The sequence below is a fragment of the Rousettus aegyptiacus genome, unplaced genomic scaffold, assembly GCF_014176215.1.
Source record: "Rousettus aegyptiacus isolate mRouAeg1 unplaced genomic scaffold, mRouAeg1.p scaffold_m13_p_5, whole genome shotgun sequence".
NCBI classification, from domain to species: Eukaryota; Metazoa; Chordata; class Mammalia; order Chiroptera; family Pteropodidae; genus Rousettus; species Rousettus aegyptiacus.
The window spans coordinates 117031840-117096775 of NW_023416308.1; the positions used below are offsets into that span (position 1 = coordinate 117031840).

Below are 64936 nucleotides of genomic sequence, written 5' to 3' on the forward strand. Positions count from 1 at the left end.
GCCTCATTTCACGGCCTGCCGAGCCCCTCCGCACCCCCGCGGCCCCGGAAAGGTTTACGGCTAAGGAACCCGAGGCCGCAGGAGCGCGGAGGCGGCCGCTGGGAACGGCGCCCCCGGCCAGCCCGCGCCCCGCCCCTGGTGGCCACGCTCCCCCTCCTCGGTGGCCACGCCCCGGCCCCCCCCCACTCCCTGCCTGGAGCAGTCCCGGCCGGCGCGCTCCTTTAAGGCGGCCGGCGGGCGGAGAAGAGCGCGTTTCGCCCCCTCCGACGCCGCCGAGGTAGCCGCTTCACCTTTAAGGCGGCGCGGGGCCTGTCGGGAAGGCCGGCGGGATGGAGGCAGCGGGACCCGCTCGCGGCCGCGGGTCCGAGTGAAGCGGGGCGGGAGCCGGCGCCGGAGCGGCAGCCGCGCCCGGGCGGGAGGCGCAGGTCCGCGCGGCCGACCGGGCCGGGACGGCAGGCTCCGCGTCGGCCGAGCGGAGGGGCGGAGGCGGGCGCGGCCCGCGGGGCGGCCAGGCCCACCCGCGGGCGGGGGGCGCGGTCCCGGGCGGCGGGGGCGGTGGCTTCGCCCTCTCGGGGGGAGGGGTCCGTCGGACGTGGCGCGAGCCTATGGGAAGGGTCGTCGTGGGCGGGGCCTGAGGTGACGGAGAATCCGAGATCTCAGCTCCCCCAGGGGAAGGGTCTCGCCACAGCCGGCGCGCGCCAGGTGAAGGCTCTGTGGCTCGGCCTGCCTGTTAGGGAGGGAGTTTCCCGAGGGGCTGGGACTGGATCTCCAGGAGGGGTCGGGGGTCTCTCCGTGGGAGCGAGGCCCTGGGATCCCATAGGACCGTCTCCCGACGCGCCCTGCCCTGGCTCAGGGAATCCCCGGGGAACCCGAGACTGGGCCGCCGTTGCCTCGCCCGAGCCCGTGGTCTGGGCCGAATCCGGGTCCAGCCTCACCTACCTCACCGCATTGCGTCTCCGGGGCCGAGACGAGCCGGGCGCGCCCCCTGTAGGCCGAGCGTGGGCACGGTGCGGGCTGCTGGCTTGGGGACCTGGGCACCGCGGGGACCCAGGCGTCCGGGGACCGGAGGTGTTTACCTAATCTGGGGCGGACGGCGGTGCGGCCCCAGGCCCAGCACCCGCCTGCCGGCCCTCTCGCCTTCACAGGCGGCACGGCGATGGCCACGATGGTGCTGCCGCGAGAGGAGAAGCTGAGCCAGGATGAGATCGTGCTGGGCACCAAAGCCGTCATCCAAGGGCTGGAGACCCTGCGCGGGGAGCATCGTGCCCTTCTCGCTCCCTTGGTCGCTCATGAAGCTGGCGAGGCCGAGCCCGGCTCACAGGAACGCTGTGTTCTCCTGCGTCGCTCCCTGGAGGCCATTGAGCTGGGGCTGGGGGAGGCCCAGGTAGGCCGATCTAGGGCACTGAGGTGGGAGGCCACAGGAGGGAGGGATGGAGCCTTCTAGAAAAAGGCATTGTAGGAACACATCTGAGCAGGGAACTGTCTGTACCCTGGAGCCCCATGGAAGGACCCAGTAAATATCTGTTGAAGAAATGAATGGGTTTTGGAGACCCCAGCCGGGCCTTGCCCCAGGAGAAGCTTGGTTATTTTTACCCCATACACAGAACCCTGTTCTTAGCTTCTCTGTGAGGTAACAGAGAATGAATAGCATAGAAGGAAAAGGAAACCCCATAAGATCCACCCCCCATTCATTCTTATATTCATTAATTAACAGATAAGTTGTCAAATGCCTACTACGTGCCAGGCAATATGATAGGTGCCAGGGATACAGGTTCAACAAAACAGACAAGATCCCTGCCCCAGTCCAGTAGGAAGACGGAAACATTTGTTACACAATGATAAGTCCTTGATAGAAAAGAACATTTTATAAGAACTTGTAGCGGGGAGTCTTATTTATTGGCCAGGTAGGGCTTCTGAGGAAATGATATTTAAACCAAGATCTGAAAGAAGGAATGGACCTAGCCTGTAGAAGAGGGAGGTGGGTAAGAGGTTGCATGTGCAAAGGTCCTGAGGTAGGAAAGATCTTGTGAGCAGAGAACTGCGAGAAGACCTATGTGACTGGAGCTTCACAAGGAAGGAGAGGCCTATGGAGAAGGCAGGGGCCAGATCGTGCTGTACCTTATTTGAGTTTTATTCTCAGGAAATCAGCAGGCTTTTGGAGGGCCTCAAGCAGTCAAGGGACATAGTCTGATTTAGGCTTTAAAAGCTCCCACAGGCTGAGGTGTGCAGAATGAACTATAGTGTGTCAAGAATGGAAGCAGGTAAGAGGTAGTTAGGAAGCCACTGCTGGAATTCAAGTGAGAAATGGTGGCTTGGATTAAAGGGGTGACCATAAGGGTGAAAAGAAGGAAACTAGTTCTAGATGTCCTGGAGGTAGATCCAGGAGGACCTGGGAATGAAGTAAGGGAGAGAGAGGAGGGCAGGGTAACTCCTAGGTTTGTGGTTTGAGCAATTTAAGGGGATGAGCCAGGATGATCAGGAGTTCTGTTTTGGCCCTCTTACATTGGGGCTGCCTGGAGGATACGCAGGTGGAGAAGGAGTTAGGTTCTGAGGGAAAGTCCTGGCCCCCTCAGATCTTGGCTGAGACACTGGCTGGCTCCGTGAATCCTGGGCAGGTGGTATCATCTTGGTTTCCTTGTCTTTAAAATAGGGATCATGCCATATGCTATATATACTTCCAGGCCATTTGGTGAAGTTTTTAAAAAGCTAGTGGTTGTGAAAACACCTGTTATTTGAGACATTTGCTAATCAACTAGGAAGTACAGGGTTTCTGAGCCTGGTCCTCCGGAGGGGCAACATGTTGGTCATTCATTCCTCAGCCAGTTGGCTGCCAGGTGCAGAGATGGACGCGGGGACCCTCCTCCCAGTGTGGGCAGGCACAGACGCAGATGGGCAATAGGATGGCGTAGAGGGAGTGGAAGGTGCCCTGCTTTCCTGGGGCTGTGGGCATAAGAGAGAAGAGGCTTCGCTGCAGAAATGACCCTGAACGTGAAGGATGGAGAAAGAGTAGAGCATTTGCAAGGCTCCAAGGCAGGAAGAGCCTAGAAGCTCAGGAAACGAGTCAGAGAGGTTGGGGAGAGAGGTGGGGGCTGAGGCTAGGCCTCTGGGTCTTCTTACCTGCCTATGGTTCCTCAGACTTTCTGGGGGTTTGGGATACTCACTCCTTCCCTCCCTGGGAGCTGCAGAAGGGCAGAGGCTAACTTGGACCCTTAGCAGAAGTCAGATTGGGTCCTTCAGTGGTCCTTCAGCCATCTATCAGGGTTCCCTGGGAAAGTGCTAGCCGTGGGGCAGGAAGCAGTGGCTGCAGGGGTTTGAGTATCGGAGAGACGAAGAGAACGCCTAGCTCCGGGAAAGCGCAGCACCCCAACCAGCTCTCTTCATGATCAGTGCAATGAGGTGGGAGCTGGACCATCAATGCAGAGAACTAGCTGGAGGCCCAGGAGAGGAGACGGACTTTGTCAGTCCAGCAGAGCCTGCCTGGGAGCCCAGGGCTTCTGACTCTAGAACACGGGTCCGCAACCTCTGGTCTGCAGACCAGTACCGGTCCATGGTCTGTTAGGAACTGGGCCGTGCAACAGGAGGTGAGCGGCAGGTGAGCAAGCGTAGCTTCATCTGTATTTGCAGCCGCTCCCCAGCACTAGCATCACCACCTCAGCTCCTCCTCAGATCATCAAGCATTAGAATACCATAGGAGCGCTGGTCCCTGGTGCCAAAAAGGTTGGGGACTGCTGCCGTAGAAGGAAGGAATTGGGGATCCCCAAGCCGCCTGGATTCAGGTTTTAGACTATGGTTTGGAGCCTTGGAGGAAAACTCCCTTGATGGGAGGAGAACTTCAAGGCCCTCAGCCCTGCAGCTCCTCACAGGTAGGGCCAGGCCTAGCCCTTTGCTGCACCCCAGTGCCCCAGGCGGCCCAGGCTGGGGGTGGACAGGGCTCTGACCCATGTCCTGGCTGGCTGCCACAGGTGATCCTGGCGCTGTCGAGTCACCTGGGGGCTGTGGAGTCAGAGAAGCAGAAGCTGCGGGCTCAGGTGCGGCGCCTGGTGCAGGAGAACCAGTGGCTGCGAGAGGAGCTGGCAGGGACGCAGCAGAAGCTTCAGCGCAGCGAGCAGGCTGTGGCCCAGCTCGAGGAGGAGAAGCAGCACTTGCTGTTCATGAGCCAGATCCGCAAGTTGGATGAGGACACCTCCCCCAATGTGAGTCCTACCATGGCCACTGCGAGGCCACCAGGCGGGGGTTCTGGGAGCAGGGAGGGGACAGCATGGAGCAAACTCAGCTGTGACCCAGTCACTGGCACCTGGGCTACCGCGAGCCCTTTTTCCTGATCCTCATCCTGTCTTCCTGCCTAGGAGGAGAAGGGAGAGGTCTCCAAAGACTCTCTGGACGACCTGTTCCCCAACGAGGAGGAGCAGAGCTCAGGTGCGGAGGGGCAGCTGGCTCGGGGCAGGGGAGGGGAGCTGGATGAACTCTTGGACCTTGGGACCCAGAAGTCACTAAAAAGAAGGACTAAGGGGCTGCCATGTTCTTCCCTGCTCCGTTTCTGATCATCGCATCCCAGCATGTCAGAACTTAAAAGGCACGTCTCACTCGTTGCCTCCACCCCACCCAGCAAGCTCTGTGAGGAGCAGGATCACAGTTCAGAGCTTCGGAGCAGCCCAGCCTGGGCTCCAGTCCTGTTGTGCCACCGGTTGCTCTGTGGCCACTGGTAGTTTCTTTTCTCCTCGGAGGAGGGTCAGAGGAGGACGCACGTGCAGTGCCGACCCGCCTCGCTGATGGCGTCGCGTGCACATCAGGGCCTCCGTTCTGCAGCCGAGGAGGCTGAGTCTCGGGGCTCAGGTAGTTTGCTCTAGAACACACAGCTTGAAGTGTTAGAGCTGGGACACCACCTGCTCTTTCTGAAGAGTGACTAGGCCCACTCTACAGATGGAGAAACTGAGACAGAATAGTTAGTGACTTGCCCAGGGCCACGTGTCAGGTGGGTCAAAGGTATGTGCTAGCCCAGCCCAGGGGACAGTTGGTCCATCTGAGCTCCTGCCTTTGACCTTGCAGCTCCTGGCCCTGGAGGAGGGGATGTGGCTGCCCAGCATGGGGGCTACGAAATCCCAGCTCGGCTGCGCACCCTGCATAACCTAGTGATCCAGTACGCTTCTCAGGGCCGCTACGAGGTGGCCGTGCCACTCTGCAAGCAGGCACTCGAAGACCTGGAGAAGACGTCGGGCCATGACCACCCTGATGTGGCCACCATGCTGAACATTTTGGCGCTGGTCTATCGGTAAGGCACCTCTGGCCACAGGCTCCAGCCCTCAGCGCCTGCTGTGGGCCAGGACTCAGGCTCCTCTGGAGGGCAGAGAGCAGAGCTTATGCCCAGAGGGGCTGAGCCAGGTGCCTGGGCCTGCATGGGTCTGGGCTACAGACATGAATAAGAGGAGAAAGACCTGGACATGACCATGGAGGGGGCAGCGCATGAGGACTCAGGGGCACTGGGCATTGGCACAGCTTCTTTGGGCACCATGGTTTGAGTAGGGTCTTTGGTGACTGGAACGTGAGAGGGTTAGCAAAGGTTTCCCTGGCGGAAAGAGTAGCGTGAGCAAAGGTGTCGGGGAAGAGAAAACAAGGTGCGCTGGGCACGAGGTGCGGGGGAGACCTGGCGCGGTTTGCCTTGCACCTCAGCACTGCATGCCCTGGTGAGCGTGAACTACCCAGAGCCCCCTAAGTTCCTGGAGGGCAGCAGTTGACCAGGTCTTCCCATGTTCCGTGTTATAATCATGCCTACTCAGTAAATACAGGAGGCTTGATTCTGGGATCTCAGATCACGAAGGGCCAGACTTTGGGCTCCAGGACAACCCTCAGCTTGCTTCTGTCTGCCCTTAGGGACCAGAACAAATACAAGGAGGCTGCCCACCTGCTCAATGACGCCCTGGCCATCCGTGAGAAGACACTGGGCAAGGACCACCCGGCTGTGAGTGAGGGTGGGTGGAGGTGAAGGCTGCTGCTGCCTTCTGCAGCTCCCAAGTCCCAGAACCCTTGCCAGCAGGGCCCTGGGTCACTGAGCCTCTGTTCTTCCACCTTTTAGGTGGCGGCGACATTGAACAACCTGGCGGTTCTGTACGGCAAGCGGGGCAAGTACAAGGAGGCCGAGCCACTGTGCAAGCGGGCTCTGGAGATCCGGGAGAAGGTGGGAGCAGGCGGGGCTGGGCAGGAGGGCTACACAGGTGGGGGGACCCAGGCCGGCCACGAGTCCAGCCACTGGCCCTGCTCCCATCCCAGGTCCTGGGCAAGTTTCATCCAGATGTCGCCAAGCAGCTGAGCAACCTGGCCCTGCTGTGCCAGAACCAAGGCAAAGCTGAGGAGGTTGAATACTACTACAGGCGGGCACTGGAGATCTATGCCACCCGCCTTGGGCCTGATGACCCCAATGTGGCCAAGACCAAGAACAACCTGGTACCCTGGGCCAGGAGGGGCTGGAAGGAGGGAGGGGGCTGGGGGAGGATGGAAAGGAAAAGGCTCCACTCCCTGCATCCTGCTCATCCTCTGGCCCCTGCCACTCCAGGCCTCCTGCTATCTGAAGCAGGGCAAGTACCAGGATGCAGAGACCTTGTACAAGGAGATCCTCACCCGTGCTCATGAGAAGGAGTTTGGTTCTGTCAACGGTGAGTTTTTGGCTACTGTGTTCCCCCAGCTCGCCCAGCACAGGCTCACTCAGCCATCACCATCCACGGCAGCTGGGCAGGTCTTCATGCCTGGGGTCGGGCTGGTCCCTGGTCACTCATGTGCACATGTGAGCTTGCACACACAGCTTCTGCGCCCTGCCCATGCCATATACACCCTTTGCATACCCCGTGCCCTTGGCCCAGAGCCTTTCCCCTTACTCTGCTGGGCAACTGCTAACTGTGACGGCCCAGCCCAAACGTCTCCCTCTCTGGGAAGCTACCTTCTGGCCCCTGATAGTCAGTTTCTGCTCTGGGATCCCTCAGCCTGGCCTGTCATTCATGCCCAGCACATGCCTCGGGCTCTAGGCTTGAGGCGTCTGCTCCCCCAAGTACCTCAGGCACAGGCTTGTGCCACAGTCACCTCTGTTCCAGAGGAGCATCGGTAATGTTTGGGGGTTATTTTTTATTTGTTTATTTAACAAAGCCCAACCCTGGTCCTTCCAGGGTACCACTCGCCCTCTCCCCAGTCTTATGTCCAGCCCCACCAGGAGAGGCCTTAATGGGAGGCTGGTGATAACCCCCTTTCTCTCCCCAGGTGACAACAAGCCCATCTGGATGCACGCAGAGGAACGGGAGGAGAGCAAGGTAGCTCTGTGGGCAGGGCTGGGTGGGCGTCCAGAGAACAACGGTGAAGCTGGGGGCGTGTGGACGAGGTAGGGCCTGCTCTTCCCACCTCTCCTGACCATTCTTTCCACCAGGATAAGCGCTGGGATAGCACCCCTTATGGGGAATATGGCAGCTGGTACAAGGCCTGTAAAGTAGACAGGTGAGGACAGCGGGGCAGGGCTGGCGGTAAAGCAGGCAGCTGGGGAGACAGTATCCCAGTTGGGGGGCGGGGACTGAGTTCGGGCCGCACACTTCATACTGCTCACCCCCAGGACCGCACTTCTACCAGCTCGTCTTTCAGGGACTGGGTCACATGCCACCTGTCCCAGAATGGCTTTTTGCACCAGGACAGCCTGATTATTTCACTCTTGGGTCTCCCAGTTTTTAGTCCTAGCGGCAATATTTCACTTAGGGCTGTGGGGCCAGGTCCCTGGTCCTGGGGTGCTTCCAAGACAGAAGTGTGCAGTCAGTCAGGCCTAGCCCAGGGCTTGGCATGATTCTGGTTGGCTGGATGGTTCGTTAGAGCCCAGTGTGGGTTGGATGTCAAAACAGGCCCTGGTTCCTGAGGAACACGGAGCTTGAGACTGTCTCCTGTTCTGTCCACAGCCCCACCGTCAATACCACCCTGCGCAGCTTGGGGGCCCTGTACCGGCGCCAGGGTAAGCTAGAAGCTGCACACACACTGGAGGACTGTGCCAGCCGCAGCCGCAAGCAGGTGGGGCCGCAGACATGAGGGGTGTGGGCAGGGACCTGCATGGCCCTGCATGTTTTCTAGCCATCCCATTGCTCTACCTGATGTGCCCTCTGCTTCCTCAGGGCCTGGACCCTGCCAGCCAGACCAAGGTGGTGGAACTGCTGAAAGATGGCGGTGGGCGGGGAGACCGCCGTGGCAGCCGAGATGCGGCCGGGGGTGCTGGGGCCCAGTCTGAGTCTGACCTCGAGGAGGCAGGGCCTGCAGCCGAGTGGAGTGGGGTGAGTCTAGGGAGTGGGCTGGGCCGGGAGGCTGCGTAGCCAGCATGGCGTACACACAAACCTGTCTACCCTACAGGACGGCAGTGGTTCCCTGCGGCGCAGCGGCTCCTTTATGAAGCTCCGAGATGCCCTGAGGCGCAGCAGTGAGATGCTGGTGAAGAAGCTGCAGGGTGGTGGCCCCCAGGAGCCCTCTAATCCCAGGTCAGCCTCTGAATCAAGCCCCCCACCCGGGGTGAGCCTCCCAAGAACTCACCCAACAGTCCACCAATCCCAGATGAGTCCCTGACCCAGGGTAAACGCCCTCATTTCAAGGTCCACCTCCCCCCCACCCAGATCTGCTCCCCTCTCATCAGCCTCCCGCCCCAATCCCAATCTGAACCCTTTCCCATTCCCTCCCAGTTTCACCATGTGCAAATCCCGGCCTTTCTTCCCCTCAGGATGAAGCGGGCCAGTTCCCTCAACTTCCTCAACAAGAGTGTGGAGGAGCCAGTCCAGGTATGGGTGGATGTTGAGGCACCGAGGCCCAGGGCTCCAGGGCCCCAGGGCCTCCTGCATGTTCTCTGTACTTGCCCAGCTTCTCCTCAAACATGTCTCTTCATCCTGCAACATTTCCTGTCTCCGTCCCAGGCCTGGCTTTGGTCTGGATACTGGGGAGACAAATGAGGGACACCCACTCCCTACTTGGGTGGACATGCAAGTGGCCAGTGCCAGCAGTCAGTGTGAAGGTGGGTGGAGGTGTCAGGCAACCAGGGCAGGGTGTGGGCCAGGCTCAGGGACTCTGGCTGGTCAGGCCCATTCCCCTTCCGGCCAGGGAAGCAGACTGGCAGCAGCAGGACACTGAGCCACCTGCCCCTTCTGCCCACAGCCTGGAGGCACAGGCCTCTCTGACAGCCGCAGCCTCAGCTCCAGCTCCATGGACCTCTCCCGACGAAGCTCCCTGGTGGGCTAACACCGAAGGGGCAGCTGGTCATCAAAGCCGCCACCTGGCACTACCCCCACCCCCAGCCCTGCGCATGGGCCTGCTGCTTGCCCCGCCTGTCTCTCCCAGGGACCCCTGTCTTTTCTGTTCAATCTCAGGGTAACCTCCTCCCTTGTCATCTCAGCCTGAGCCCTGGAGGCTGGGCCTGCCCGGCTCCAGCTCTACCCCTTATTTATTCCTTCCAGCAGGGCCCCCTCTTCACTAGGTTCAGGGCCAGCAGTAAGGGCTGGCCCGGGTCTTCCAGGTAGAGACTCAGTGGCCCGCCCTCTCCAGACCCTAGAGCCAGAACACTAAGCACCTGTCCTCCCCTGGCCGTTGCTTCTGTATATAGAGAAATAAGTTATTGGCCACGCCCCTCTCAGTCCATAGTGCTGCCCGGGCCTCCCCTCCTCACCCCGCCCCTCTCTAGTGGTACCGCCCACGCCTTAATCACCCCCATTCTGCGCGGTGGTATCTCCCAGGCTCCACAACACATCTTGGGGGGGCCTCCCCAAAGGGTTCCCTGGGCCTTCTCAAGCTCCTCCTGGCCTTTAAGGATCGCGCCTGTCCCCGCCATCTCCCAGTGCCCCAGGACGGAGAGCCTTCCCCTTGCCCATCCCTTCATTGCCGGGCCCTGCCCTGCATCCCGGCCTTATGCACTGTCCCGTCCCACCTGGCCCTGTCCAGGCACGGCCTGACCCCGCCCCAGGCACTGCCTGTCGAGCCATCCAGCCACGCCTCCCACGCTGCAGCTTCTCGCGAGGGGCAGTGATGTGCCCCCTCACCTGTGGCTGGAGGGGCTGCCCTTGTTGGGGGTATAGGCGGTCGTTCTATTTTCAAATGTTGCTGTAGAAATAAAGATGGTTTGAATCTGAGCCGGGCTTGTTTTGGGGGCTGAGGCCGAGGGCTCTCTGCGTCTCTAGGTTGGGAGTGGGGTCGTGAAGGGCTGCGAGTCAGTGGGGGGTGTGTGTCGCTCACATCCGGTCCCTCGCAGCTGGAGCGCAGATACTCTGCTCCTATCCTGGAATTGTTTGGGGACCCCATATGTTCAGGATCTAACAAGCTTCATCGCCGAGGTTCTAGAGACCGTGAGCTTTGAGCTCTGCTCCTCACTGAGCTGTTTGACCTTGAGCGAGTTACGGACTCATTTTTTTCATCTATAAAATGTGAATGATACCTTCCTCCTGGGGCTGTGGCTTGTGAGTTAGGAGCGCCGGCACCCTGGATAAATGAACTAATGCTCACAACTCCGGGAGTCGGGAGGGTGGGGTTAACCACCTCTGCCAGATGTAAAACCTGTCGACCCCAGCCCTAAACTGCGCTTCCAACGTGGGGATGCCATCAGGCTCCCCAGGGCTGCCATCAGGCTCCCCAGGGCTGCCCTCAGGCCCAGGTACGTCTGTGGATCGCACTATAAGCCCCAGAAAGCAATGTGTGGCAATGATGAGTGGGCTAGGAGGCTCGGGCTCCGGTTTACGCCTGTGCAGCGGGTGGGTAAGTGAGGGTGTGTGTGTGTGTCAGTGTAAGGATACTACAAGTCCGCGTGTCTGTGAGAGAGAGAGAGAGAGAGAGAGACTGAGGATACAAGTCCGTGTGTGTGTGCGCGCGTGTGTGACCATGTACGGAGACTACAAGTTCCGAGAAGCAACGCGGCGAGGCCCCAGTCGGGCGTCTTTGCGCCTGCGCGCCGCGGGCGGGGCCTCTGGGGCGGAGCGGCCACCATCTTGGAACGGGAGGCGGAGCAGAGCCGACTGGGAGCGACCGAGCGGGCCGCCGCTGCCGCCATGAACCCCGAATAGTGAGTGAGCCCCGCCCGCGCCGTTCGGCGCAGCCTCGATCCGGAGTGCGGGGCTGTACGCTTACCGGGGTTGTCCGGCCTGGGTCAGGACTGCGCAGCGCCCCCACATCCGGGTCCCGCTTCCGCTGACCCCCCCCCCCACATCCGGGTCCTGCCCCTCCCCCGGGGGCCCCAGGACCCCAGCTCCATACCCCGAGTTCTTGCACCCGGGGCCAAAAGACTGCGACCCCGAGGGGCGCCACTGGCGCGCAAGGCACCGGCCGTACCAGGCCTTACGGTCAGGTAACACCGCAGCCCCGATCTCTCCAGGCCTCAGTTTCCCCACCTGCTTGCTGAGAGTGGCGGTCTGGGTGCCGACAACGGTCTCAGCGCTATGGAGCCTGTCGCCAAATAGTTCTTAGTCTCGGTCCTGTTAGGTCGGGCGGTAAAACCTTCTGTTCTTCCCGTTCTCCCGGAACCCGGTTCCTTGGGCTGGCCAGAGGCTGGAGGCCCAGGCGCCGTTCTGGGCAGCTCTCGCACCGGTCCTCCCCTCCGCGGCTGTCGCTTTGCCCCCTGCCTTGGTCAAGCTGCCCGCTGCTCCGGTTGGCAGCCCCTTCCCGCCCTCTCCTCGCCTTCCCTCAGGCCCCCAGCACCACCGTCACACCCCTTCCCTTTGCTGTCACACTGCTGATGAAGTTTAGATGAATGTGTCCTTCGCTTCCCGACCCTCCAGTGGGATTCTCTGTTCCTCATACTCTCCGCACTTCTTGGTCGCTCCCCCTATGGGTAGATGGCCCACATCTCTGCCCCAGACTTCTCATTGACAGTTTTTCCCGAGTGTCAGTTATCGGCTTCCTCCTCTGCCACTTCCTTTTTCTTCTCCAGATCCAGGCCTCAGATTTCCTGGGGGCAGGGGGAAGCCCTGAGCTGGATTTGACAGGGAACAGAGAAGGGAACCCATAGGTTCTCACAGAGACTTTGAAGTCCAAACTTGGTTTTCAGTCTTAAAGTTAACATCTGTATAGACTTAGAGCAAGTCACTTTCCTTCTCTGACCTCTGATTTCCTCATTTGGTGGGAATAACAACACCCACTTCATTGGACTCTTGCGAGGCTTAAGTAAAATAATGTATTTGAAGTAATTAGCACAGGGCCAGGCACAAGTAGGAACTCAGTACAGTTTTAAGTGATTGCCAGTTGTTACCACCTCTTCTTAAACACTTAATAACTTTTGGACTCACCCTCACTCCTACTTCTGGGGCCTCCCCTGCCAAGCCAGGTTTGCCTAGGGGCAGTGTGGTGGCGGGGGCGGGGGAGGGGGGGGCGGTCTCTAAATAACCCCTACTGGACCTGAGACCATGAAGTCTGACAAGAATCAGTAGGATACTCAGCTGTCACCTGATGGTGATCCTCAGCAAGTCATGTCCCTCTCTGTGAACTCAGTTTCCTTCTCTGTAAAGTGGGAATTCATATGCCGTGCTGTCATGGGGGGTGGTCAGCTCTCCCCTCCCAAGACTTGTAGGAGGATCTTGTGATCGCCTTAGTAGTACATGGAGGCACGTCTAATTGTGGGAGGATGCTGTAGCTGTGACCATGATGATGGCCGGCAGACTCCCTGCCTGCCTTCACACCTTCCCCTCCTGTCTCTCCAGTGACTACCTGTTTAAGCTGCTTTTGATTGGTGACTCGGGTGTGGGCAAGTCCTGCCTGCTTCTGCGGTTTGCTGTGAGTAGGAAGCCCGCCGTACCATCCGTCCGGGGTCCTGGCTGGTGGCGGGAGGGAGAAGGGGCAACCCAGAGCACAGTAGTCACAAGAACTGGGGCACCAAGGATGAAATTGCAGGTTCTGTCAACTGAACAGGGACACCTGGCTGGCAAGTTAGGTGCTGCGAACTGGGGCCCAGCCGTTAGGGACTGTGCTGGGGCAGGAGACTCAAGGGAGATTTTCCAGTTGGGCCTCAAGCCTGTTCACTCAGGCCGTTTCGTTGTCCCCTGATCTTCCAGGATGACACATATACAGAGAGCTATATCAGCACCATCGGGGTGGACTTCAAGATCCGAACTATTGAGCTGGATGGCAAAACCATCAAACTTCAGATTGTGAGTGCTGCTCTTCCCGGAGTCCCCGGTGCAGAGGCATCCGCCTTGGGCGGGGAGGGGCTCTGGGCTCAGAGCCCAGGGCTGACTTGCTCTTCTCTCGGGCTGTCTCGTAGTGGGACACAGCTGGTCAGGAGCGGTTCCGGACCATCACTTCCAGCTACTACCGGGGGGCTCATGGCATCATTGTGGTGTATGACGTCACCGACCAGGTACTCCTGAGCTCACTCACCCCACCTTTGCCGCCTCGGCCTCAGGTCTGTGGCTCTTGCTTCTTGTCACTCTTCCTGTCCTCTCTCTCTCATGTGGCTCGGAAAGGAGACTGGACTAGGACTCATTCCAGCAGGAGGGAGACAGCACAGAATTGGTCCTCCTGAGACCCCGCTGCGGGGTCTCGGCAGAGTCAGGCCTCGTCTCTCCCCGCCAGGCTTGCCACCTTGTGTTGGACCTTCCAGACACCTTTGTTTTGGGGGCATTTAGTCAGTCAATTTGATGCTGTTCTGGGCCCCTGGCCTCCTGTGTGAAGACATTGGAGAAGCGACTGAAGGGCCTGAGATGAGGGAGCAGGGAGCCCTCTGGCTCCAGTGTGAGCAGAGGTCTGGAGCCCTGTGACTGCGGTGGCACCGTTAGTCATGTGTCGTTGGCAACAGTTGTGATATTAACCATCAGAAACAGTCTCATCATACCTGAGAGCAGGGGTCCTCAACTCCTGGGCCGCGGACCGGTACCGGTCTATGGCCTGTTTGGAATCGGGCCACATAGCAAGCAGTGAGCAGCAGGCAAGCGAGTGAAGCTTCATCTGTATTTGCGACCGCTCCCCAGTGCCAGCATCACCCCTTGGTTCCACCGCAGATCCTCAGGCATTAGGTTCTCGTGGGAGCACCGGTCTCTGGTGCCCAAAAGGTTGGGGACTGCTGCCATGTAGTTTACAGCACCCGCCGTAGCCTTTTGACGTCCATGACACTCTGAAGAGGCCTGTGTTGTTCCCATTTCACAGGTGAAGCAGTAGAGTGGTGAGGGCACTTGCTCAGTGTCCTGCAGTTTTAGTGGCAGAGACAGAAAGTCTAGGTCTACTTACTTGATTCGACTTGCTTTGTTCCTAATACTGAAGTTCGTTGCTTAGTGGAGACCGGCTCAGAGGGCATGGAGATGCTTATATCAGCTCGGGGCCAGGAGGAGCCCCTGCTCTGACAGACAGCTGGGCTCTTTGGCTCACCAGGGACTCATGGTGCCTCCGAGACAGCGAGCTCTGGATGAACTGTGCTCCACTCAGATACAGGCACCAGGGACCTCTAACTGCCAAATCTTGTGACCTCATTTTAATTCGTACCCTGATGGACCTCTTTTGGCTTTTAACTCGGTTCTCCTTCCTCTTCTTGAAAGTTCGCTGTGTCCAGCTCTCCCAGCAACTGCTGCATTAGATTCTCTCTTCAGTAGCTTTTTACAGGTTCGTCCTGTACTGACCCCCTGGCCCCATGTTTTGTGCTTCTTGACCCTGCCCCAAGCTGCCTCCTGACTCTCCCTGCATGGTTCTGACCACTTTGTGGTTTGGCTTCCGTCTTACGTTCTGTGATTCCTGCATCTAAACAGCTATCACCGTGGATCTTCTCTGGCCTACATTCTGCTGGTATGTTATGTCTGTGTTAATTCCGATCTTCTCAGTGTTACCCAGCGAACTAAGTGGTGGGCCCCCCCGTTTTCCAGGCGAGGAAGCATGCTTGGAGAGATGTTGAGTGATTTGTGGTCTCGCAGCTAGGAAAAGCAAAGCTGGTGTTTGAATCCGGGGCTCTGCTTCCAAGCATACCCTTCCCTGCTCCCACACAGCCTCTCCCGAGCTCCAGACCTTCTGCGGAACTCGGCGTGACCAGCACTGGCCTCACCATCTCTCCCCGAACTAGCCTTTGCATCTCTCCCGGCCTGACTAGGAAGCTTCCCTCTCCCATCCAGTCAGCCCCAGGCCCCTTCTGTCCTCCCCCATCATCTCTCAAATCTGTCCCCTCATAATAATAGAAGTGATGAGGATAATAGCAGCTCCTTCCAATTAAGCACTTGTTATGAGACAGGCCTGCATTCATTATCTCCTGCACACAACAGCCCTACTGGGAGGTACTGTTTTATAGAAGTGAGGAAATGGAGCCTCGGGTCAGGTGACCTATCTAGGGTCACACAGTAAATGGCAGAGCTGGGGCTTCCCGCGGGTGGTCTGACCGAATCCTGTGCTCGTCGCTGCCTCACTCCCTGGCTCAGGGCACATCTTCTCTCCCCTGGATCGTTCCAGCCACCTTCCAGTTGGTCTCCATCTTCTTGCCACTCTGACGTGGGCTCCGCGCTCCTGCCAGGACTGTCTTTTCAGGGCAGAAGTGTGCCCCGCTGCTCCCTTCCCAAGAAAACCTCTGCTGGCTTCTGGCCGTCCAGAACTCAGCCAGGTTGAGCTCCCCTGTGCGCTGGTCTGCCTCCTCGCCCTCTCCTCTCCTGCTCAAGGCCTGTGTCCCAACAGCATTCAGCTTCTCCCCACTCCGTAGAGGCACCACGCCCCTCTAATTCTGTGACCCAGTGGACGCCCGTCTCCTTCCCTTACACCTTTCCCCATCCCTCCGGGCGTAGGGCGGCCCCAGGGCGTCACAGCTCCTGCCTCTGTCCGGGCAGTGCTGACCGCCCTGTCTTGCCATCATGTGCGTCCTAGCCTAGTCCTCCCTGTTCCGAGTGCTTTAGGCCAGGGCCCAGGTATGGTTCTCTTTTTTGTCCCTAGTGCCCGGCACAGGGCCCAGCCTGGGACATGGCAGAAGGTGGAACCCTGGTGATATCACCAGGTCTTTGGCTCCTAAGGAGAGAGAGTGGCTCTAGCTCTCGCTTATTTCTAGAAGTTTTGTGCTTTGTCCACATGCTGGGGTGGAGGGTGGGGAATGGTAAGCTCCCGGGAGACCTGGGCTGAGTGAGGAGGCTGTTGGTGCCAGAAGACGAGTGTTAGGCTCCGTTCCCAGGATACCTGTCTCTCTCATAGGCCAGGGCCTCCTCTGCGAGGACCCTTCACCTGCCACTGGGCTTCAAGACTTCAATGCTAAGGCCACTGAGAACTTTGTGATTCCTGTTAACCTGTTATCTTTTTTTCTGTTTCCCCCTCTGGCATGCCTCTTTTCTGATGCTGTTTGCTTCCCACATGTGGTTAAGTCTTTTCTGTGTCTCAGGCAGAGGCGAGCAGCTGCAGGAAGCAGAGCCGGCTGGCCCTTAGGCCCAGGCTGTTGAGGTGTTGGAGCTGTTGGCAGACAGCTGACGCTAGGCTGAGGCTGGCTTTTGGGGTCTTGGTAGGAGGAGGGCAGGGAGGAGGGCTAAGCCTGGAGGAGAGTGCTTCCCCTGGGTCCTGAGCCCAGGGCTCTGCCACTTCGGGAGCCCAGAGCAACCCATTTCCTTCAAAGCCCTGGTTCTCCAGGCCTAGGGTAGAGGTGAGAGTTGGGAACAAAGTAACTTTTGCCCCTGATCCCTCTAGGAATCCTATGCCAACGTGAAGCAGTGGCTACAAGAGATCGACCGCTATGCCAGTGAGAACGTCAATAAGCTCCTGGTGGGCAACAAGAGCGATCTCACCACCAAGAAAGTGGTGGATAACACCACAGCCAAGGTGAGCGGGGCCGGGGCCAGGCCTCCCGGGGTGGGCTGGGGCCTGCCGCCCCTCACCCTCCCTCCCCTCCTCTTCTCTCCTTATCAGGAATTTGCAGACTCTCTGGGCATCCCCTTCCTGGAGACGAGTGCCAAGAACGCTACCAATGTTGAGCAGGCGTTCATGACCATGGCTGCTGAAATCAAGAAGCGGATGGGGCCTGGGGCCGCCTCAGGGGGCGAGCGGCCCAACCTCAAGATCGACAGCAGCCCAGTGAAGCCAGCTGGTGGTGGCTGTTGCTAGGAGGGCCATGTGAGGTGGGACAGGAGGGGGCACCTTCTCCAGATGATGCCCCTGGAGGGGGCAGGAGGTGCCTTCTTCTCCTGGGGCATTTGAGTCTGTGGCTTTGGGGTGCCCTGGGCTCCCCATCTCCCTCTGGCCCATCTGCCTGCTGCCCTGACCCCTGGTTCTGTCAGGGCCCCCAAGGGAGGACACCCAGGACCTGTGGCTGGGGCGGGGGTGGGGGCTTGCTCTGCTGCTGCCTCTAGGTAACTTTAAAAGATACCCCACCACACACCTTTCTTTGGGATGAGGGCTCCTCTGTTTGTCTCCCTCCCCCTAGCCCCCCATGTATGCTGCAGTGAGTTTCTCTCCTTATCCTTCCTTTTTTTCCTGACCATCCCCCCTTCCCCAAGAGTCGAGGGCCTCCCTGGCCTCCACTGCCCTGGCTGAAGTCAGCACCCAGGGCCAGGAATGGGACCAGGCGATCCAGGACCTGGGATCCAGGGTCTTGGGCTGGACCTCAGGACGGGCATGGGGGCCATAGGAACCTGAAAGCCCACCCTTTCCCCTCTTCCCTACGTCCCCTCCTACACTCATAGCTCGAGCCGTCCAGCTGCGGTGGGGTCTGAGCACCTCTAGGGCAGGTGGGCGGGCAGCCGTGCTGGGCCTGTGTCTTGAGCCCAGAGGGAGCCTGCTCCTGCCGCCCCCTGCCCTGCCAGAGCCAGGCCCATGTGCTGCCTGCCCACCGTGCCCCTTTGTCCCCAAGGCAGGCAGAGGCGGAAGGCCCACCAGTGCCAGAGGCCGGGCACCAGCCTTAACCCTCACTCTGCCAGCACCTCGTCCCTTTCCCTGAGGTAGCACGTCTGGCTCTTTCTCCCCCTTCATGGAGCCTACAAGGGCAGATCCCTGTCCTCTGTCGCTCCTTCTCCTCTGGGGAGTATGGGTGCAACCTAGGGGTGGGGGCTGCTCCACTCCCCCTTTCCCTCCCGGGATCCTAGCCTCTGGCGCTCTGGTACAGCTTCTTCCTGCAAAAAAACAAACCTTTGGTCTCTACCTGAGAAGCCATGTCCCTTGTGCTGTCTCTCGCCTGTCCCACTTGTGCCCTTCCGTCTAGCTTGTATTTAAGTCCCTGGGCTGCCCCTTGGGGTGCCCCCCCCCACTCCCAGGTTCCCCTCTGGTGTCATGTCAGGCATTTTGCAAGGAAAAGCCACTTGGGGAAAGACGGAAAGGACAAAAAATAATAAATTTCCATTGGCCCTCGGGTGAGCCGAGGGTTTTTGCAAGGAAGTTGTGGTTAAGTGTGGTCTGTGGTGGGAGCCGCCTTGGGGTGGTAGGGACAGGGCTGAAACCCTGGGCTTGGTGGGCTGCACAGGGGTCTTGGCTGGGCTGTGGCCCAGGGTTGCTGTTGAAAGTCCTTGACCCACTTCCTGAAGCCTAGAGAACTGCCTGCTTGGGCTTCTGTGGTCTGTCCCCAAGGGGCCCAGCACCATTCTGGCAAAAGGGAAGGAGGCAGGCGGCCATCAGCAAGTACCTGGTGAGCCACCGCCAGCACGCACAGAGGCACCCAACCAGGACTCGAAGGTGGGCCACTGCCGGAGGGTTCCCCAGACACCGTGCCGCGTGGCGCCTGGCATCCCCTCCAGCCCTCTGGTTCAGCCCGTTCTCCCACTTCACTGCGGGTTCAAGCCAGGTGTCTCAGTCCCCTTGGACAGTGCCAAGTGAGTGCTTTGCACTTAAGACCTCTTAGGCCTCCCGGCTGCGGATGAGGCCCGTGGGTGAGGGCACGGTCGTGTGGGCCGAGTGTGAGTGCGGCTGTGGTGGGCTCGTTGTGTGACGCGGTAGGCCGGTGGTGGGGGAAGCGGCCATGCCAAGGATGTGCGTTCCTGCCTACATGTCCCCGAGGTTAGAGCGGGGGTGGCGCCGGGCCGGGCGGTGCATGCGGCCGGGCACACGGAGACCCAGCCCCGCCCGGGGCCGCTCGCACGGCGGCCCCGCCCCCGGCTCCGCCCAGCCGGCTTCGCGGGCTGGAGAGCGAGGGAGCCGCGGGCGAGGGATCGCAGGATGAGCGATCGGGGCCCGGGCAGCCGGCAGCGGACGCGCCCCTCGAGCCCACCGGCCCGCGCCCCGCGTGCTCCACGGCCCCGCGGCCCCGGTCCCGGCCGCACCGCACGCGTCCCCCGAGCCCGCGCCAGAGCCCTGCGGACCATGCCCGGCCGGCCCTAAGCGCGGGCCGGGGGGCGTCCCCTTGCGCCTGGGCCCCGCGCTGGCGCCCCCCGGGCCGCCGCCCGGCGCGGGGGCCATGGCGTTCACCTTCGCAGCGTTCTGCTACATGCTCACCCTGGTGCTGTGCGCCTCCCTCATCTTCTTTGTCATCTGGCACGTAAGGCCGGGCTGGGGCTGGGGGCGGGGTGGTGGGCAGGGGGCTCCCAGAGCTATAGGGGGTCGGACGGATGGATGGTCCCAGGGCCTGGTGAAACTTGGAGCCGCCTCTCAGCGCTCTCCCATCGACCGGCTTACTCTGGCCCCCGTTAACACCCCCATCGTCGGACTTCCCCAGGGGCGAGGGGCGGGGGGGGGGGAGCTCCCTTCCTACACCACCCCCACCTGTCCGTGGGTATGCCAGTCGGTCCCTGAGCCGCCTATCCTACCCCATGCAGCCTTGGGGTGTGGGGCGGAATTCTGGGATCCTTGTGCCTTTCCCTCCTCCTATCCCCCAGCGAGTCGCCCCCGTTATCCGTCGGGCAGTTTGTCTGTCTGCTCGCCCCCCTGCCTTGTGGGTTTTTCCAGCCAGAATGATGGAGCCAGTTGCTATGGCAACTGCATCTGTTTACAGGACCCGCAGATCGCAGAGCTCATTAACCCCTTCCCTTCACACCTCCCCCCCTCCCCAACCCCTGACCCAGCAGCGACTGGCTCTGAGCAGCCCCAGAGACCTGGTCCCCACCACCAGCTCACCTTGGGTTTCCCTGCCCCTCCTGTCAGGGCTCCCCCCCCCCACCAGTTTCCTCCCCACTTTCCAGCTTCCCTCTTCCTCCTGCCCCCGCTTTCCCCTTTGTCTGGTGTTCCCTTTGGTCTGTCATTCTGGCCTGGCCTCATACCTGGTCCTTCAGAATGTCCATTTCTCTCATTTCTTTATCCTTACCGCCTCCCCTCAGAGAGGGTCTCTCCCCCCCATTCTCTCTGGGGCCTTCTCAGTGCTACCCCTGCCTGGTTCCCTTCCTCTCACTACAGAACTAACCATCAGCCTTCACTTCATTGTTTGTGGCTTTTGGCCCCCTTTGCTGCCTTCCCTCCTCCTCTGTCCCCTGGGGTTTTGGCCCCCACCAATCCCCTCCACACAGCCACCCATCTCGGCCCTGGCCTGGCACATGCAGCACACACCTCCCTGATCTTCCCCTCTGGGGGGTTGCCCTCCAGTCTCCCCGACTCCTTCCTCTCACTTCCTCCTTATTCCCTTACCTGCCTCTTTCCTGGTCTCCCCATTTCCACTCTCCTTTCTTTTCCTGGGACCTGCTACCTGCCTGCTCTATGGTCCTCCCTGGCTCTTGACCAGTCTCTCCCTTCACCATCCTCTGCTGTCCCCACTGCCTGTCTCTTACATCAGGATTCCACGGACTCAGACTGTCCCTCCTGTGTGAGTGAGCCCCACCGCCAGGCACCTTCATACACAAACCCGACCTCCAGCCCTGGCTTTGTCTCGCTGTGTGTGGGTCTCTCAGTTGCTTTTTCTTTTATCTCCCTCTTTGGTTCTCTTTCCCTCGCTCCCTCTTGGTCTGAGTCTCCTGTCTCTTGGACAATGCTGTGGGGTAGGAGCAGGAGGGCTGGCGTCCTAAGGACTGAAAGGAATTGAGGCTGGGAACACAAAGCTAACCAGCTGCTAGGAGAAAGCCTCCTGGAATTTAAGAAGCCACTTTCTCAGCCCTTCCCCGACCAGACGCCTCCCACACCCCCTATAGGGGTCCCTGTCCTCAGGGTATCCTCAGAGCAGTCCTCCATCCAACTAACTTGTACTGATGATTCCTGGGAACCAGCTCTGGACAGCTTTGGGGAGTTAAGGATTAATAAGACTCAGACTTTGCCTTTGTAGGGCTCCCAGGCTGGAAGAAAGGGCCTAAGATTACTTAACAAATATTTGAGCACTTACTATGTGTCAGGCACTGTGTTGGTTCAGCTATCTAGCTGGGTGATCTTAGCGAGGCCGTTGGTCCTGAGTCTGTTTCCTCGTTGGTAAAATGGGCTGTGGTGTATCCATCACTGCCCAGAGCAGGGCCTGCCCAGGGGGTGGGGACAGGAGGTGTGGTTCTCGATTCAAAGTGGCGAGAACTAGAACCTCCCAGGGCAGGACCCCAGATCCCACCCTACACCCTGATCCCAGGCCCCACTGGTCGCTAGGCAACGCTGGTGGTGAGTGATGCGTGTCAGCTGTCACCGTGGGGGATTGTTTGTTCCAGGGGGCTGAGTCAGTGCCAGGCAGCCTGGGGGGTGGGAGGCGAGACACCCGCCTCCTGCTGCTGATGCCAGCTCTGGGGCAGACATACGGCACCCTTCCGCTCCCTGCTGGACCCTGTTGCTATGCCTGGCAGGCAGGGGCTGCCCAGAGTCAACGGGGAGTTGGGGGTGCTGCTCCAGATGGCCCCAGCTCCCTCCAGGAAGCCCATGTTCTCTCCCCAGCCTTCTGGGGTCTGAGCCGCTTGGGTGTGGTGGGCCTGCTGTCTCATCCTAGGGCTGCTTCTGAGAGGAGCGGACCCCAGAAGTCTCCATGCCAGCTCCCCCCACCCTGATCTGTCCCATCATCCCTCAAACACTGTTCCCCCGCTCCCTGAGAGTTCCCCATCCCCATGAGGACACGGCCATCAACCAGGTACCCCAATACCCAAAGGCACCTTGGACCCCTCTGCCTCCACTCCTCCACCGTGCACGTCCTCTGGAGTTGGCCTCTAAAGAGCTCTGCCACTCTCCTTACTCAGATCACCATCAACACCCCCCACCCCAACGCTCCAGCAGTCCCCTCACTGGGTTGGCCTGGGTATGATACAAGTGGTTAAGGATTTTAACTCTGGATTCTGGGTTAGCACGTTGGCTTAACCACTAACTAGCGGTGTAAGTGGCCTTGGACTAGTCACTTAACCTCTCTGTCTCAGTTTCCTCATCTGCAAAATGGAAATATCAGTACCTACATGATCAGATACTAAATGTGTTCATGAACGTAAAGCCTGCTGGCGTAGAGTAAGCATCATGTATGTCTCAGCTGGGACTGTTAGCCAGTTCGTACTTCCTGCTCCATCAACCCAAAAACATCAACCTGACCAGACATCAACCCACTCTGCTGCTTTATACCCCTCATGGCTCCCCATTACTTTTGTGTTAAAGTCCAAACATCTGGTCTAGTCTCACAGGACACCCACTTCCGGCTCCACTGACCTCTCCAGCCCATCTTTCTCCATTTTCTTATTTCTTCCCATTCGCCTCACACTTTCGTTCTAGCCGCATCAAATCTGCAGTTTCCTGAATATTCCTTGTTCTTTCAATCCTCTGCCGTTGAACTCGCTGTTCCTACTGCTCAGACTGCCCTTCCCCATTTGTTCACTAGACAAACACCTGCTCAGCGTCCAGCTCGAGGCCCCCATCATCCCCCTCACAGGTTCTTCCTGTACCCTGCAGCCCTGATAACCCTTGAATGTAGTTCACGGTTTTCCTCGCAAGCCTGGGGTTCCACCTGGGCAGGGGCTGTGTCGCAGGCCTCTAGGGCCCAGTGCTCAGCACAGGGCCTGGCAGACCAGACACCATCTGTTGGAGTGTTTTGGATGGAGGTGTCATGTACATGGCCTAAATTGGGCATCCACACATTAGGGTTCCATTCTAGACTATTGGGTGCACAAGGGGCCAGGTCCTGCCCCTTGCTGGGCCTTAGTTTCTCCACCTTTGCAGCAAGCTCCATCTGCTCTGTTTCCCATGTATGAATTCCCATCTCACAGAATGACAGGTGAGGGGCCATAAAATGCTGCCCCAACCCTGACGAGCACACACCCCTCCCCCAGATTATAGCCTTTGACGAGCTGCGGACTGACTTCAAGAACCCCATCGACCAGGGGAACCCAGCGCGGGCAGTAAGTGATACATGTGCTGTGCCGAGGTGTGTCCGTCCGTCTGTCTTTCCATCTGTTGCGGGCTAAGGAGGGTGGGGGACAGGAAGACGGGGGTGTATGTGGGGGGACTGCTGGCCTTGCCCCTTCCTCTGTCTGTCCCCGCCCCCAGAAAACACCTGGCGCGGGCTCAGGGCTCGGGTTCCTCCTGGCGGGGTGGCCGTTGCCAGGCTCTGGGCCGTTGCCGTGGAGACGCGGGTGAAGGTCCCTCCATGGTGACGGTTGCCATGGTGACGAAGCGGCTGCTTCCTTGACGTGCAGGCAACGCCGCGGACTGCTTTGGCGCCCCCTAGCGGCCACGTGCAGGGTGGTGGGGGAGTGCGGGAGGATGCCGGGGTGCCCCCCAATGCCCGCTCTTCCGCCCCCCATCGCAGCATTTTCCTCCCCCTACAGCGCGAGCGTTTAAAAAACATCGAACGCATCTGCTGCCTCCTGAGGAAGGTCAGTGTCAGGGTTGGGGGCAGGAGGCTCCTAGCCCAGCTCAGCCCCACTGTGATCTTCCTCATCTGGGAACTGTTTGGTCTGCTCTGCCACGTGGGAGGGAATGGGAGGCTGAGGCCCTTTTAGTTCCCAGAGGTCACTGTGGGTGCCCTTGAAGCTTGGGTCTGTCCTGGCACCAGGCCGCTGACCTCTCCTCCTCACTCCCCAGCTGGTGGTCCCAGAATATTCCATCCATGGCCTCTTCTGTCTGATGTTTCTGTGTGCAGCAGAGTGGGTGACCCTGGGCCTCAACATCCCCCTCCTCTTCTACCACCTCTGGAGGTGAGGGGAGCGGCCACCTTGGGGAGGCGGAAATGGGGGAGCAGGGATGGGATGGGGGTGGGAGCCTCCATGGTGGGCACTCAGGCCCTTCCTTTCTCCCAGGTACTTCCACCGCCCTGCGGATGGCTCTGAGGTCATGTATGATGCCGTCTCCATCATGAATGCCGACATCCTCAACTACTGCCAGAAGGAGTCCTGGTGCAAACTCGCCTTCTACCTGCTCTCCTTCTTCTATTACCTGTACAGGTGAGGCCCTGCCCACGCAGTCAGAAGTCAGGGAAGGGATGCTCCTGGTGCCATGCTTTCAATCTTAGGAATGGTTGGGCCCCAAGTTCCTGCCCTTTGCCCTTGAGGACTGAAAGCATCCCAGGGTGTGACAGGGTGATGTCCAGTAGCCAGGCCTGCTCCGGACTCCGCTTACTGCCTCATCTTCCCACAGTATGGTTTATACGCTGGTGAGTTTCTAAGGGGGAAGCCGGCCAGGGAGCGAGCCCAGAACGGACCGGACGCCTGTGCACCCCCAGCCCTGCTCCTCGGCCACAGAGGCCTCAGCCCTGGGGAGGGAGGGGGCACTGGTGCCCCCAGCCTCCTCTCCAACCCCCAAACTGCTGCTGCGGGGACCTCCCGCCTTCAGAGCCCCCTCCCCTCCGACTAGGGCTGGGCAGAGCTCTAAACAGGGGCAGGAGCTCCTCTGCCAGCCTGTGGCCATGGCAGTCAGTCCTGGAAGGGGCGGGACCTTTGGCCTTGTCCACTTCGGGGGAAACTTGGACCCTGCCGAGGGGCAGGGCTTGACCCTGGAAGTTCTGGGCCGCCCCCATTCACCCCCACCCTAAGGCGCCCCCTGCAGGTGGGGGGGTACCCACACCCAGAATGAGCAGGCTCAGCAGGGGGACAGCCCCACCCCTAGTCTGCCCTCTCCCCTCCCCCAGGCTCTCTCTCCGGACCCTTCCCTGTCCCCACTTATCCCAACCCCAGCCCACCCTGTCTCTTGGATCTATTTTCTATGTTGCCTGGAGGAGTCCGGCACCCCCTCCCCGGCCATTTGTGACAAAATATGAATAAACTACTGCAAACATGTGGGCACCAGTTCTGCTCCTAAAAGGTGTAAAGAGGAGAGGCGGCAAAGGGACCGGATAGGGGACAGCCCTGAGCTAAACTGCCACCAGCCCACAGACCCCCCTGGTGACGCTCTCAGACGGATCGGAGGTCTCAGACGTCAAAGTCTTCTTGCCAGTTGTCCCCTTCCACTGTCACTTCCCCGGATACAGATAAACAGCTGTTCTCAATGAAACCCTTCCATCTGCCTTTCAAGGCAGTATCAAGGTCACCAACTCCAGGAAGCCCTCCCTGGGTCCCCCTCCTCCTAGAGAGCCCCAAGTCCGTTCCCCTGGACAATGCAGAGACCCAGAGGTATCAGCAACCCCCCGCCCTCAGGCTCCAGAAACTAGGGTCAAACAGAATCAAGGAAATCAAATCTTCAATGTATGGAAAAATCAGTGCCGGTGGGGGCCAGGGGTCACCGGACCAGGTGGAAGGTCAGCCAGTATATGATGAGGGGCTGGAAGGCTGCAGCGCCCAGAGTCAAGTAGAGCTGGAGATGCTGCCGGGGAGCTGGGCCCCCCATGCTGTCGGGGCCCAGGGCTGCTGTCCGCAGAGAGCGCACCTGGAAGAAAGGAGAGCTGAAGCTGAGCCGTCGTGGGGGAGCGGCTCGTCCCTAGCTCCCACGCAAGGGGAAGGAGGCAGAGGCAGCCCAGACTCACGATGAAGTACATGAGCGCAGACGAAGTCCAGGCCAGTGCCACGTAGTAGCCATCGCTGCCAAAGAGCAGCCCTGTGAGCACGCTGAGGATCATCCTGCGGGGCGGGAAGGAGAAGGCTGGAGACCCCACAAGGGGCCACACTAGAGGTCGGCCCCACCCTCCAGGGCCCAGATCCTAGCCAAGACCCACCTACCACCACCCAGGACCCTTTACCCGCAGTTGGCCCCCACAAGGACCTAGACTCAAAATGAATCTGGAAGGAGCAGGACTCGGTCCAGGACATGGATCTGGGACCACCATGGTGACCTCGGCTCAAGGCCCCTCTCCCCTGTTGCTCCCAGGGTGACTACACTCCTGACCTCCTGAAGACACTACAGTGTCTGAAGAGACTGCTGGAAACTGCTGGCTCCTCTATGACAGAGGAGACAGAGGTTGACACGGGGTAGGATATGTCCAGGGTCACCATTTGAGGCTGGGGTTACAGGCCAGGAACCCAGGGCCACAGTCCCCTCCCCCAGGTCAGCCTCCCACCAGGCCCCCAGCTGCTCACCCGACGTATTTGTAGCCACTGTAGGCCAGCAGGTGGAAGGTACTCAGTTCGCTGCGCACGGCGGCCAAGTAGACGCCCAGAAGCAAGGCTAGCACCTCCAACATGACCCACACCAGCGCTGTGCTTGCACACAGGCCCAGCACCTCTGGGGAGAACCTGTGGCCATGTGGGGGTGGGGCAGGGGCACTGAGAACCAGCCATCCTATGGCTCAGGTGTGACTAGGAGTATGGGGGGCGGGGGTGGGCTTGGGGCCTGTCACAGATTCCACAGAGGTGAAGAGAAGAGCAGGGGTGGGGAGGGAGTTGGCACTGACCTTTTCTGAATGCCCAGTGCCATCCCAGCCAGCAGCACGTAGGTGATGAAAGCCATTGCTGCCAAGAGCCAGAGATGCCATCAGCCAGGTTTCCTCAACTGGAGCCCCCCAACTAGGCATCTGAGGCCACTTGTACCCCTACCTCCCCTCATACTTCCTTTCCTGCATATCTCAACCCAGCCAACCTCCACACTCAACCCCCGGTGCTTTGCCTGGGGTGCCTTTCCCTGATCAGCCCTGTATAAATGCTACCTGCCCCTTCTCTCAGGACTACCAAGCCACCTGCTAGCAAACTCGCCAAAGTTTCCTTCTGTGTCTCAGAAACTACATCACTGGTCAAGGCTACTGCTCATCCTCTAGACCCATAGGCAAGGGCCAAACTGATCTCAGGAAAGACTACAGGACCAATGTGCAGGCTCAGCGGACAGCCTAGGCTGCCCCTGGAGCCTGGGCCATGGGGAATGACCTCACCACAGCCAGAAATTCTAAATCTGGGCATCGGTGCCGCCTTTAGCTCTGACCATCCTTCCATTGCAGAGAACTACACGTTTAACTATTGTTTTCACAAAAGCTCAGAGCCGGTGGGAGCTAGTCTTTCATAGCAGTTTTACTCATCAGTCCTGTCTTCTGCCCCCCAAAACAGCAGAACTGACTTGCCCACTAGAGGGCAGTGTCTGGAGTCAGGAAACCAGCACTACCAACTATAAGCTATGTGGCCTCAAAGATGATTTAAGTCTCTCAGAGCCTTGGCTTCACCATGTAAAAGGGGACTGGAGTTCCCACCTTACACGGTGGTCCTGAGAGGGAAATGGAATGAGGGATGGAAGAACCCATGTCCTTCCTGGGGCAAATGGGCCAGCCAGCTGCCCTTCCAGCAGCTCCTCTGAGAGCTGGTTCAGGCACACCCCGCCTCCTCCAGTGTGTCCACCATGGGCTTTGCCTTGTGCAGGCCACAGAATGGAGAGGAGTCAGGTGCAGAGTCTGTCAGCCAAAGCAAAGTGTAGGGAGCATGATCCGTGCCATGCGGACGGGCAGTTCGGGAATGCAGAGGGAGTGACCACTTCCTCAGAGGAGGTGATATTGGAGCAGGAACAAGTAACAATAATGATAACAGCTACTGTTTGCTACATGCTTCCTATGGGCCGGGTGTTGTGCTGAGCACACGTCACCTCACTGAGTCTCCACAAAATCCTCTGCAGTAGGGACTGTTCTTATTCCTGTTTTACAGAAGAGTGAAAGTAGCCAGCCTGAAGTCTCACAGCTGGAAGGTATACAGCCAGGTCTAAACCCCGGGCTCCAGGCTGGGGAGGGTCATAGTCCAAGTCAGGAGGCAGGAAGGTATCAAAAGAGCATACCCCGAGGGCACTGAAGGCATACCCAGGAAGCTCCTTACCAGTCACCCCATTTTTATCTACCTGGTATCTAGCGACCACCACACACAAAAGCACTAAGAGCAGGTGTTGAATCAATGCATGAGCCTCCTTATTGGTGCTTCAAGACACAAATCCCCCCACATCTCCCAGCCCAGGTCAAAGACTCACTGGGGATATAGAGGTCAGGGGCGTTGAGATCTTGTCGCGGGGGCAGAGGTACATCACGACTATACCGCACTTCCCAGTTCTGGCAACGGCAGCAGCGGGCAGGTCAGGAGGAAAAGACAAGAAGAGAGGAAAGAAGGGAGTTGACGTCTGGGGACCAGACTCTGGGGCAGGATGAGGGAGGCAGAGGGGCCTGCCAGCTCACCTGGTAGGCAGCTCACCTGGTGTGTGTAGGGGAAGACCAGTAGCCCTAGCTTCTTGGCCACATAGGCTGTGTCCACAGCGAAAAAATACTTGAGTTTGTTCACAGACACAAAACGGTGCAGCTGGGAGGGGAGAGAAGAGGCTGTGGGCAAACTGCACCCCAAACATCAGGTGCTTCTCTGTGTGCTCCTTCCCTGAGGGCTGCTGTGAGGATTAGGTGGATCCCATGATGCCCCAGCCCTGGCCACAAATCCTGCCACCCTTGCCCTGGGGAAGGGCCACACCTCCTTGTGCACCATGTCCTTCCCATGGGTTGCGATGGAACTGCCATAGGCCATAGCCACGTTGGCCATTGGGTCCCCAAGCAAGTGGTTGACATTGAAGGCCACGTCGGCTCCTGGGGCTGGGTATCCCCCTGGCTGGCTGGAGTAACCACCGCTTGTATCATCGAAGAGGGGAGGGGGATCCGGAGCTGCCCGGGCCCTGTGCTTGGAGCCTGTGGGTTTGTAGGTACCAGAGTAGGTGACAGAAATACTAAGCATGAGCCCAAACCACCGCCCCTTCCCTGGCGGTCCTTTTTGAGAGGTGCTAAATGTATGCAAAGAAAAAACTGAGGCAGCACCTGGAAGTAGTTGCGCACCTGGGGGATCCTGGGAACCATCTCAAGGGAAGTGATCTCTGAACTGAGCCTTACAGAGTAAGTAGAAGTTTGCTAGGCGGATCAGATAATTGGGAGGGCACCCCCAAATGAACAAAAGGGGGAAAGGCGACCGCTGGGTAACCAGAGGCCCTGGGCAGTGGTTAAGGACCCTACCAGGGTCATGACAGAGAAAGAAATTTCTGGAGACGGACCCTTTCATGCCCAGGTCGGGCACGGGGATCTCAGAAGTGCTGTCACTGCCCGATCTTAGGATTGGGCCGAGTGGGCGAAGTCCGGGACGCGTTGCCAAGTCACGCGGGGCAGGAACCCGAATGACACCGCCGCCCCGGGCAGCGGTCACGGCCGCCCCAAGCCCTCAGGGTGAGCGGGCCGCGCAGCCGACCCTCCTCAGGCGGATTGGGCCGCGCCCCGCCCTCCCAGCGCCCCACGCACCGTGGGCTCCGTAGCCCGAGTGATAAGCCATGGCCGCGACGCTCGCTCTCTCGGAGGGTCCGCTGTGCCGCCTCGTGGGTACGAATGCTAATGAGACAGCTGCTCCACTCCCTGGGCACCGGCCGAGGTTACGGAGCAGCCCGACACGTCCCCGGGATATGCAACCGCAGCCGCCATGTCCGGAGCGTCAACCTACGCCGCCTGCCATTGGCTCCTCGGCGGCGTTGGTTCGTCCCTCCCCTCTCCCAATTGGCTATTGGAGCGCTGTTGCCGAAACGTATTCAGCCACAGCCAACTTCCGGACTGGGGATAGGCGGGGCAATTAGAGGCGCTCTTGGATTGGGTAATGGGCTTGCTGGTTCGGTGGGCGCAGCCAATAGATAGGTTAAGGTAGAAGGGTAGTGAGAATTATTTCTGCGCTTGCGCAGTGGGGCCTTTGATGCTCGTCTTGCCACGACTACACCAGGCGGAGACCGGGAGGAGGCAGGTGGCGGCTGGGGTCCGGGAACGAAGCTTCACTCACAGCACGTACTCCAGGAGAGAATGGGGTGGTAGGGCTCTGACCAAGCCTCGCCCCTCAGGGCATCTGCTCCTCCTCTCAATGCTCGCTTTCTTCTCCCGTCCCCATACTCCCCCAAGTCCTGGCGCGGAGATCGGGCTGCCTGGGAGGTGTTGGAAGGACGGGCTGGGCATTAACAGCGCAACCAAGTAAGCCCCGGGATGACGAGTCCGCCTCCTGCCTCCCACCCTCCCCCGCCCCCCACCCCCACTTTCCGCGCGGGTGCTGTCCGTTGTCCGGTGCTGAAATGCTCTACTGCTACTGCTGTCATCCTGCAGATCCCAGGGGCCTGCTGCTGGAAGGTTCTGGGTTCTCGATCCACACAAACACCCATTACACATATTGAGAAACCAAAGTCCAAAATATCTGAAGTCTCAGATGTTGGATGGTATAGTTGGGACGGGATACTGCCCAGGCCTGTCCCACCGACTCTCCAGTGGTCCAGCTGATTTAGGGCTGGAGGTGTCCTGATTTGCTTCCTGAAGCTGCAGTTGAAACACCTGAGTCATTGCTGGCCCTGCGGTTATCTCGAAGTGAGACCACCCCCCTCCCCAAGCCCCACCCGTGATTCAGGGTCTCCTTTCTCTCCATCCAGTTTCTGACCATTCCCATCCACCTGGGAGACAGTCACTGGGGGCCAATCTTCTCACAGACCTTCAGCCACCACTTTCTAGAGATCAAGATCAGGTCCTCTACGACCTGCCTCTAGTGTTCCAGCTACCCAGTATTCAGTTACACCAGGTGACATTCCTGCTCTCCAAACTCACCCCACGCAGTCTAATCACAGTGTTTTTATCCAGAAGTCCCCTCCATCTGGGATGCCCTTCCTCCTCATATCCACTTGTCCAAAGTCTAGGTATTCTTTAAGAGTCATTTCTACTTGTGCCTCTCAGAGTGACAAAGGGAATAGAGGCTTAATCTGGCTTAAGGTGGAGGAGGAAGGCTAAGTTCTAGGCTCTCTCTGGGTGCATGAGTTTGCCCTGGATGTAAATTCCATGAGGACAGGACCTATGTTATTCTCCCTTCCTACCCTTGTCTTCACAGTGCTAAGCACAGTACTTGGATATTGAAGACACTCAATAAATATCTGTGCCATTAAATAAATAATGAATGGAACCCTAGGTCACTCCTTTCTTCTCTCTACCATTTCGGTTACCTCATCTTAAAGTAGGTAGGGATGTTGACCCAAATGGCCTTTGAGTTGTCCCTTGGAGGAAAAAAAATCACAAAACAAAACCCATCAGCATTGCAGCTCTCAATGTCCCAGACTGATTGTCTAACTTGGGGGCTAGGCCCAGACCCAGCCACAGGTGTGAAGGTCTGAGGCTCCTGAGGACCAGGGAGCAGCACTGAGCCCGTGGATACCTGGGAGGGGGTCTTCCCATTCAGGACAGTCCCCACTGTATGATGAATGTTTGCGCATTGAATCCAACACCTATCTCAGGAAGGAAAGCAGAGGTTTGTGGGTTGACAGTGCCAAGCTAAGGTCGTACAGGCTAGGGCCCAGGGTCTCCTGGCTCCCAGCCTGCCTCTGTCCAACTAATGAGGCTCATCACATCTTTCTCGGTTGTAACTGCCTCCTCCCCTACAAGTGAGGATGAGGTGTGGGTGCGCCTAGTCCTGGGTCTGCTTTGCAGATATGGGACCCTGCGGGTACCCAACCCACCATCGAAATTCCTTCTCCTCATTTTACAGCGGGGGCAACTCAGGCCCCAGAGAGCAAGGACTCGCCCAAGGTCGCAAGCGCAAGCGCTGCAGGAGGGGAACCCAGGCATCAGTCCGCCAAGCCTGGGCATCCTAAGGGCGGGGGCAGCGCCCGCGGTGCCAGGCGCTGCCGGCTGCGCCGCGGGTGCCGCGGGGGCGGGGTCAGCGGAGGGCGGGGCGCCGGGCACCGTGGCCGCCAACGCCTCCGCCGCCGCCGCCGCCGCCGCCGCCGCGCTCAGACGAGCTCGGCGCACTCCCTCCGCGGCCGCCGAGCCGAGCGGACGCCCTCCGGGGCCGCGCCGCAGCCCTCCGCGCTTACCCCTATCATGCCCGGGGCCCGGGCCCGGGCCGCCCAAGCAGCCAGGACACCATGCCCGAAGGCGGCGGTGGCGACGGCGGGGAGGTGCCCGCGCTCATCCCGGAGGGCGAGCCGCTGCGAGAGGAGGTACGGGGGCTGAGTGATGGGGGGCCGGAGCGGGGGAAGGGGTACAAGGGAAGGAGCGAATCCCGAAAACGGAGCTAAGGAGGGAAGTCCTGGAGCCACTGCGGCCAATGACGTCATTGGGGTAGCCTTCCTCCTGAGAGGGGTCTTGGGGCCCCAGGGTCCCGCATGGGGCAGGTGGGAAGAGATGTGGGAGGCGACTCCCACCCCCACCCCTGGCGCCCCCTCATCCAGCCTCACCCTCCTGTGACGTCAGCGCCTGGCCCCTCGCGTCCCCATTCCACAGCGCTGCCCCTCACGCCCAGGGCCTGGGGTCAGGCCCCTAGTCTGGCCTGGCCACTCACGAGGTGCCCAGGCGGCGCCTGCAATGCAGCAGCAGTAGCAGGGACTTGGGGGAGGAGGGGTGGAGGTAGAAGGGGAAAGAAGAGCGGAGGCCTCTGGTACCCCTGCTCCCTCTTTCTGCAATGAGAGCCCCAGGGCTCATCCTGCTGGCTGGGACCCCCAGGATGGCCCCTCTTCGGCCCTGCAGGGGTGTGGGGTCCAGTGTGGGATGTTGGGGTGATACGTGATGAGTGGGTCTGTGTGTTTGTTTGGGTGAATGTAGTGTGCTGGTGGACGTGCGAATGCTGGTGTGTGCTCCCCACACCTCGGGTGGGAAATATGCACCCTCAAGTCAAGTGAGGAGGATCCGATGCGTCCCTTGGCTTGGGCGAAGTGGTCATGCGTGAGTGCATGTGAGTGCATCCTGCCATGGGTGGGTCTCCCGTAGAGTCTGTAGGGTGTGGGTGTCAAATTGCAGTAGGGCTGGGGGTGGATGATGTGCACTGTGGTCAGGTGAGTCCCTGGGCTTCAGTGAACGTGTAACATGTGTGCACATGTGTGTGTCCTGTGGTAGAGGGTGTGTGTGTGTGCCCACCTGTGCACCATGTTATGGTGTAGGGATGGGGTTGTGTCCTGGGCGTAGGTGAGTGTCTGGTGTATCTTGGATGAGCAGGCAGCTTGCACATCTGTGGTGGGTGGGTCTGTGATGAACACGTGGGGTGGGGGGTGGGGGCGAGTGGCTGTGCGCATGACCAGCCCTGCGGGTCGGGGTGGCGGTGTGCACCTGTGGTGGGTGATCTGAGGGAAGGGCGGGCTACTCTAGGCTGGGGCAGGGGGTTTGGTTTCCTCTTGGGTCTCTCCCAGCCAGGTGGGGCTGGAGTGGGAGAAGTGGCCCATTAACCCTACCTTTGCTATTTCCACCAGACCACCTCTCCCTTCTCCCCTTTTTACCTCTTCTCTCCCCACGCCTTCCCCCCTTCTCTCTCCATAGGGATCTGGGGGTGAGGTGGAGGCCAGGCTGGCAGCCCTGCCAGGGAGAGTGGGCCTTACCTTCTGGGCCAGGCAGTGGCCCTTGCTGCCCAGCAGCTGTTTCCCACCCCCTCCCTCAGCGCAGATGGGGAGTGGAGGCCGGCACTCCATCTGCTCCCCTAAGACTCACACCTCACCCACTCCCAGCTCTTCTTCTTTTTCACTTCCTTAAAAATCCCTCCCAAGTCTCCTGCTGTCCCTAGTGGAACCAAGGGACCAGGAGGAGTCTCAGAATTACAGGGATAATATTTATTTCCACAGCCAGACCCCGTGCTAAGGTCTTCATACATATGATCTTGTTGAATCCTCTCAACAACCCCAATTTACAGAGAGGAATTTGAAGTCCTGAGAGGATGAGGGACCTGCCCAAGTCACAGTAAGAGGTGGAGCCAGTGCTAGATCCTGGGCAGTCAGGCTCCAAAGCCCAAGCTCTTTACCCTTCAGACTCCTGCCATCCTAGCTTCCCACACCATTAAGTCCAATAATTGAGGCCCAGAGAGGGCAGGGAGATGACCGAGACCACACAGCAAGTTAGGGGCAGAGCCAGAGCCAAAGCGCAGTTTTCTCAATGGCCAGTCAGGGGGATCCTTTCTTCTCTTGGCAGAGAAGGGTCTGTTTTGTCCTAGATGCCCTTGACCGGGAGATGACAGGGCACAGTGGAGGACAGGCTTGGGGCAGATAGGCCTCAGTTTGAATCCCGCAGCGGGAAGGATGAGGCCTAGAGCAAGTTGCTCAGCCCCTCAGAGCCGGGTCTCCTCCGTAGCGTGGGGGGCGGGGGCGGGGGGAGCGTAGCACCACCGCCTCCGCTGAGCTTAAGCAGAGTAGCGGGCGCATCGACAGCCTGTCCTGACCCGCCTCCCTCTCTGCCCGCCCTGCAGCAGCGGCCCCTGAAACAGTCCCTGGGAAGCTCCCTGTGCCGCGAGTCGCACTGGAAGTGCCTGCTCCTCACGCTGCTCATCCACGCCTGCGGTGCCGTGGTGGCCTGGTGTCGCCTGGCCACAGTGCCACGGCTGGTCCTGGGGCCCGAGGCAGCCCTGGCCCGTGGGGCTGGGGGCCCGCCGCCCACATACCCAGCCAGCCCCTGCTCCGATGGCTACCTGTACATCCCACTGGCCTTTGTCTCCCTCCTCTACCTCCTCTACCTGGCCGAGTGCTGGCACTGTCACGTGCGGTCATGCCAGGCGCCGCGCACTGACGCCCACACCGTGCTCGCTCTGATCCACCGGCTGCAGCAGGCGCCCCCCTGTGTCTGGTGGAAGGCCACCAGCTACCACTACGTGCGGCGCACCCGCCAGATCACGCGCTACCGGAACGGCGACGCCTACACCACCACGCAGGTGTACCACGAGAGGGCTGACAGCCGCACGGCGCGGGGCGAGTTTGACTACTCGGCCCACGGCGTCCGCGATGTCTCCAAGGAGCTCGTGGGCCTGGCCGACCACGCGGCCACGCGGCTGCGCTTCACCAAGTGCTTCAGCTTCGGCAGCGCCGAGGCCGAGGCCTCGTACCTCACCCAGAGGGCCCGCTTCTTCAGCGCCAACGAAGGCCTGGACGACTACCTGGAGGCCCGCGAGGGCATGCACCTGAAGGACGTGGACTTCCGGGAATCGCTCATGGTCTTCGCGGACCCGCGCAGCCCGCCCTGGTACGCCCGCGCCTGGGTCTTCTGGCTGGTGTCGGCGGCCACGCTCTCCTGGCCGCTGCGCGTCGTGGCGGCCTACGGCACGGCGCACGTGCACTACCAGGTGGAGAAGCTCTTCGGCGCCAGCTCGCCCCCGCCTGGGGCAGTGCCCAGCGGACCCCCGCTCTCCCGTGTGGCCACGGTGGACTTCACTGAGCTCGAGTGGCACATCTGCTCCAACCGGCAGCTGGTGCCCAGCTACTCGGAGGCCGTGGTCATGGGCGCCAGCTCGGGCGCCTACCTCCGCGGCTGCCAGCGCTGCCGCCGCTCCGTCAGCAGCAACTCGCTGCCCCCTGCCCGGCCCAGTGGGCCCCGCCTGCCTTTCAGCCGCAGCCGCCTCTCGCTGGGCGCGGGGGGCCGGGCCACACCGGGGGTCTTCCGCAGCCTGAGTGGGGGGCCACTGGGGCGCCGTGGAGAGGACACGGAGCCCCTGGAAAGCCCGCCATGCTATGAAGATGCCCTTTACTTCCCGGTGCTCATCGTCCACGGGGACAGCGGCTGCCAGGGGGACGGGCAGGGTGCACTCTGAGACCCCCGCGGCCCCCAGCGCGCCCCCCTCCCCACCATTCCACCAAGGGCTTGGATGCCTGAGTAGTTGTCCAGAACAGGAGGGAACACAGCCCAGCACACAGGGGAGGGTGCGGGGTGGAGTCCTTAGGCTGGAATGCAGCGACTCGGGGTCATTTTGGGAGCGAACAGACACTGCCGAGGTAGAGTCTATGAACAGTCCCAGCACGGCGCCATGTTCTGCCCCTGCAGTGGAGATGATCTGCCTTCCGGGCCTCTCTGGCTGGGCAGGGGAGGAAGTTTCCAAACCCTGAGTTGGGGCAGGAGTCCAGGGGACAGCTGTCGCCTGCAGCAAAGGGCCTCCTGCGGGTCTTCCCTGCATGGCTGAGGCCACGTCGGGAGCCCTCGAGCAACCCAGAAGCACAAATCGGTGGGTTGGGGCCATGCCCAGCTTGGCTGGCCTCCGCGAAGCTGGAGAGCTGGCTATGACAGTACCACCGCCTTCGTCCCACCTCCCACCTCCATTCTCCTCCCCGACAGGTCCCCTCCACCCGCCCCCTGGTCTCTCCTTCGGGACCAGTCCCTGAGCAGACCCTGCAGTGTGGCCCCTCTACTGGTTCTTGGAGCACAGCCTTGCCCCGTCCCCCATACCTCACTGTTTCCCTGGCACACACACACACACCCCCTGCACCCAGCTCCTCCTGTAACCTGGGGCTCCTTCTCAGGACCTCACCTCGATCCCGCACCCCCTGGCCTCTACTTCTGCCCCCCAAAGTCCACGTTCGCCTCTGTCAGCCACGCACACACCCTCTGGGCTTTATCTTCATCGCTTCCCTGGACTTCTCTGCTCTTGCCTTCCCGGTGATCCATGGGGCCCAGGGCCACAGGGCATCCGAGGGGCCTCAGCCTGACACAGCCTTTTGGACGATGCCCTTGCTCTGCCATGGAGACCCCTGCTTCCCCAATCAGTAGGGCCTGGCTCAGAGGACACCATCCCTCCCCCAGGGAGGAGAGAGTAGTCCCTTCCCTTCCAACTGGGGCTTCCACCCCTCTCAGGGGCTGGCGGGGGAGGGAGGAGGCAGAGAAGATGCAGATAAAATAAAAGGTATAAAATGGAAGGGCTTCTCATGTGCATTCCTGAGTGGAGAATCCAAAGCCACCAATACCGGCCCAATGGGCCTGCCTGGGTTCTGGGGGGCGAGAGGAATGCAGGCTTGGGCTCCAGCATTCCCAGGAGCAGGGTAAGGTGAGAGGGAACTTCCCAGTCCGGCCTGCGGCCTCTCAGACCAGGTCCAAGTGGCTCAAAGAAGCTGATTCCAACCAACTGGTATCTGGGTCACTTCTAAGGTATTGGCCAAGGGGGTCCTTCTTCCAGCCCAGTGAGGGTTTTCATTCTGCTGTTCGGTGTGCTGAGGACTGAGGGAGTGTTGACTGGCCCCCAAAGTGGGGACAACGAGCTATAGCCCGTGGCGCAAGTCCAGTTCCCTCATTGGCTGTTGGTATTGGCGATCCGGGGGAGTGGGCGCTGAGCAGGTTGGAGGACGCAAAACGGGAACCAGCCATCCCTAAATCAGGGCTTGGGACCCAGACAGAAAACAAGGGCAAAGGGAGGACCTCGCTCACCGGCGGAGCTAGGGAGCTCCTGGCAGCGGCCTCTCACGTGTACTGCGCAAGGGCGCCAGGCTGAGCGGCTGGCGTGGGTGGAACCCTCAAGCCCTGGCTTGGCACTGGCCTTGAGACTTGCTTTGACCAACAGAATGCGATGCAAACGAGGCTGTGCAACTCCCGAGGCTGGGCCTCACACGCCCTTGCAGCTTCCACCTGGGCTGTCTCGGAGCCCTGACACCGCCGCGCTGTGAAGACGCCCAGCCAGCCTCCTGTCACGTGAGAGGCCACGTACAGGACCGAGGATCCCAGCCAAGGGCCAGCATCAGCCTCCAGATACAGGAGTGAGGCCACGTGGGCATACCGGCCCCAGTCGAGCCACGAGTGACCATAGCCACAGGGGCGACGACACCAGGTGTAACGAGCCAATAAACCACCAAGTTGATTCCAGAGCAAATAGCTGACCTACAGAATGGTGAGGAAAAAGTAATCCTCGTGTTACACTAAAAACGTGCGGGGTGATTTGTTAAGTGCTGATACAAGGCCTGGACCCACTTCACGCTCGTGTCGGAGGGTCGCCGGGCGTGCACAGCCAGATGGGGAAGGGAGCCAGAAACTCAGTGTCCACTGGACACCTCCCGTCTCCGGGTCCCTTGCTGTCTCTTGTTCACATGTTCACAGTCCGTTGGAGCCAACACTGAGCCAGGATGCTCTATTCTAAACCATTCTCAAAAGGAGAACAGTGCCTGGAGAACGGGGCAGAGCCTTGCTCCAAGATCCCAGAGGCCTCGGCCTCTGCCGCCTGACCGAAGCCTGACGCAGCGGGGCCAAAGCAGGGCCCCTGGTTCCCAGCCGGCACCCCGCCCTGCTCCTCTCTCAGCCTTTCCACCGTTCGCCCAATCGCTTAAGCCAGACCCTGGCGTGGCAATTCTCTCTCTCCCTCTCTCTCCCTCTTTCTCTCTCTCTGACTTTGTATTATGTAAAATTTCAAACGTTGCTAAGGCGGGGATGGTAGTGGTGCAGTGAGGCCCTTTGTCCTCAACACCCTGTGCTACGGCTGTTGTCCAGGACCACTCATTTCACCCCCACAACCCCGCCCCTCCCCGCTGCAGCTGGGTTCATTCGAAGGTCCAGAAGTCGTAGCATTTCATCGCAAACACCTCCCTCGCCCCTGACATGAAACCTACCACCCAGGATTCTACCTGCCACGCATCTCTCCAAACAGCCCCCGGGGTCCTCTGTTCCTCCAGCCACCACCCTGCTCCAGGCCCCCAGGGGTTCTCCTCCAATGACTGCCACAGACTCCACGAGGCTCCCCTTCCACACATCCCCTCCCGTCCGCACAAAATCATTCTAAAATATTAATCAAATCACATCTCCACCTCACTCAAAACACACCAGTGTCTCCCACCAAACATCAAATAAAACCCAGACTCCTGGCCCGGCCCTCAGATCCCTTTGGGATTTGGCAGACATCCCCGAGCTCGCCTTGATCCCGCTCGCCTTTCCTTACGCAGCACCAGCTCCGGTGGCCTGCGCCTCATCCTGGAGCAAGCTGCTTCCTCCTCTAGGCCTCGGCCCATGGGGTTCCTCCTCCCGGAGCAGACTTCCTGCCCCAGACTCTTCTCTGTTCCCCTCAACACTCGGGGCTCAGCTCTTGCGTGGGTCCTGACTTCTCTGTCTCAGGCCGTGCCCCACTGACCCTGCCACCCTTCTGGAGCTCGGCTCCCTTCCTTTTGCGTTTCTTTTCTGCCATTCACCATAAGCTGCAATCATTTTTATTTATGTATGTATGTATGAATTCACTATTTGTTTCTTCAATTAGAACTAAAGCTATGGGAGGGAAATGGTTACAGGTGCAGACACTTGAGTCAGACAGAGTCCCGACTCTGTCACTACCACCTCCGTAGCACTGGGCAAGTCACTTATCCTCTCTTTGCCTCAGTCTTCTCAGCTGCAAAATGGGAGATGATAATAGAATCTACTGACTTCAGAGGGTTGTCGTGAGGATTAATAAGATAATATATTACCATGCTTAAAACAAGGTCTCAAGCATAGTAAGTGCTCAATAAATTTAGCTATAACCAATATTGGTATTATTATTATTAATTATAAATAGACACTTTGTATTACACACAAACACGCAGCCAGCACAGTGCCTGGCGCACTACAGGTGTCCAGCCAATATGCGCTAAGGACATGACTCCCGAGCTCCTACCAGCACCTCCAGCATCCCGGGGGTGCTGGGCCCTGAGGATGCAGTAGTGGAGACACTTTCCTGTGGCCCATACCAGCCAAAGGAGCTTTGCATCATTGAGCCTCACTTGAGGTGGAGCTTTACGATTCTTGGATAATGGGCCAAGAAGGGCACCCAGGGAAATGTATGCCGAGGCCCCAGTCCAGAGCCAACCATGAAGTGCCGTGTCTCCTTCATGGATCCAGGCCTGGGGCCGCTGGGCCCAAGAGCCTCCCCGAGGCGGCGGGCCTCTACATCTTTTGAGAGTTTCATCCTCCCTCTTAGATCAAGCTGCCATCTAGCCTCCAGAGCCCATGAATATGGAGTCATCACCGAAGCGCCCTGGGGCATATCTGGGAAGGACAAAGAGGATCAGGAGTCCAGCCAAAGATTGGATACATCCTTCGGGGTGGGGAAGGGTACTGCTGCCCTGCGGGGTGCGGGAGAACAGCTCCCCGAAGTCAGATGCAACAGGAACAAAGAACAACAGACGGGCCAGACTGCTAGCTGCATGCCGCGGGCCAGCCGGAGGCTGAACCACGTGTGCCCCGAGGAGGAATTTCTGTCCAGAGCATCCTGAGACCAATGTCAGCCAGTTTTCACTAACCCGTTATCATTCTCCAAAAGGCAGATGCAGTTTTCTTCTCTTTGCTGTTTTAAAAACGTATAAAATGAAACTGACCAAAATAAAAATGCTGACTTGTTTTAGTAGAAGAGTTTCGGTTTATGTTATAAAAGCAGAATGCATCGTAAAATATTGCAATAGTGTAAAGACCAATATTTTAGTCAAGATCAATTCAAGCCTCTAAAAACCTAATAAGACATTTATATCATTTAAAAATCTGAACGACATGGACCTTTATAAAGTTAGGAGTCAAGTTCTCTTCTCGCACTGCTTGCTTCTCTAGAAAGCAAGGGGCGAGGGGGGTGCTGGGACTCCCCGGGGGAAGGTGGCGGTGCTGGTAGTTTCTGGGACTCCCCCCCCTCCACCCCCCGCCGCCCCATCCATGGGCATAACGGAAACTCAAATCTCCAGCTTCGACTTGGACCTCTTGTTTCGAGGTCCGGATTCAGGCGTCCAGTTATCTTCTTAAACAGATCACCTGGGTGACCTCCAAACACTGCAAACCTCTACAGACCCAAAACTGGTCGTATCATCTATCTCCCCAGAGTGGCTTCTTCTCTTGAGTCTCCGCCCCCTTAAATGGAAAACCTAGTAGCCGTCCTTCTCCTTCACAGTGAGCCGGTTGCTGGGTCCTGTTCAAACCCACTTGCCAACGACCTGTCCTTTCCTCTCATCCCAAGTCCGCCTCTGCCTGGGTTCAGGTCACCACCTTCTCTTTTCCGGGCAGGGCCCTGAGTGGTCTCACCTTATGGATTCACACGTACGTATTCACAGCTCTTATGTGGTTACTTTTGTGTCCCTGATCCCTCGTGGAGTCACTAACACGTAGTAGGGTCTCCATAAATGAGTGAATGGTTTATTATTTTCGTGGGCTTGGGGTTCCAGTGGCCTCTACTTAACCCTTCCCTCTGTAATAGCCCTAGTTCCCACGGGGACATGTGGCTCTGTGTGTGTTAAAAATGTGCTAAGTGACACACACAGGAACCAGGCAAATATCTCTAGGCAGGTGCTCTGTACCCAAGTCGTGCAATGGAGCACCTACTAGAGCAGAAAATAAAATCGACTTCTTAAATTTTTTGCTTATTGGTGAGAGAAACCGCCACTTAAAAAGTTGCCTGCCACTCTGAACTCTGCTGGTGGGTCTGTAATCGGAAGCCTTCCTCTCCTCTTCGGTCTACAAAATTGCAGACACTTGACCCAAGAAAAGCCAGATGGATGTTCCTTCCTTGGAATGTAAATTTTAAGACAAAGTCTTGAGGATTCTGCCAGCGGCTGGGGACAAGCTTCCGGCAGCGGTCTGATTGTGCTGCTGTGGGAGCCCCGCACCAGCCCCCAGAGCTCCCCTGGCCTCTGCTTGAGTTCAGAGCTGACTCTCAGCCCACAGCTCCCCACATCCTACCGAAGATTCCTTTTTTGTCACCAAAGGACTTGATTGGCTGGGGGCCTAGGTGCCCCTGGGAGGAGAGCATTTGAGACTTCCTCTCCTTGTAGGGTTTAAAGTGATTAAACAGCCCCTGATGGCCAGAGATGAACCTCAATTAAGATCGGATGGCAGGAAAGAACCTCAAGGGCCCCCAAGAGAGGGATAGCCATGGGGGGGGGGGGAGGTGGCTAGACGCAAATTCAGCACCAGGGTCTGGATGATTCATGGATGAAGGCAAAATCTGGAAACGCCTCATGACCCAGCCCCTCACTTCAGTGGCTATGACAGCTGTGGCAGGTACCCCTTTAACCACATGGCCACATGACCAGGAATGACAGCTGTATGATAATCAGCAGCAATGGCAACTGTCCTAGCTGTTTGGTCTGCAGCATAAAGTGGCCAGTAACTTTCCAATGGCAGTTTCTCTCACTGGTAAACAAGCCAACAATAAAAAGTGGATTGTATCTCTGTCCTACCAGGTGCCCCTGTGTGAGACCTGCTCCCTGTGGTTAGTGGGGTCTCACACCAACCTCGAACTATCTTTCTGGTCCCTAAGTGTGGTCGGCAGGGTGACGGCCCTAAGTACGTCCACGTCCTAATCCCCAGAACCTACGAGTATGTTGCTTTACATGGAAAAAAGGGACTTCGCAGAATGTGATTAAATTTAAGGACCTTGAAGTGGGAATATTATTATCTGGAAATTTCCCAGTGCAGCACCATCATAACCAGTCCTTTGGGGCTTCATTGATCAACCAACGTTCGATGGCCACCGAGGATGGAGAGTCACTGGGGTCTAGTGAAACAGCTTGTGGGCTGGGCAGCTAACAGGCGCTTTTACTTCCTTTCTCCTCAAGCCTCGGGATTCTTTCCTCTCTACAATTCCTAGAAAGATCTGCCTCTTCCTCGTGTGCGCCAGCTGGTTCTAGGCTGGAGTGAGCCCTCTGGGAAAATCTGCAACAAAATCCAGCTTCGCATAAGCACCCCACCCACCCAAAGATAATCATGTGTTAAGACCTAAATACTTTCTACTGCCCCTAGTGCACCCCCAAAATCCAGGTTTGTATGTTCTTCGCAGGCTCTGGTCATTCGTTCTGGGTGTGATACCATCTTCCTAACCTGATTTTGGCCCATTTTGATTTCCGTTTCCACCCTATCACGAGCTACTGTGGACAAACCTGGCATGGAGTAGAGAGAGAGGGGAGAGGAAGGGCTAAAGGCATGGCCAGTCCAGCACCTTCTTCCCGGTCCACCTAGTGTTCTCCATCAGGATCCTGGTGTCTAACAAGACCCTTCCTTTGATGTAGGGCCCCACTCACTGCAGCAAATGCACAGGAAAGCCATGAAATATTATCAACTTTCGAGAGAAACGCAGTTACTGGACATCCGTCAGACAACTGGCAAACTTCTAGCTCGAGGCACTTCACAATCTCAACATTGGACTGCAGTGCGTTCCTTTCGATGACATAATATCTTTTTGCAAAGCTGAATTTTTGGCATCTGCCATGATAAAAAGCAAGTAGCACAGGGAAAGTCGATGTGGAACAGGAAGCAAAGGTGACGATATCCAATCTGATTCCAAGTTTTGAGGAGCACAGTGCCCAACGCACAGCCCGGTAGCTAGTGATTGTGGTTATTTACTAGTAAAATAAAACATTTTGGTATTTTTCCATATGTATGTATATTATTTTTTCAAATGGCTGCTGAGGTATTAAAACACAAGTGCTTCTTATGTCTTTTGCACCTATCTCTTAAATAAAACATATTTATTTATTTATTTATTTATCTATTTATTTATTTATTACACAAAGTGGAGGCATGAAGAAAATCACTGAGACACTTGGCACAGTATTCGGGAACATCTGCCACAGGGACTTGGTAGGTTCGGGACGTCAGTTTCCACTGATTCGGCTCTCCCATGAGGAGTTTCTGTACTCTGTCTTCAGGGTGCCTCAGTGTCAGCTAAAGCAGGCGACGCTACTTGTAGTGGGTTCATGCAGCCACCCTGAAGATCCTCATTGGCTTCCAGCAGGAAACCTTGACTTTTCAACAGGTTATTGTGGCTACGATGGGTGTACAGTACACTCAGCCCTCGAGTAATGGAACGGGAATCAAAGAGAGGCTGTCTGGTGCCTGGCGCTTTGCTGCTAGTTGGCCTCCCGGTGAGAAATCCCTGAACTCAACAGTATCGCACGAGAGCAGAGACACTGCCAGATGCCCTAAAGCTGTTCCTGGTCTGGGCCCCTTGTCTGGATCCCATGAGGTCACAGGCGATGCCCCACTTACCAGCATCAAACCACGACTGATTCTCCTTGGGTGGGGAAGGCCTTACCCATATACCCAATTACAGCACTATGAGCCTGGGAGGCTGCTTTTTGCATACTAACCCCTAAAAGGGAGTTTCCTAGGAGGTGGTGATGAGAAAAATGATAAGACATCCTGAGGAGTGGGAAAAAGAGATGAGGGGGGTTAATCAGTTAACAGAGCCATGGGCCAAAATCATAAAAGACCACCCACATTCCTGAATGTGTGTTGAATCTTTGAATCGACTCCCAGGTGGCTATTTCAGCTCTTACCTGCAGAGAATAGCCGACTACCAGAAACCATCACATCCCGCTTATGCATGAACTTTATGGACTGTTGCCCACAACCAATCCAGAAGCATCAAACACTTCTTCCTTATGCACCTAACCCAGAGCTGCCCCCACTCCGCCTTCTCCCGCCCCCCTTATCTACAGCCAGTGTAAATTTTCTCAAAACAACTTAGATCTTTCTTCTCCAAACTCATTGTATAAAAGAGTCCCGTCAGTCCAGGACCTTGGACACGTCATCCTCCCCACCTGGCCCTGCTGCTGGCACTTCGCCCCAGAGTGCACAGCCCAGGACCTGGTCCTTTTTTTCTGGCTGGCATGAGATTCAATAAACTCCTTCCTTCAGAAAAAACTTTCATCGTCGAAGGTTTTTGTTAAACAGTGAGCATTTTCTGATCAGAGACATGGCTATCGTTACAGACTGGCCCTGCTCTAGGGGTGAAGATCACAGAATCTACCTGGGTTCAAATCTCCATTTGTTAACTTGTCCAGATAGGGCAGGTGGCTTAAACACAAGGCACGCAGGCAAGTGTCTTCAGCTTTCTCATCTGTAAATTGTGAGAATACCACTTACATCATGGTAGTTGTTATGGATCTTAAATGGGTTAAGACATGTAAAGTCCTTAGAATAGGACTAGGCGTATAATAAGTGTTGCGAGCATTCACTATTCTTTTCATTATTATTCGGCACCAAACCCTACTCACATTCCTAGCAGCCGGGGCACCAGAGCTGGAACCACAGCTGGAAAGCATCCCACTCCCCAGGCCTGAGTTTGTCAGGAGGTGGCTCCACCCAGTGCTTAAGTGAAGGGTGCCCGGCTGGGTGTCAATATCTAACTGGGCTCAGTGGTGTTATTCCGCCTCCTCCTGCCTGTCCCAATCATGTTTGAAAAACATTATATTGAGCCCCTAGAGCTGAATTCGAGTGCTTTGGCCTCCTGGAGCCCCAGTCTAGAGCGGGAGTGAGCAGGTGAATATTTTCAAATGTAGAGATGAGAGCTGATATTGAGGTCTGCCCTTAGATCAATCCTGGTCCAAAAACTGTGACTCTCAGCTCCCACGTGAGAGCCTCTGAGTCCAAATCCACTCTCTCCCACCAAACACCACCACCCCGCTCCCCGGGAAGTGGTCCACACCTTGAAACGTTAGTTGGGGAAGGGGAAGACCCAGCCCTAACAATTCTGAACCCCAGGTGAGAGGCTGTGTTATTGCCTATTAGGCGATACAGCAAGGGTCCCTCCCACCAGCCTCTGTAAAGACTGGCAGGGGCCATCTCAGCTCACAGCGTGGCTTGAGGGCCTGTGTGAAGCCCCCTTGGAGTCTTCCAAATACGACGGAGGGCACTCGCACACAGATCTGCTGTTTCACTGGGGGGTGGGGAGGATAGTCGGTAGATATTTGTGTAACAAACATTTAATAGATTAAGCAACTATTTATTGAGCACTAGAGTTCTTCGGGAGATGGGCCGGACTGAGGCCTCTCGCTGGCTGCAAGCCACGGTGCGGAAGACAGGTGGCGCCAAAGGCCCACTCATCGATGCCGGGCGCTGGGCTCTGACACCATCTCGGAGCTCCCTCCAGAGGATCCGCAATCCAGACTGACAGAGACCGTGCGGGGGAAGGAAAGAGGGCGCCTGGGTCCTGTTCAGGCGCATCTCCGTCAGAGACGAGGGGTTCGGACGCACTAGTCTGAGCTTACTCAGAAAGCGGCGAGAGACCCACGCCCACAGCTGGCGGGGCTTGAGCCCAACTAACCTTTCAAAGCGTGGAACCCTTCCCTAGGGGTGGGTGTGTTTGGTGGGAGGGACCTAAAGGTAGAAGGGATTTTTCATAGCAGGAGGCGGAGCCTGGGAGAAGAGGTTGGGCACATTCTCTGTGGGCGCAGGACTTAAGGGACAGTCAGAGGCCGGTTCGTGGGCATTCTTAGTGGGCGGGCCCAGGGGCTCTGTGTAGGTGGGACATCATCTCCGTGGGAAGGGAAAGCGTATTAGCAGTACGTGGGCGTAGTTCTTCCCTTTGTGAGGCTGGCCTCTAGATTTGGGACGCCCGCGAAGGGGCGGGGCTTGTGGCTGGGGGCGGAGCCTAAAGAGGCGCGTGAGAGCAACGTGTAAACTCCTGCAGGGCGAAGTTTGCATGTTTCTTGGACGGAGTTGGTGTCTGTGGGATTGCCTGTGCTCCCGGGCCGAGTCCCCGACTCTGCGAAGGAATGGAGCTTTAGTTCTGTTAGGCGGGGCTGTGTGAGGAGAATATGTTGACTCCTGGAAGCGGAATTCATAACTTTGCTATACGGTGCTCAGGAGTGCTGAGGAGGCGGGGCTTATGTCACTGGTAGGCGGGGCCATCGGTACTGCCTCGGCCGTGGCTGAGCTGACAGGACCCGGGAAAGGTTCTGCGGGAATCACTGAGCTGGCAGGGGGCGAGGCTTATGGCTTTGGTGGGCGGAGCCTCTGGGGAACTCCCGAGGGGTGCTGGACCTCGGTGGGTCGGGGTGGCTCGTATTTCCCAGGAACCCGAGTGAAGGTGCGGCTTGGTGCAGGCTGGGGTCGCGCCTGGATGAGGCGGGGTCCGAGAGTCAAGGGGAGGAGCCTGAGACACAGCTCTGGGCCTGGGCGGGGCCCTGGCTCAGCGCAGGCGGGGGTTCTGCCCTGGGAGGCCGTGTGTTTAGGCCCGCACGCAGCTCCGCATCTGGTGCTCATTACGGGATGACAAAGAGCCGGCTCTGGGCCCCCTTTCCCACTCCCATCTCCTCCCTCTGACTGCTGTGCATTTAACTCCTTCCTGCCTTCGGGGAGCTCTCGATCCCCTGCCCAGGGTCACAGGAGGGACCGCCGGTCCTTCCCGTCCAGGTTTTATCACTCACCCAGTCCGCGCCCCGCACCTCCTTCTCAGACCCAAGCCTCCGGGCTACCCGGCGACCCCCCACCCATCCAGCCAATCTAGTGGCGTCTCCGAGGTTAAAAGCTTGGGCAGGATCTGGCGGAGAGTCTGGTTTGAGTTAGGGGAACGAGAAAGTGGGGCCGGGGGCGGTGCATAGCGTTCCCTCCGCCCCTTCGCCCACACACCCCCAGGGTCTTCCCAGCTCGGGCCCCTAGTCTCCTAGTCCCTTGGGGCCCAGCCCAGACCCAGTCCTTGGGGCCAGAGAGTGGCATAGGGCACTGGATAGGGAAGAGGGCTCTGGGCCACCCCTCTTCGCCTGCCCAGGTGGTCGGTCGTGGTGGCTCTGCTCTGTTCTAATTAGAGACTGCAACTGAAAAATTACAGAGACGGTAGGAACCAGCACCTCCCCAGCCCAGGTCCCGTTCCGGCCACCACCACCACCCCAAAACACACACACACACATACACACACACACACACACACACACATCCCCCGCCCCACCCCCTAGGCAGTGAGCCCAGGACGCTGGAGGTTGATGGATGATCTTTGACCATACCCTCCTCTCCTCCATGGGACACTTTAGACTTGAGCAGCCTGAACTCTCCGTCAGGCTGGAGTCTCCTGGGTTCTGGGTGGGCGCTGCCCACACAGAGAAGGGCTAAGTATGACCCAGATGGGAAGGCCTCACTCAGGAGACTGTCCAGGGAGTTGGGTGTGGGCGCTCGCGCTCGCTCTCTCTCTCTCTCTCTCTCTCTCTCTCTCTCTCTCTCTCTCTGTCTCGACTTAGTGCTCTCTCTCGCCAGGCTTAGTGCTCTCCCCAGCCCAGCCCAGCCCGTAGGCTCTGACTCCCATCTCCTCCCTAGCGCAGGGAGGAGGAGTGCCTCAGGAGAACCTGCAATCCAGAGGGTGGCAGCACCCATGAGTGACCCAGAGCCCCAGCTGCAAAATTCTGGGGAGCCTGCAGGGATGGGAAGGGAAGTACCAGAAGAAAGAAGAAACTCTCCCACTAGACTGTCTTCGTGCCCCAGAATCACCCGGCCCAGAGCTCACCTTTGACCCCTAAAACCCACTTTGGCTCCATTTCAGCAGAAGCCCTTATTCCAGAACCCTCCCCCAGATCCAACCCCACCTTTTTGGAGTTTTGGTATAAAGAACAGATATGGAATTCTCTGCATGCCAAACCTCCCACTCCTGGGCTTTTTGCGTGACCCCGGACAAGGCTCTGACAAGTACCTCCCTTAAGGGGTCTTACCTTATTTCCTCGGGGGCCCTGACAAGCTGAAGGAAGGTCCCCTCCTTTTTTCTGAGTCCTCCCAGTCCCTCCCCTCTGGCACCAGTGGAGGTCAGGAGCTTTGGGTGAGGTTGGCACCCTGTTTATTGGAGGAGACCCCAGCACCCACCCCCTGAGGTCATGGAGGCCTTGGTGTCTCCTCTGTCGTGAGTGCCAGGCCAGGGAACAGTTTCCACAAATCAAGTCTAGTGGTTGATTGAGAGAGGAGCCCAGTTTGGCCCAGGGGAGCAGGAGGCTCTCTGTCCATCTGGGCAGCCCGCATGTGTCACTGGTACAGCCTGGGCCATGTGTCCAATGCAGGCCCCTGCCCCCCCCCACCCCACAGAAGGGGGCTGTGCTCCGTCACACGCTGGTTCTGCAGGTCTGCACCCCCGTGAGGCTGCCCCGGTGGGGCACAGGTTCCGTTGGGCCCTTGCTCCCCGTGTGGGTGACCCAGCGATAACAGTCCGTAATGCGCTTGTTGGATGCATGGGGGCCACAGCGGGTGCAGTAAACAATGCCCAGTGCAAGCAGGACCACCAAGAAGACGCATGTCGGCACTAAGAGTGCCACCAGCAGCCAGCGGTCATCCCTCCGGCTTCGGCCCGCAGGACTGGCCTCCCCTAGGGCTGTCGGGGCTGCTGTGGGGGCCGCTGAGGGCAGCCAAGGGGCCAGCTTGGGATCAGAGGCACTTTCCCTTGGGACCTGTGGGGCTTTGGAATAGGTGCGCGTAGTGCTGGTGGGACTGGTCTGGTTAGTGGGGTGCAGGGGAGTGTGGAGGCCTGGGCGCTGGCCGGCAGCAGGCACGGGGACTTGATGGGCAGGGGGCACAGGGGACCTGGTGGTGGTGGTGGTCAGAGAGGGCTGGACAGTCGAGGTAATGGGAACGAGGTTGGCCTGGGCTTTGAGGACTGGGACATCTGGGGTCACAGGGGGGTGGCGGGCACTCGAGGTGGTGACCAGAGGGGTGTGGTTAGCTGGGATTTGAGGCAAATTAGCGGTCATCTGGGTATCAGCAACCTGGGTGTCTGGAAACATAGGGGACTGGTGGGCAGGGGGCGGTTCAGGGTGTTTGGCTGGGACATATGGGGGCTGGTGGGCAGGGGACTGTGCTGGGTGAGTGGCAGAGATGATGGGGGGTTGGTGGACAGAGAGCAGATCTGGGTAATTGGCTAAGGTCATGGGGAGCTGGCGGTCAGGGGGCAAAGCTGGATGTGTGGCAGGGATCCTGGGGGGCTGAGGGGCAGGGGCCAGGGGTGGGCGTGTGGCAGAAACCACCAAGGGTCGGGTGACAGAGAGCACCGAAGAGTGGTAAGGGATCCTGGGGGCACTGAGCGGGGGTGGCCAGGTAGGGTCCAGGTAGGGCCTCTGAGGCTCTCTGTCCTCCGGGAAGCTAGGTCGATAGGCCAGGCCGAAGTCAGGTGGCTGCGTGGCCTCTATCCACGGGATTCCAGGCGTCTCTGTCCAGCCGCCATCGAAGTCCTCCCAGGCGTCCTCTTCGTCCTCTTCATCCTCCCCGTCATCCAGCAACTCGTCTTCAAGGTCCTGGGAAGACTGAGCACCCATGGCCCCGGCGGGCCTGCAGCTGATGCCGTCAGCCTCAAGCTCGTGGCCCTCACTGCAGTAGCACTCAAAGCCACCGACGTAGTTGACACACATCTGCTGGCACACGCCCGCGATCTGACACTCATCCGTGTCCACGCAGCGGTGGGGCTCATCCTCGGCCGGCCGGAAACCCAGGCGGCAGTGGCAGCTGTAACCCTGTGGCCCACCAGGCTCACACTGCTGCTCACACGGGGCATGGGTGCAGGGGTCCTCGCAGCTGCGCCCGTCCTCCGCCAGCCGGAAGCCTTCAGTGCAGCGACAGGACACGCGACCATCCACCTCCTCCACGCACTCGTGTTCACAGCCCCCGTTGTCCGGGCCGCAGCCAGTACCTGGGCACAAGGGCCCAGCCCGCGACCAGCGCACGCCGCCCTCTGGCTGCTTCACGCAGAGCAGAGAGGCCTCTCTGCCGGCCTGGCACGGCACGGCAGCCACAGAGCCGAAGGGCAGCCACTCGAACTCCGTGGAGACCAGGTGGAAGGGTGTGGTGTAGACAGCCGGGCCCGCCTGGCCCGCCTCCTCCGGCAGTGCTGGACAGGAGCTCTCAAAGCCGAACTGGCACAGGTAGCCATCGACGGCCAGCGTGCACGAGCCCTCGAGCCAGCGATGCTCACCGTTCGCCTCCAGGGCCGCACAGCGCTGGGCCGGGCAGGGCCCGCCCGTGGCAGGCTGCGCCCAGTTGGTGAAGGCCGTGTCCTGGTCTCCCGTGGTCCATGTGAATCCGCGCAGTGGGCGCTGGGGCTGGCATTGCCGGGCCTGCCGCTGCAGCCCGATCCACAGCAGCTGGCTGGCGGGGCCAGCGCCCACCAGGCTGTCCACGCGCTGGGCCTCCTCAGGGGTCCGTGGCGTGGCCAGGTCGCCCCCCAAATCGCGGCAGGCCCGCCAGGCCTCCAGGAAGGTGCGGCGCCGTGGGAAGAGCGCGTAGCAGCTGCCCGGGCCACAGGCGGCGCGGGGCTCGGCAGCCCAGGGGGCCTGGCCCAGCGTGGGCACCGCGGCCGCCCAGGCCAGCAGCAGGCGCAGCAGCATCACGAAGCCCCCCGACTGGCCGGGGCCGGGCCCGCGGCTGCTCTTGACAGGAGGAGGGACTGGGGCCTCTGGTGGGCGGGCCGGGGGGGCGGGCCTGGCTGGACTCAGGCCTTGTAAGGAGTGGGTTGGGGCTGCTGCCAGCTCCCTGCTCCTGCTCCCCCAGGGCCGCCGGAGCAGGAAGCAATCAGGGGGGGAGCTAGGGTGGGGGCGCTGGGAAGTGGGGGCAGGGGGAGGGGAGGAGGCGTGCCGAAGGACTGGGAGTCGAGGAAGGGGGAGCCGCCTGCCTGCGGAGCCTGGACGACCCTCAAGACTTCAGCACAGTCTGGGGCTCTTGGCGGTGGGGTGAGGTCACTTCCCAGAGAGGGACAGTGACCCAAATCTGGACACGCCAATCTCATCACACCCGTGAACGGTCTCACCGCCCAACCGCTTGTCGTGGATGTGGAAGCCTGCTCCGACTCATGCCCTTCACATCACACACGTGTGTGCGGCTCCCCTCCCCGCAAGACCACTCTTGACTGTCCGTCCCTTGGTCTCAGATTTGCTCATGCTTTAACACGCTAAGCCCGTCCCCTCACTGTAGACCCACAAGGGCCTGCAGCCCCCTTCTCACACGTTCACATGCTCTGACATGCTACCCGCTCTGGTGCACATACAAAGCGGTGTGGCATCCTGCATGCCCGGACACGTGGAGTCCCTCACAGTCGTGCACAGGTCCGGAGTGGGAGCGCCTTGGTCCCACAGGCGCAGACATCCTCAACCCCTCATTTATACATTAAGCTCCTGCCTCAACCCACCTCCCACCCCTATCCCGCACCCCCCACCCCACCCCGCCAGCTTCCTGGCTCCAGCCAGACTGGGGGTGTGTGTGGGGGAGGAGGAGAGGCAGAGGGCTGCCCTCTCTTCACCTCTGCTCAGCCTGGGGCCCTGGGAACCTGGGCTTAGAGGGGGAGGAGGTGGCCCCCAAACAGGAAATGCTTCTCTGGGCTCCTGCTGCAGGAGGGCAGGGTGCAAAGGGTGGGGGTGGGGGCTGGGCAGGGGCTGGGCTGTGCTCAGGGTGAGCAGGGCTGCAAAGGAACTGTGAGAGGCCATATATGGGCATGGGGCACATAGTGACACATGTGTGTGTGTATGTGTGTGAGTGTGAGTGTGACACAGGGGTCACATGTGTGGAGCCCTCCCTGCCCTCAGGGCCTGCTGTGTAGGCCTGACCAGGGTCCTCTTCCGGCCCCTCTGGGAGGCCTCTGGAGGCTTGTGCACAGAGCTTGGGACAGTCCTTAGGGAGCTGGTTGTCAGATTAACCTGTTGACACCCACTGCGCCCTAGGCAGAAGTTTGAGCTGAGGGGTAGGGACGCGGAGGAGAGTTTCTGCCCCGCAGAGTGCTCTGCCGGTCCAGCTTCCCACTCTGCCGCCGATGTGCTGCAAGCCTGCAGGGAAGTAGGTCACTGACCTTCTCTGGGTCTCTGTTTTTCTTATCTACAAAATGGGGGCAACGTGTCAGGGCCTTGCTGCTCAAAAGGCTATTGTATCACAGCACTGAGTGTTTGCAAATGTGCTTTGTCAGCTGCAAAGCAGGAGGCAAATGTTCCTCAATCTTTTGAGCAAATCTGGGTAGGGGTGGGGCCTAGAGTGGCTTTGCTAACAACCACCTTACAGGGCCCGGACTGGCCCTGTACACACAGCCAGTCCTTTTGAGAACCAGGGCTTTCGAAGTACTTACTATATGCCCGGAAGGTTGTTCCGTCAAAGTCTACATCTGTGAAGCACATAGAATTATCCCCTTCTTATGAGAGGGAGGTTGATGCGGGCAGTTCAGCCTTTTGTTGGCTCGGGCCCAGCGCCTTGAAATCATCCTTGACTGCACTTTCTCCCACACGCCACATCCAGTCTCTCGGCAGATCCTGTCGGCTTCACCTTCCAAACGGATCGGAATCTGACTGCTTCCCACCACCTGGTTTGCCACCTACCTCCGGCCCCCACCACCATCATCTTCCATCTAGATGCTTGCGACAGCCTCACCTCCGGTCTCTCTCTTTTGCTCTCTCCCTTCTACCAGAGGGATCCTTGAAAAACCCAAGTTAGATCCAGCCAGATCCAGTTATTCCACTGCTCAGAACCATGGAGGCCCCCCATCTCACGCGGAGGAAAGGCCAACGTCCTCACCACGGCCCCCAAACCCTCTCTCTCCCTCACTCCCTCTGGCCTCCCGGAACTCGCCAGGCTTATGTCCACCTCAGCACCTTTGCCTTGGCTGTTCCCCCACCGGGCATGCTCCTCCGGCAATATTCGAACATTGGAATGCTCTACCTCTTCACTTTCTTCAGGCCTCAGCTCAAGTCCTCCGTCCTTAACCACGCTCCTCCCCCACCCCCTGGGGCTCCCTGGCTCCCAAGCCTTGTTCCATTTCTCTCCTTTGCACTTACCACTATCCGCCATGGAATATATTTACTTGTTGGCCTGAGTCCCCCAGTAACCAGGGTTTCTCAACCTTGGCATTATTGATATTAGAGCTGGGTAATTATTTCCTATAGGGACTGTGCTTTGTAAGGTTTAGCTGCATCCCTGGCTTCTACCTTGATGCCAGTACCATCCTTCCAGTTGGGATGATTAAAAATGTCTCCAGACACTGCCAACTGTCATGTCTCCTGGGGGCAACATCCCTCAGTGGAGAATTCCTGCCCTGGGGGACTGTGAGTTCCACGAGGGCAAGGTCATTGTCTTATTCCCTGTTGTATCCCCAGAGTCCAGAAAGCTCCTGGCCCATACATGCTGCTGATGGGCGTTTGTCAAGTGAATGAATGAATGAGACTCAGCTAAGTCAAGAACCTGGCTCAGGGTGATACGAGGGAGGCGGGGGGGGGGGCAGAGGGGGAAGCTGGGATTCTGCCTGGAGCCAAAGCCCACTCACTCCCAGCACTAACCCAGATCTCCCTAGAAGTCAGACCATCTTAGACCTGGGAGATCCCTGGAAATCAGCAAGCCTTTTTGCAAATGGGAAAACCGAGGCCCAGGGAGTCTCGGCGTGAGTCAGTGGCAGGGCTGGGACTAAGGTCCCTTGACTCTTACTCCAGTTCTCTTCTTGCTGTGGTGTTCTGAGGAGTCATCTGAGCACAGTCTGAGAGTTGGGTGTGACTTCAAGGAATGGGGACAGGAGGAAGGCCGGACAGGAAGAAGGCGCAGCCTAGACAAAAGGGACTGAGGTGTGAGAGCTCAAGATGCTTTTGGAGCATAAAAAGGTCTCCACCGGGCCTGGAATGGCAGACATCTAGAGGGACAGTGGGGGAGGGGAGAGGCTAGCTAAAAGGGGACTAAGGGGAAAGGGCATGACGAGAGACCCCTGTGGCTGGTGTGTGGTGGGTGGAGCGGGGACAGGAGGCCAGGGACCACTTAGAGGTTGCTGCAATAGTCTGGGAGAAAGGAGTGAGCTGGCCAGAGAGCCGGGCAGCGAGGCGGGCCAGGCCGGGGGAGGCAGCCTCTGGAGCTTCCTCAGGGGCGGACCAGAGCCTGGTCCAAGGGTGTGGTGGGCCCAGTCATGATCCGGGCAGTGGCCAGTGCTGGGGCGTCTGAGGGGAGGCCGTAGGCTGTCTGGCTAGTGGGCATGTCAGATCAGAGGTCAGGACTCCAGCTTTAGTAGGGGTGAGGGGTTGGGGGGCGGGCAAGGGAAGCAGGAGGAGGAGGGTCAAAGGCCAAATTCCAGATGGTCTGACTAGGCCTACGTTCTAGTGGAGGGAAGCCGGAGGAGGGGGGTGGTGGGGTGGGGCACACCTAACCCCAACACAGCTAAGGGTTTGGTAGGTAGAGAACGAGACTTGGAGACACGCCTGGGGGCTAGGTTGAGGGGGTGCCTAGCAATCACCTGCCCCCCATCCAGGATGGGAGAGGTAGGGTCGAAGCAGCCTAAGAACTTCCTGCCCTAGTTGGGATGGGGGAAGCAGTGGGCATTGGGCATAGCCTCCGGGGCCTGGGGGTAAGAGGGTGGAGAGAGTCTGGTTGTGGTCTTACCTTCCTGTGGTCCTGTTCAGCCTGACTCATTCTGGTTCCCCTATAGCACAGAGAAGATGCTAATTGATGCAATAAATGCTTGGAGGATGGGTAGATGGATAGGGTGGAAGCATGGTTGGATGGATGGTTGGATGGATGGATGGACAGAAGAATAGTTAGGTAAGAATGAGTAATGGATGGATGGATATAGGAATGAATAAATTGTCGAATGGATAGATGGCTAAGTGGCTGGGTGTGTGGATGAGAAGGTGTTTACATGCCTGGTTGGACACGGGGATTCAAGCAGAAGTGCTGGTTCATAACCAGCCACCGCCATGATGGATGGCATCTCCGAACATAGCTCTGCGGGTCTGTAGGGACGCAGCCCGGGAGAGCAGGACAGCCTGGGCCACTGGCAGGGGTCCTGTGTGATGTGTTTTCTCTTTTGGGGCCTGAGGCCAATATGTCTCCCTGGCTGGGGTGGGGACAGCTCTGGATGCCAGGATCGGCTCCCATAGGGGGTCAGAAGCCTGAGGTTCCCTCCTCTGATCTTGGCCCTTATGGGGAGAGCTCCCCTCAAGAGGGGCATGAAAACGGAAGCCCCCTTTCCCCAGAAGGAGCCTCGTCTTCCAGCTACTGGGACAAGCCTGATGGTGGTTTTTGGATGAGGCGTGTGGGCGCCCAGGGGTGAGAGTGGAGGCGGCTTGCAGAGGAGCTGGGCTGAAGAGGGCCCAGTGGAACAACCAGAATGGGGGGGTCGGGTGTGATTAGGGGGCGCCCCCTGGGCGGGCGTCCTAGAGAGCGTTGTTGGCACGCCCGGTGCTGAGCCAGCACATTGCTTTGTGTACAAATCACCTTCTTTCCTCTTTTTTTCTTTTGTTCCCATCCCCCTCCCTCCCTCCCTTCATTTCTAAATTCTTCCCAAACCACCCCAGCCTTCGGGCTGTTGGGAGGAAGGGCCTTCGGGTGGGTGGGAGGCGCCTGGTTTGGGGTGGGAGCCGCTGGAGAGGAGGGGGGAGAGGTCCCAGGGCAGGAGCCGGGAGAGAAGGGAATCTGGGAGGGAGGGGAGCGATTCCAGCCTCCTCCCCCTGCCCACATGCTGGGGCCGCACCCCATGTGCTTCGCCATGGGTGAGCCCCGTGAGAAGTGGGGTGCGCAGAGACTAGGCAGGGTGGGAGAGATGGGCTGGGGCAGGCAGGGCCCAGGACGAAGGGGACTGTCTAGGCTCAGCCCCTGGGAAGTTAAAGGGTTCTGGCAGCCGGAGGGGCTGGGGGTGTCTTTGCCATGGAGAGAGACCGTGTGTGTGTTCATGGATGTGCCCGGGTATCAGGTGACCATGTGCGTGCAAGTGTATGCACAGCTGGGTGGTGCGTGTGCCCCTGGGGCCCACACCTGCGCCCACAGCTGTGAGAGGAGAAGCATATGGTTCCCTCAGATTGCCAGCCCGGCCCCAGATGGGGCCCCGATCCCCTCCTGGCAGGTGCCTGGCCTGAACATCTGGCCCCGTCTGCCCATGGGAAGGGAGTCCTGGCACCCTGCGAGAGCCCGAAGGGCCCAGCCCTCCCCCTCAGCGTACACGCCCACAGAAGGACAAGGCTTGTGCCCAGTCACAGGGCAGAGCAGGGACTCCAGCTGCATCTGAGGACTCTGGGCCTAGACAGATGCTCTCCTGGTCCCCACTGTCGCTTCCTGTCCTTTTTCCAGTGTCCTTTGGCTACAAGGCTGCCTGGAGGCCCCATGGAGCTGGCCCTGCTCTGGCCTTGCTGCGAACCTCACCTCGGCGAAGACCCAGCTGGCCCCTCTCGAGGCACAGCTTCCCCGTCTCGGGGAGGGGTACCTCTGGGAGTGGGCGCCCAGGTCCCTGTGGTGTCTGGCAGAGGCCTGCCACCGAGGGCGACCAGTGCGTCCCAGTTTGCTGAGGACTTTTGTGGTGTCAGCACTGCAAGTTCCGCGTCCCAGGAAGCCCCTCGGCCCCAGGGGATCGAAGATGGGCGGGCGCCTGCCAGGGACCTTTCTCTTCCCACCATGTCGTCCCCACTGCTACCCAGCCCCTCACCCCCTCTCCACCTGCACCCCTGGAACTTCCCCCTTCTCTTTCTGTCCACCGCCCTCTCTTCCCTGCCCCCTCACTGTCCCCAGGGATCTCCCGCGTCTCCCCGTCCCTCTCTCCAGCTGCAGAGTCTTCTCGTCCTTGCTCCTTTCTGCTTCAGGCCGCCTGTCTGCCTCTGCATCTCTCTCCCTCCCGTCCCTAAGATGGCCACCTTACTGGTTTCCGGCGTCTGCCTTTCCAGTCTCTGCCCACTTCCCCGTATTCCCTCTCCATTTCTGCCGTCTTACCCACTCTGTCTCCCTGATCCTGCTCCAGGGTCTCTGGCTCCCCACCTTCCCTGGGTGGTCCAGGCCTCCCTCCGCTCCTCCGGCATGCACCCCCAGGGCTGGCTGGGGTGGGAGCCAGGTCTGGGGGCTGTGACTGGCCGGGAAGGGGAACCAGAGCAGACATGATATTTACGTTAGGACTTCAAAGTGGAGCAGGGCCTGAGGCAGGGATGGTGGGGGCGGGCGGGGGTGGGAGGGTGACAGGCAAAAGCCAGACTAAGGTCAGCTCAGGCCCCTCCCTGAGGAAGGTCTCCTTGGTGACACATACCTCCCCCTAGGGACACTGAGACCCAGAGTAGAGACAGAACAGGCTATTTTGGTGCCGAGTTCCAAGAAAGGCACTTCCTGTGCCCCTGTTCTGCCCCCAGCCCCATCCTTTCTTCCTGTCACCCTGCAGGAGAAGCTGGGTCCTCTGAGCATCAGCCCGGCCTGGGAGGCAGGGGCTCCCGGGGTGGCAGGGACAGAGGGCTCCGTCTCAGCGGGAAAACATCCCTACTGCTAGGACAGCCCTGAATTCCCGGCTTTCTGGCCGAAGCCTCGCCCGGCAGGGCAGAGGGGGTCTAGGATCTGTCAGCTTGACAGGGGAGGAGGTGCAGAGCCTCAGGACCTCTGGGTTCTACTCAGGCTCCCTGCCTGAGGGCCCGAGGGGCCAAGATGACCATGCAGGTCACCCCACCCCTGCCCCCGCCCTTGGCCTAACCCCTACCCCGCCCTTGGCCTAACCCCTGCTAAAGACACCCAGCTGCTGTGACTAGGAAGAAGTGGGGTCAGGGGCCCAGGCTCTGGGTGGGAGGGGCCGATTGTCTCATCCTGGGGCTCTGTTCTGTGTCCTGAGCCCCTCCCAAGAGCCAGGCCCAGCAGACACCCCTTCAGGCTCAGCCACCCCCCAAGAAGCCCCCTTCCCAGACTAGAGACTTGCTCTGGACCCAAGACCGTCTGGTCTGAAGCCCCCACAGACCCTCAAAGCCCCAGTCCCTGGGCCAGTGCCCCCACCCCCATCCCTACCCCCAGATCGTCCCCAGGCGCTAACGTGAATCACTCAGGCTGGAATCTGATGAGCTCAGGCCTCCCCGCCCAGCGCTGCCGGCTTTTGCCTCCTGCCTGGCCAGTGGGGTCGCCACACCCCCCTATGGGGGTCTTTTCAGCAGCTCATAGCCCCCACCAGGGTCCACCATGGGGCAGGGTGTCTGAGTGGTGGCAGGGATAGGCCAGGGGTGGGAGGGAGATTAGACAGAAGGGCTGGGATGTCTTCTGCATGATCAAAAGTACACAAAGTATGTGTGTGTTGTTTTCTGTATCTGTGTGTGTCTCTGAGCGTGTGTCCGTGTCTGTGTGTGTCTCTGAGTGTGTGTGTGTGTGTGTGTGTGTGTGTGTGTGTCTGCATTTCCTGTGCAGAGTGGGAAGGAGGAAGCCTGTGTGCCTTGTCTGAGTGGGGGACTCGGGAGCGTCAGCAGCAGTCCTGCTCGGGTAGGTGACCTGTGTAGCCTGCATCAGCCTGTCCCCTTGTGCGTGTACGTCAGGCAGTCACATTCTGAACCTGAGAGGGAAGGCGTTGAGGGATTATCTCTGAGTCTGCAGATCTCAGGATGTCTGTCAGGGTGTGGATCGGAGGAGGGGTCTATGTGTGTCACTATGTCCCCGTGCTTCGGGGCAGGAAGGGTTGACGGTGTCAGGTTGTTCCTAACACTCCGTGTTCCTGTTAAGGCTGGGGGTGCCCAGGTGTTGCTGTACGTGACTGTGGCAGGCAAATGTCACACACTCTGCAAATGAGTCGGGGTGTGTTTGTGCCTGTGAACAAGCCGTGGCAGGGTGTTAACGGCTCTGTGTTGGAGGTGGGTCAGGGTGTGGTTGCCGGGTCTCAATGACTGCCTTTCTGCCCACCCACCGCAGGGTCCCCTCTCAGGCCGGCCACGGGCCCAGACTCCAAGGCCTGCCTGGCCGGCAAAGCCCTGGGCAGTAGGCGGCCTCTTCTTCACTCCTTTCCTGGCCTCTGTTCTCAGGATCCCTGTTGGCAGGACGATTCCTGGGCCTCCCTGCAGGGCTTCTTCCTTCCTGGCACCAGGCCTGGCTCTGGTCTTCTGAGTGCCCTGGGTCCCTGAGCGGCCTCAGGTGGGAGGCGACCTGGCGTGTGACTGGGAACGGACATGCTCGCCCCCTGGTGGCAGCAATGGAGAATGCACCGCCTGCGCCTCAGGAGCTCCGAGGAACTGTTCAGGGTGAGTCTTCCTGAATCAATCGCTCCACATGTATTTACTAAGTGCCAATTCCGGGCCAGGCATTGTTCTAGGCCCCCGAGATTTAGCGGGGAACAAGGCCAACTTGGCTCTGGCAGTCTCGTGGTGAAGACAGACAATAAACAAACTCACATAGGGAACTATGATGATTCTGGAGGTGATAAGTGCGGCATTTCCAAGTGAGGAAATGACTTGGTGCTCCTCGACGGATCCGACTGTCAGGGTTCCAGCGCTGTCCTGCAGCAGGGTTGGCTGGACAGGCCTGGCGCCTTGCAGAGCCTTGACTTCCTCTTCCAGAGGCCAAAGGTGAGAGGCCGAGGTGGGCGAGGGGGCAGCGTAGAGTCCCAGCACAGTAGGCTCTCAGCTACTGCCCAGACCACATCTATTTCCCCGTGGCCAGGGCTGTGTTTCCTTGGTGCTTGGTCCAGATGAACACTTGATAGATTATTGCTGGGTGGACGAAAGAACTAGTCCTTTTGTTTCGGAGGACTGCAGACCAGAAGCTCCACAGAACCTGGGATCCGAGCCCTTTGCCCTGTAACGAGCCACTTTCCCTGAGCAAGACTCAGTTTCCTCCCCTGTAAAATGGGGATAATGAGACCAGCCTTAGACTGGCCTATCATTGCCTCTCCTGCCTGGAACCCCAATCTCTGTATCATGACCTTTGGTCAGGCTGACTTACCTGGCCTGGATCCCTGACTAGTCAGAATGTCTTGAGAAGATAAACCAAAAGCCTCAGGCAGCAGACAGGGCTTGGCAGTGCTTGACAGTGCTCCACGGAGCCACTGCTGGAGATGTTGAATTCCCAGAGCCAGGAATTAAGACTCGGCATGGGGAGGGGGTGAGAGGGGCTTGCAGACGCCCCCAGCCCAGAAGCCTCCGCCAATCCTACTTTCCCTGAGACCTGCTCCACATCCGGCCTTGGGGTTCTCTGAGCGCCCCCTGCAACCATTTCAGGTCCTTCCTCTGAGAATGAACTTGAAACACCCTGGATTTGGTTCCCAGAACCCAGCCCTCCCCTAACCTCCCAGCTTCCCACCTCATTGCCCTTCACTCTTAGTTACCAAACTCCAATCAGTGGACAGCATTTATTGAGCGCCCGTAGAGTGCCCAGCACTGGGGGTGCGCCGTGGGATAGGGAGGGAGGGCATACAAAAACGCGAAGGGGAGACTTTATGCCAGCGAGAAGCTGGGGTGGGGGGAATAGGGAGGGAAGCCCTGCCGGTGACCTAGTGAGAAATTTGGGCGCCCCGCATGGGGCTTTTGGTTTGTCTGAAATGCCAACATCCAGGGCTTCCACCTTGCATTTGTGAAGCCTGCCTGACATGCGGGCTGATGTCCCTTAGTGTGCGGCGCCTGAGGGACATCCTCAGAGACCCGCTGAGGTCCTCATTCCACCGCGGTCAGTTCCTTCCCAGAGTAGCTCCTGCCAGGCTGCCATTGCCCAGACCCCCGACTCCAAGGGGGCTCGGGGCCGGCAGCCTCAGCCTCTGCTGTGTCCTGAGGTTGCCGGGTGGCTGCAAGAGTGCAAAGCTCACGACCACCTATGCTGCTGAGGCCCTGGATTCCCTTGACCCTCGGCGTCACCCACTCCACGGCTTCCTGGACCACGCGCGCCCCCTAGTGGTCATTGCGGGCACTTTCTTTGCTCGCATTTGCAGCCTGCTCTGCTGAGCCCTGAGGGTTAGTTTACCGGTGGCTTAGAAGACAGCACCTAGCTGGAACTTGATGGCCTGGTTAGGGCGGGGGAACCCATAATGGCATGCTGTGTGATATCTTGGGAGTCACCCATCCACTTTCTTGAACCTCAGTGGGTAATAAGCGTGGCCTCCACGTAAAACACTTGGGAGGTCCGGAAGAGCTAAGAGCAGAAGAAATGGTTTCCGTTTTGGAAGCCTGTCTCCCTGTCCAGTTCCCCTGGGAGGACTTCCCATCTTGGGGAAAGACTGGAACTTGGGTGCTCCTCTGGCTGGGCCTGATCTTCAGGATGCCCCCTGGGCTGACTGGAGGACACTCCCTTCGGCAAGTGCAGAGAACGACCCTCAGAGGGTGGGGGGCAATGCTAACACCCCCCCTTCCCCCTCCCCTTTCCACTAGTCTGAACTCTGCGTTGCAGCAAAACCATCCGTTTTGGCCCCTGGAAGACTTCTGGGAGAAGACAGCGTGGCAATGCACCCCACTTACAGATGAGGACACCGAGGTTTGGAGGTGCTAGTCCTCCAAGTAGTCTGGAGCAGTACTGGGCCACTGAGCTACTGCTGCCCTGAATGCTCCCGACACCCAGAAGTGGGGTGGAGCCTTTCAGGGCCTCGAAGCCCCCAGCCTGGAGGGGCTGTCTGGGCAGTGGCCCGCCCCTGGGCTGTGCCCCTCCCCCACTGCCAGAGGTTGGACGTGTTCACCACTGCAGGCTGGCCTCCCGCTGGGGGAGGATGAGAGGCCCCTGGTCTAGGGGCTCCCACACCCTGAACTTGGCTCCACTGCCCCAGCAGTGGCCGGTCCAGGTAGTCCCCCAGCAAGTGTGGGCATAGAGATAAGCGTCAGACAGCGGTGGCAGCAGACACAAGAGCAGCCGGGGACAGGGGAGGCTAAGGGGGCTGTGGCCTTGGTCAGTGGGGCGATGGCTCTAAGAGGCCTTCCCAGCAGGTTCAGAGTTTCCAGGCCCAAATGATCCTTCCGGCCACTTCCAGCTACTCCTCAGCTGCCCGGCTTCCCTCAGCCTCTGGCACCCCTGGCTGAGCAGGGCCACCCCTGGCCGGGCCCTCGTCCCACTCGGCAGTTGTCTCCGACTCTCCTCCGCTGTCCCTGGGACTGGCTTTGACCTCGGTGTCCCCATCTCCCCGGCCCCCTTTCTCCTCCTCCCTGCCCCCCGCCTCTGGCTCCCTGCCGCTCTCCTCTGTTGCAGCCTCAAGTGAGGCCCCCTGTGTCTCAGACCGCTCTGCCTGGCGGCGGTAGACAAGGTATCCGGCTGTGGGAAGCCTGTGGGCCAGAGCCCCAGGGGGCAGGCGGTGGTAGCCCTGCTCCTTGTACAGGAAGAGGCCGAAAGCTTCAGGCTGGGTCACTCGGAACTTGGTGGCACAGAGCTGGTTCAGGGTGGCAATCGAGGCCCCCGGGGGCACGGCCAGGGTCTTGGAGGTGCAGCCACTGCTGGGGTCCTGATAGGCTACTCGGAGGAGGTGCTGTGCAGGAGGAGAAGCAAAGACAAGAAGTTGACCCTGCCTGGCACATACCTGCCTGCAAAGCTGGAGGTTCCCATTTGGGCTCTGCCAAGACAAGGGCGGATGGTAGAGATTCAGTGGTGGGACCAACTGGAAAAAGCTTTTTGGATAAGGTGAGCTCCAAGGGGTCCCTGAGGAGGGGAGAGATATGCCCGGGCTGGGGGGTGGGTCACACTGCGGGGTACAAGGACGGCCCCGCAGGGCTCTGTGGCCTGACAAGCCTGCTTATACCTAACTCTGTGCCCTAAACGCTAGTCCTCCATGAATCCTCATATTGGCCCCAGAGGGAGGTACTATCATCCCATTTTACAGATGAGAAAATTGAGGCGCGAAGAAGTTACCTCACGTGCCCAGGCTCCCACAACTGCAAAGTAGCAGAGCCAGGATTTAAACCCAGGATCTGACTACAAAGTCTGGGCTCTCGATCAAAGCTAGGAGGGCCCCCTGACTGGCTGGAGAGGAGATGGCATCTGGGAGGGTGAGGGGAGCATGGGCTGGAAGCCCAGGCTCCAGGGGAGGGCGGACTCCCAGCAGGGGGCCGGAGGCCAGGATTTAAGGCTCCAGACTGCCTCCTGTGTCCCTTTCCCTGTCGATGTCATGTCTCGGTTTCCTCATCTGTTAAATGGCGGCGACGATGGCCCTATTTCAGCATTTCTGTGACGATTCAGGGCTGGAGCCCTAGAGCGCTGAGCACGTGGCGGGCACGTGGACCGTGCTCGCTGCAGAAGGGCTGGCTTTGCCGTTGGTTCTGCCTGGGGCACTGTTCCTACCGCAGGACCGGCCTTTCCCCTGCTGGGTCTCGGTTCGGGTGGGTGGCGCGGAGGCCCTGTTACCTGGAAGCTGTGGGTGGCGGGCAGGCGACGCTGCTCCCAGAGGCTGAGGGCGCGCTGCAGCTCCTGTGACGGGCTCAGGGGCAGGGTGTGGGCCTGGCCCAGGCCGCTCAGCAGGGCCAGGCTGGCAGAGAGGCTGGTCAGGTAGTAGCCGCCTGGGACACAAGGGGAAGGATGCAGCTCAGGCTGGGGGTGGGTGACCTGCTCCCTCTCCCCTCCCCTGCTTACTTGGGGCCATGCGGGCCCCACCCAGGCAGGGAGGTGGCATGTGTGCGGGGCCCCTCACCCTCTCCAGTGAGCAGGGTGGGCTCCAACAGCTCTGACATGTACTCGGCCTCCAGCAGCAGCTCAGGAAGGTCGCACTGGGCCAGGACCAGGCTCAGCAGCGGGAGGAACTCGTCGGCACCCGCACCCTCCCCTGTGGGGGGTGGAAAATGAAGTTTCAGGCTCCTCTGGGGCCCCAAGTCAGAGTCCACTCCTTGTCTTAGACAGTGACCCTCCCTCCACCTGCCAGGCCTTGGGTAAGGTGGTCTCTATCACAACCACGAGCAGGGGCTGGAGAGAGGAGGCTCTGCAATCTGGGCCTCAGTTTTACCGTCTGTGAGATGGGAGGGTGGGACCCATCTTTTCCCCCGCTGGGCCTCTCCCGGAATCTCTGCCTGGGGGGCCTGCCTCTGCTGGCGGGGAGCCACTGGCAGGTGGTGGGAGCAGGCGTACCCAAGTGGCTCCTCAGAGCTGTGTAGAGCAGCTTGCAGGCCTGCAGCAGCCGCTTGACCTGGGCGCTGGGTGAGTAGCTGTGAAGCAGCTGCAGCAGCTTCTGGCGCACCTGCTCCAGCTCCGCTGGGGAGGGCAGGCTCAGGTGGGATCCGAAGGCTCCAGGACCTTGGGCCCGGGCCAGGCGGAGGCCTTCGGCCAGGCGTCCCAGGGAGCCGTCAGCAGAGAGCCGGCGCCGCAGGCGGGCCACCAGGATGGGCCGGAGTGGCTTGAGCACCGAGTGATGCAGCGACTTCTCCAGGACGCGTTCTGCAGAGCAGGAGCAGGCAGGTCAGGGAGACCAAGGAGGGCTGGGGGCAGAGTCCCCAGGAGAAGGGGCGCAGTCAGGGAAGGAGAGGGATGAAAAGGAGGCAGAATCTTGGTGAGGCAGGAGGCGGGTTTGGGTGGGGGATGGGGTTCACCTGAGGGGTGGTGTGACCAGAGAGACTGGCTGGCGCTGCGGACAGGAGGGGAGAGAGGAGGAGGGCGGAGGGGGTGCGAGCAGGGACTGGGAGGAGACAGGGCTGAGCCCGCAGAGGCTGGGGTTGGAGTCTCACCCAGTTTGTCAGGTGGTAGCAGCTTCTCAGGGCCCAGCTCGGCACTCAGCATGGCCCGGGCCCGGTTCAGTGCCTCCCGGACACCCTGCAGCTCCTGGGGCTCGGCGCCGGCCCGCACCTGGGTCAGGAGGTCCTG

The 64936-nt window shown here is 59.2% G+C and overlaps 7 protein-coding genes and 1 long non-coding RNA gene across 15 annotated transcripts in view; 5 read left to right on the forward strand and 3 right to left on the reverse strand.

Annotated features, from left to right (window-relative positions):
- Window positions 1-200: 200 nt before the first annotated feature.
- On the forward strand, window positions 201-10118 carry KLC2 (kinesin light chain 2). 6 transcript variants are annotated; one of them, XM_016119470.2, is made up of 16 exons: window positions 201-277; window positions 1146-1384; window positions 3963-4193; window positions 4347-4416; window positions 5047-5269; window positions 5869-5956; window positions 6071-6172; window positions 6265-6438; window positions 6548-6647; window positions 7243-7292; window positions 7406-7473; window positions 7920-8028; window positions 8130-8285; window positions 8362-8486; window positions 8723-8780; window positions 9151-10118. In XM_016119470.2, the coding sequence occupies exons 2-16, from the start codon at window positions 1157-1159 to the stop codon at window positions 9232-9234; spliced, it is 1866 nt and encodes a 621-aa protein (XP_015974956.1). In that variant the 5' UTR covers window positions 201-277; window positions 1146-1156; the 3' UTR covers window positions 9235-10118. The 6 variants fall into 6 exon arrangements, with proteins under 6 accessions (XP_015974956.1, XP_015974952.1, XP_015974951.1 ...); XM_016119466.2 differs by having other exon boundaries at window positions 208-277; window positions 1109-1384; XM_016119465.2 differs by having other exon boundaries at window positions 252-425; window positions 1109-1384.
- An 807-nt stretch (window positions 10119-10925) lies between these two features.
- RAB1B (RAB1B, member RAS oncogene family) lies at window positions 10926-18279 on the forward strand. The gene is made up of 6 exons (XM_016119471.2): window positions 10926-11041; window positions 12672-12744; window positions 13023-13118; window positions 13232-13327; window positions 16600-16731; window positions 16819-18279. Exons 1-6 carry the CDS (start codon window positions 11028-11030, stop codon window positions 17011-17013), a joined length of 606 nt encoding a protein of 201 aa, XP_015974957.1. The 5' UTR covers window positions 10926-11027; the 3' UTR covers window positions 17014-18279.
- Window positions 18280-19038: 759 nt separating this feature from the next.
- CNIH2 (cornichon family AMPA receptor auxiliary protein 2) lies at window positions 19039-24983 on the forward strand. Its single transcript, XM_016119504.2, is given in 7 exon segments — window positions 19039-19176; window positions 19178-19372; window positions 23031-23099; window positions 23529-23576; window positions 23785-23897; window positions 24000-24143; window positions 24337-24983. Coding segments are annotated over 7 exon segments (720 nt in total). The 5' UTR covers window positions 19039-19053; the 3' UTR covers window positions 24365-24983.
- Window positions 24984-25357: 374 nt separating this feature from the next.
- On the reverse strand, window positions 25358-29559 carry YIF1A (Yip1 interacting factor homolog A, membrane trafficking protein). 2 transcript variants are annotated; one of them, XM_016119503.2, is made up of 8 exons: window positions 29357-29558; window positions 28548-28759; window positions 28281-28385; window positions 28063-28141; window positions 26522-26579; window positions 26208-26363; window positions 25658-25751; window positions 25358-25560 (listed from the first exon to the last, which is right to left on the reverse strand). In XM_016119503.2, exons 1-8 carry the CDS (start codon window positions 29385-29387, stop codon window positions 25414-25416), a joined length of 882 nt encoding a protein of 293 aa, XP_015974989.1. In that variant the 5' UTR covers window positions 29388-29558; the 3' UTR covers window positions 25358-25413. The 2 variants fall into 2 exon arrangements, with proteins under 2 accessions (XP_015974989.1, XP_036077427.1); XM_036221534.1 differs by lacking the exon at window positions 26208-26363 and having other exon boundaries at window positions 29357-29559.
- A 2333-nt stretch (window positions 29560-31892) lies between these two features.
- Window positions 31893-38149, forward strand: TMEM151A (transmembrane protein 151A). Of its 2 annotated transcripts, none has more exons than XM_016119511.2 (2): window positions 31893-32064; window positions 34290-38149. In XM_016119511.2, exons 1-2 carry the CDS (start codon window positions 31990-31992, stop codon window positions 35619-35621), a joined length of 1407 nt encoding a protein of 468 aa, XP_015974997.1. In that variant the 5' UTR covers window positions 31893-31989; the 3' UTR covers window positions 35622-38149. The 2 variants fall into 2 exon arrangements, with proteins under 2 accessions (XP_015974997.1, XP_036077426.1); XM_036221533.1 differs by lacking the exon at window positions 31893-32064 and adding an exon at window positions 32153-32238.
- A 10160-nt stretch (window positions 38150-48309) lies between these two features.
- On the reverse strand, window positions 48310-50854 carry CD248 (CD248 molecule). Its single transcript, XM_016119331.2, has one exon. The coding sequence runs from the start codon at window positions 50851-50853 to the stop codon at window positions 48586-48588; it is 2268 nt and encodes a 755-aa protein (XP_015974817.2). The 5' UTR covers window position 50854; the 3' UTR covers window positions 48310-48585.
- A 7696-nt stretch (window positions 50855-58550) lies between these two features.
- LOC118602855 overlaps window positions 58551-64936 on the forward strand; it is an 8174-nt gene continuing 1788 nt past the window's right edge. The window contains exons 1-2 of the long non-coding RNA XR_004950914.1: window positions 58551-58678; window positions 59212-59427. This is a non-coding gene — a long non-coding RNA (uncharacterized LOC118602855). The remainder of the gene's footprint in view (window positions 58679-59211; window positions 59428-64936) is intronic.
- Window positions 60565-64936, reverse strand: part of RIN1 (Ras and Rab interactor 1) — a 6267-nt gene continuing 1895 nt past the window's right edge. The window contains exons 6-10 of the mRNA XM_016119479.2: window positions 64801-64936; window positions 64208-64513; window positions 63777-63908; window positions 63494-63645; window positions 60565-62621 (exon numbers count right to left, since the gene is read on the reverse strand). The exon at window positions 64801-64936 is cut by the window's right edge and continues 602 nt beyond it. Of these exons, the coding sequence (XP_015974965.1) occupies window positions 62133-62621; window positions 63494-63645; window positions 63777-63908; window positions 64208-64513; window positions 64801-64936 (1215 nt within the window). The 3' untranslated portion in view covers window positions 60565-62132. The remainder of the gene's footprint in view (window positions 62622-63493; window positions 63646-63776; window positions 63909-64207; window positions 64514-64800) is intronic.

Bases quoted from the DNA above. Each gene is read 5' to 3' on its own strand.
- KLC2 (XM_016119470.2), top strand. From the start codon at position 1,157: ATGGCCACGATGGTGCTGCCGCGAGAGGAGAAGCTGAGCCAGGATGAG. The intron at 5,270-5,868 runs GTAAGGCACCTC...GTCTGCCCTTAG, and splicing joins ATTTTGGCGCTGGTCTATCG to GGACCAGAACAAATACAAGG. The intron at 8,286-8,361 runs GTGAGTCTAGGG...TCTACCCTACAG, and splicing joins CTGCAGCCGAGTGGAGTGGG to GACGGCAGTGGTTCCCTGCG.
- RAB1B (XM_016119471.2), top strand. The intron at 12,745-13,022 runs GTGAGTAGGAAG...CTGATCTTCCAG, and splicing joins GCCTGCTTCTGCGGTTTGCT to GATGACACATATACAGAGAG. The intron at 13,119-13,231 runs GTGAGTGCTGCT...GCTGTCTCGTAG, and splicing joins AAACCATCAAACTTCAGATT to TGGGACACAGCTGGTCAGGA.
- YIF1A (XM_016119503.2), bottom strand. From the start codon at position 29,387: ATGGCTTATCACTCGGGCTACGGAGCCCACG. The intron at 26,364-26,521 runs GTCAGTGCCAAC...ACATGGCCACAG, and splicing joins GCACTGGGCATTCAGAAAAG to GTTCTCCCCAGAGGTGCTGG. The intron at 25,561-25,657 runs GTGAGTCTGGGC...CCTTTCTTCCAG, and splicing joins CTGCGCTCATGTACTTCATC to GTGCGCTCTCTGCGGACAGC.
- TMEM151A (XM_016119511.2), top strand. From the start codon at position 31,990: ATGCCCGAAGGCGGCGGTGGCGACGGCGGGGAGGTGCCCGCGCTCATC. The intron at 32,065-34,289 runs GTACGGGGGCTG...CCCGCCCTGCAG, and splicing joins GCGAGCCGCTGCGAGAGGAG to CAGCGGCCCCTGAAACAGTC.
- CD248 (XM_016119331.2), bottom strand. From the start codon at position 50,853: ATGCTGCTGCGCCTGCTGCTGGCCTGGGCGGCCGCGGTGCCCACGCTG.